The following is a 53,146-nucleotide window of genomic DNA, read 5'->3' on the forward strand; positions in this document are numbered from 1 at the left end:
AAAAAATACAATCTACAAGCGCACAAGAAAATTGGCAGTTGCATCCAATGCAGCTGTGATTGCATGCTGATTTGTGGGCCCATTCCCTCAAACTGTCTCAACTTGGCAGACACAAAACTTTGACGATGCAGTTTGTAGCCTCTGCTGCTGTCTGAATAAAAATAAATAAATAAATAAATAAATAGCGGTGCTAAACGTGCTGTGGTGGCTGGTGTTCAGCAGCTCACCGGGTCAGTTCAGCTCTGTGTCACACGGGGCGCCCGCTCCTCCGCCGCGCCGTTTTTTGTGTTCCGGGTGATGCTGCTCTTCTCTTCAAAGCAGAGGAAAGTCGGGGGCTCATGTGTCAACATCCAGGGCTTCCCCGGGGAGGCGTAACGTTAACGTTATACCAAAAAAAAAAAAAAAAAACTCCCCCCCCCCACCTCTTTTCTTTTTTTTTTTTTTTTTTTGTTTTTTTACTGACATTCCTCTGAGGACCCTTTTATATTCCCGTTAGCCGGCTCACCCTCCGGAAGGCCGCGGCGGCGGAGACTTCGCAGACCAGGAGGGACGATCTTCGGCTCCCGCCGCTCGGACGTTAGCTAACGTTATTGTAAACGATGACAGAGTACAAAGTGCGAACAGCGTCTCCGATCGTTTAATAACATCAGGAGACCTGTTAGCTTTAGCCGGCTAGCCCGGGTGTTTTAGACCAAGAGAGCGAAGAGGAAGAGCACAGAAGACGCACTGCTGACATGATGTTTCCTCAATCAAGGCACTCGGTAAGTTGACGAGTTGAACTTATCCCGGCTGGAAACTAAGCAACCGAGAAAGCGGAGCTAACGCTAGCTAGCAGCCGACAGCTGACACCTAGCGCCGCTGGCTGCAGGTAGCTGTCAGCTTCAACTCACAATGCCCGGACCAGCCCGCATCTCCTCACGACGTTTACACCGCTACAACGGCCACACGGGAGTCGGTTTAACGGGTTAAAACACACAAAGGTGGGCCGTTTTTAGTTTTGGTTTTTTTTTTTTTTGTGGCTAACTCGCTCGTATTTACGTCTCGGTGCAGCGTGACGTTAGCTAGCGTCACTCCAGGCAGCTAACCGAAGTTGATGGTCGAATCGCGGCGGAGCGGGTTGTTGTGTTAACTGCTTAAAACTGTCGTGTTTGTGTCTCTGCTCTAAAAATTACAATTAAATAAAGTGCATGAGGACGCAGAGAATACAGCTGACAGGGCAGTTGGCGGGGAAGAGGCTTATGTTTTGTTTTGTTTTGTTTTGTTTTTTGGTTCATTCCTAACCACAAATATTGTGTCGGATTTAAATTAGCATGTGTCGTCTTTTGATGAACAATGTAATAAGATCATTTAGATATTAAAACAATAATACAAGACCAAATTAAATTATTCTGGGCTTATTTGCAAAAGTCGTGGTCATCTTATCTTTAATTAACTATATATATTCACTGTTTACAGGCAGTAGGGTTATTTTACTAAATTATAGTAAAATAACAAAATTAAATTGGCTACATCGCAACCAAATATTACTTCCAATCCCTAAATTAGCTGTTTTCCTAAAGGTATAGATACATTGATTTTCTGCCAAATTTAATAATAAAGGAAATCAAATAAATGAATGCTAATTATTGTTTCCTTGAATGCCTTGTGTGGTTTGGAAAGGACAACAATAAGGGGAGTTGTGAATTTGTTGTCAGCTGCCAAATGAACTAAAGGTGAAATTTAAGTTGTATCTGTTTACTGTAATAAATAAGTCACTGACATCTTTCAAGTAAGAGTGTCACACGAATATGCTGGTTCCCGTAGCTGTCTGCCAGTCAACTGAATATCTTTGAGTTTCAGTCTGCTGGGGGCACAAGATAACAAATTTGATGTCTGATTTGATAAATGAAGAAAAATGGTTTTAGCTGTGTTTCTGTTCAAAAGAATAGGACACCAGCAAAAGCAGCACACACAGGGCAGGAGAGCACAGATGAAGGAAGTGCTGCACTAGCTGCACATACAAAATGGCTATATTACCACAACAAACACTTCCCAGTGTTTCGTCATGGTGTGCAATATTCAGTGTGAAGTGTTGGTTAAAATGCACATTGTTGGTTTGAGCCAACATGTGACTGTTGTTCCCCTTTCTGATGCCAGGTTGCATCAGGGATCTTCATAAAATGTTGCTGTGGTGGAAAGTTCAGTTTCAGCTTCTGCTGTTAGCCAATGACAACAATTCTTTCGAGTCAACATTAAGGTCCAAGTTATTGCTTTGTGATAATTTCTATTTAATGAACTGATAGACAAGCCACATTAACCCAGACTTACCTTAAAACCTGTCAAGCCTTGTCAGCTTCAGACCAGTTATTTTCCCTAGAGCCACAAAAAAATCTTAATATTTTGATCGATTTTTAAGATCTGGGGGTTCAGCCAAAACAAGACACATGAAATGGGCACCATGTCCCAAATCTTCTAGTTAGCTTGTTTAGTCTAAAGGGCTTTTGATGAAACAGTCAAATCATTTATTATTTTTTCATGACTCACCTATTTCTAAATGAAGTTTTGTTTGATCTTAATAACTTGCTGATGCATGCAGTTTATTCTCATTCAACAATTCAGCAAGTTGGATACATTCTTTTGTGCTGTGAAAATCATTACAAATATGTGAAGTTTGCACTTTGGATGCAGAGTTTTTGATCAATGTGTAACCAAATGAGTTAATCCTCCCCTATAATCCCACTGGAAACATTTTGCCCTTGCGCCACTTATTTAGAGAGTAATGAGGTTTAGGGCACAGGATAAATCCTGGATTACGGCTTTGGACTGATGGTCTAAGCGTGGTCTATACATAACCAGACTTCTAATGCAGACTCTAAGTACCTCTCACGTAAGTGCAGCAGGCGCACACTTTAATCTCGCCTTCTGTAAACACATTTCCTCAATCAACACACACTGTGTTCCTAAAAGAGCCTGATCAGTAATTTTCAGATCAGGGGAGTGTTGCATATCAAAAAACAAAAACAGCTGTTAAAGACATAATTGAGTGTTAGGTGAGCTCCTCTTCCGGGTTGTAGCATGTGAGTCAACCAAATTGTCTTCTTCATCTCACTGAACGCTTCAGCGCTCAGACATGAGACTCAGTTGAATTTGACCTTAATTTTAACTATCCTCTCAAAGGGTTAATCGCAGCGATCAAACTGCTGTTTCTAAACAAACCTAAACACAGTTAAATTAAAACACGCACTAATCTTTATGATTCTCAGCAGCTGGCACATCATCTTTGTGTTTGGCAAGTTTATGGTTTAGCAATGCAGACTGTGATTTCAGCTGGTTTAGTCTAGCAGTTGCAGTGATGAATTAACCCAGTGCAGCCTATGGGGAAAGAGCACATTTCTTGCAGTTGCATTTACACATTTCGATGCATGGATCTTTAGGCATGTGCGTCACACTCTGTGTGAGTTTTTGCAAACTGTTCATGTTGTCGTGTTGCTGTTTTTTCACAGGCGTCATCTCAGTCCAGTCAACCTCTCAAATTCACCACTTCTGACTCCTGTGACCGCATCAAAGATGAGTTCCAGTTCCTCCAAGCACAATACCACAGGCAAGTATGCAGTACACACACACACTGACGAGCACACCAATATATCACACATCATCATTATGAGAATGTCATTATTATTATTCTATTTTTTTTATTAGTTCAGCATACATATAAAATAGTTTTCATCTGCATGTATTCAGAATTTTTTACTAAGTTGACGAGTTAGAAAATACAGATGTGATCTTTTTGCTTGGATGTTTGCACTGAAACTGTCCTAATGCTCTTGTATATTCTCTCTTGATAGTTTGAAGTTGGAGTGTGATAAACTGGCCTCAGAAAAGTCAGAGATGCAACGTCACTATATCATGGTAGGTCTGGTTTCATCGCTTTTTCAGTGCACCCAATATCCTGAAAAATACTCCAGGGTGGTGTTTTAGTTTCCCATTTCTTCTCACAGCTTTTCCAGTTTGAGGGGAAAGTATACACAACAGTCCGATGTGCATTCCACTTTGGTTTTCTGTATACATGTTTTAGTTTACCAGCTCATGTCGCACACCACTTTGCACTGATTCGTGTATACAGAACAGCAGTTTGTGTGTATTCATAACATGGTAAAGAAGGCATGCTTCAATCTATTTTCATTTTTTTCTCTTTGTCTCCCTGTTGATTGTAGTACTATGAAATGTCCTATGGGCTGAACATTGAAATGCACAAACAGGTAATTACCCTTTCTCATCATGAGTCAAACTCTTGTGGACATTTGATCAAACCTTAATGTTTTTTTCCCACTTTGCAGGCTGAAATAGTGAAGAGACTTAATGGGATTTGTGCTCAGGTGCTGCCTTACCTGTCACAGGAGGTAATGACACTGAGATCCTCCTAATGTGTCAGGCTGATAATGTCAGCCGATTATTCTCAGCTATTTCCTCTTTAAACTATACAAATATGGAGCTCAATGTGTATGACCATGTTGTGTCTTTGGTTCAGCATCAGCAGCAAGTGATGGGTGCCATAGAGAGAGCCAAGCAGGTCACACCGCCTGAGATGAACTCTATCATACGGGTGAGCGTGTTTCACTTGCCACTGATTTTGTCTTTACATAAAATTAAAGCATGTTTGCAATCATGCCACTCCTTAGTACCACTTAGTTATGAATTGATGTCAGATTAATGGACAATCAATGTGGTATGCTTCCTGTCAGGGCAAACACATGCCGAAATAATGGAGAGATGATTTATCTCCTCAAAAAGTCTCACAGGAGTCATCAACTCATTGTGTCATGACCATTCATGTGTTTTCAGCAACAGCTCCAGGTGCAACACCTGTCCCAGCTCCAGGGTCTGGCCCTGCCTGTGGCCCCACTGCCCCTGGGTCTCACCCCTCCTACCCTGCCCGCCGTCTCCTCCAGCTCGGGCCTCCTCTCCCTCTCCTCCATCCTGGCCAACTACTCCCATGGCCAGGCCCAGGTAGTGAAGGAGGACAAAGCCCGGGACACCGCAGAGAGGGCACCCAGAGGAGAGGACGGGGACAAGTCAGACTAGTGCCGAGGCGAGGAGGAGGTTCGCAGGGGCTTGTAGTGAGGTATGGGGGTGTTGAAAGAAAAAAAAAAAAAAAAAAGAAGACAGGTGAAACTGTAATTGGAGATTGATGTAAGTCGAACTGCCTGTCAGCTGAGTGTTGATGTAGAAGAGTAACTGCAGGGATGATGACAAGCAGAGAGGACGGAGTTGAAGCTTTTGGGTGTGTAGAGAATGAAAGTCCTGAATGAGTGAGAGTTCTTATTATTTAGTGGTAATAGATTCAGTTCAGGCTTCTAGACTTTGAATATATGCTTTTTTGTGTAAGCCACTGTTGATAGGCTTAACCAACATAAATGTTTTCCCACCTGGAGAGAGAGCTGAGGATGAAAGCTATCAGCAGTCTCCCTTACATGGATCTGCCTTTCACAGGTTTATCTTTGTTTCTGCTTGTTGTTATTCGATCTGTATTCTGTGTTTTGTTTTGTTTTTTGTTTTTTTTTTTTTTTGTTTGTTTGTTTGTTTTGTTTTGGGGGGTTTTTTGCGTCCCTATAATTGTTTCTGACTGGCCCCTGTCTGCCAGTCACAGTAAGCAGTTTTGAAAACATCTCAGTTCCCTCTAGCTCTGACTGGAGCCGTTTGGACCGTGATATTGTGCATTTATGTACTTGGAGCCAAATTGAATCTTAGCCGGATGTTAAATGGGATGTTTTAAAGGGACTTTTCACTTGTCAGGTGCATTTAAACCCTTCAGAACCTAACCACCCCCCCACCCCATTTTCATATGACCAGCCACTGGATGCATTACCTAAGCTGTGTACCTCAATCCCAAACAAATGGGATTTTATTCCATTAAAACCCTATAGTTTGTACAAATAGTAGTATTCCCAGCTCTGGGGTAAATTTGTGTTTCATAGGCCTAGCTGCTGCTGCTGCTACACGCGCTACATGGCATGGACCATGACTCGTCTTTTAATGACAAGAATTTACGCTCTGAAAAAAATTTACTTTATTTTGACATGTTTTCGTGAAGTTAAAGACAGGCTATAATTAGTCTATAAATGTCTGTGTGTGCTCGAGTGAATGTGATTGGAAAGAAAACACTTGCTTAATTTAATATTTTTAAAAGCACCTTTTGTATTTTCCTCTTCCCCACCCCCCACCCCCCCACCCACCCGCCTCAGCCCTTTCCTCTTTTTGGTTTTCCATCCTTAGACAAACTTGAACGGGATCTACACCTTAAGAACCAGATGGTCTCAGATTATACAATAGTACTGTATTTCTGTAAGTGAGCAGAGCACTTCAGTTTATACGAAGACTGGATCAAACATCTGTCTTTTCCAGCCTTGTGTTTGACTGTAGGGGGGCGTTGTCTTTAATTGTTATTTTCCTGCATTGTTTTGATGAAGAACGTGTCCTAGGCGAGTTGCTAAAGCTCTGTAAGCAAAAGCAAACACGACTTCCCTCAGAAAACCAGGATTTGTGCAGTTTTCATATTAAGAACAATTTCAAACAAAAGCCACTTCCAAAGTCTGTGCTGTATTCTGAATCTATAAATGGCAGACTAGTTACTTATGTGAGGAGTCAGCTTGTAGTTGATGTTGAAGACATCAAATGTAGTTTTGTACTGACAGGTAGCCAATTAAACACAACATAATAAGGAGCAACATTTTCCATCCACATGCTTTTTACTTGACCTTTTCCCCTAATATCTTGGCTAATTACCACTGTGTACAATTTGTTCTGGTCTTTAAAGAAAAAAACAAAATTTAAGTTTTAGTGTGCGACTACAGTTTTTACCGCTACCTCCTCTTCGTCATCCTCCCTTAGCTCATTTTCACTCTTAACATGACTATTTGTGAGCTGATTACTTTGATCGCCAGCTTTGTCAAACGTACTAATTGCCAACATACTTGACAATTATCCTAAACAACTTTTGATAATCGGATAAAATAAAGTATACAGATGGTTGGTATGCACCCGCAAAGTAAATAATATTTCTGGTCATAAAATTGGCAAAAAGCTTTTGATTTGGTGAGACAACTCAAAGAACACCCCAGGACGATACAACAGACAAACAAAAAACATTTTAAAGTCTTAAAATTAAATTCGCAGTGCTTTTCTGAAGTTTTGGTGACATTCAGCTGAGCGAGTGTTGCATCCCATCTTGTCAGTATAAAACTGCTAAGTATCCTGATTTGGTACATAAGAATGCTTTTGTTTTAGACAGCAGGGGGCAGCAGCGCTCTCTTACAAGTCATTGGTATGAGGCTGTCCTCTTAAGAATCTGAAGAGATGCAGGTTGGACCGTTGCATTCTCATTATTGCAGTCGCTGTTCTATCTGTGTCTTCATTTTCTGAGTGTGGGCCAAGCACTGGTACACTGCAGGTGTTAGCTGTTATTCCCCTGTAATGTGAGCGCTTTCCAGAGCTTTGACAACCCTCCTTTTCATTTCTGAGCATGTCCGAGATTGGCGCTTAAACCTTTTCGCCTTGTATATTGATTTGAAAAGCACTTAAGTTGTAGCTCAGTGCTCTTTTTGTTTGATTATTTTTTTTTCCTCTTCTTTCTGTCTGTGCTAGTATTGGAGCTGTACGGTTTCCCTCCCTGGAGATTTGACTTAAATATATTGAGTGTGAGAACAGGTCCGTTCGTCATTGGCACTCTTTATGCTGACGTCAGACTCCGTAGAAAAAGCTCCTTTGGCAAAACTCAGACATATGAATGGTATGTGTGTTTGTTTTTGCTGTGAAGGGCCAATTTGTATACATATGAATATATCAATATACATATTTTTTAAAGCATTTTTGTATGTTTCAAAGCTGCTTTTTAATGTGTGTGTACCATGGAAGACGTAAGTGTTGTATGTGTGCATTATAAGCCTACAGTAAGCGAGGCACAATGTTGTATACCATGTTGTTTTTTCCTGTTTTATCTCTCCCATTCTCTCAGTAGGCAGTAACACTTAACATTGTTTTCTAGGTTTGTAAATGTTTTATCCTTTTTTGTGCAAACAAAAACAGTTTAATGTGTTTATGAACACAGTCTCATTTTAAAAATACCTGGGGCAAAAAAAAAAAAAAATTGTAAACGAGCAACTGTGTACTTTAATGAGAATGAATCAACCTTTTAGCAGTAAGGAAGCTTCTCTGGTGCCTTACAAATAAAAGACGTGATTGACAGTGGTCATTTGTCTGTGCATGTGGGAAAACAATCTGAAAGACAAAAAGGCAACATTAAAGGACATAAGAATCCCGTCAACACTGGCTTATTGAAGCACAGAGTCATGAAATGTAGCATTTGGGAGCCTGATAAAAAGTTCAGTCTCTGGCATTTTGTGAAATCTTTTGTGGTGTGAAATTTAGTGCCTGTTGCTGACTGACTGAGATACAAGTTGGCATTTTGAGGAATGAATTTGATTACAGGAGAAACTGTATTAAAAAAAAATAATAATAATAGTAATAATCTGTAGTAGCGCTCAGGATGAGTCAACGTGTAACCACAACCTTGTGAGTGTTAAAGCAGATTCCTTTCAGGGCCTCTCCCTCTGCTTGTTGACCCCTCAACATTTGTTTGGTTCTCCCATTCAGGAGACAGACAGAGGAAGGCAGTGGTTGCTGAACATAGTGGGACATTCACAGTTAAAGAACCAGCTAATTCCCCTAAGGCTTCAAATTCATGTGGAAATAACTAACTGCTTTTGATTCAGTATATTCACAAGTATGACATTGTGTTCATAAGAAAAGAAAGACAAAGCAGTTTAAAATAACTAACAAAAATCTATAGTTAATTTTCTCACAGTCTGAAATTTCTGCTGCCACCCAAAAAACACCTGGTGAGTGAAATTCAGTTTGGAGTGTTGGCAGCATTATAACTTTAAGATACAAAACACTGTCAGCTCTTTTCAACCTCCTTGTTAGGTCAGTACGCTGTGAAGAGAAAGTAGCTCCACTGAACACAGCTCACACCTGACCAAACCGCCACAGCTGATAGACGCCAATGTTGTCACTTTATAGTTTAAAGTCTAATATGCTTTTCGAAGGTTACTTAAAACTATCAAAGTTGGTGTGTGTGTACTTTGTCTTCTAAAACTGTGTTTTATCATGAATCCAATTCTTTCTCTTATTTCTTTGTTCCCGTTTGTCTGACACATGCAGACTAAAGGACAGCTTCTCTGGAAATGATGTCTAATCATTCACTGACATGAGTAATTTTATTCACCTTCACTGCATTGGAATGGAAGCTGAAATCTCAGAAGTGGCTATTGCAAAACAAAAACCAAAATTTCTTGCATGACAACATATCCCTAAGGTCAAATGACGCAGCAGTTGTCGTTTTGAGAAACTGACTCTTTAAAAGTGGGGTTCGGCCTGGTACTGCATTAAAAATGCCTCTCCCATAAGCAAAGATCACACCTTTGGCAGGAAAAAAAAAATGTAATTTTGACAGCACTGTAATTAACCCCCTCTGAAATGAGCCACTGGGGGGCTAAACAGCTCCATTCCCAAGGAACCAAAGAATCCTGTAACTATCAACTGCAGGTCCAGGCACGAACCAACATGTCAGTGTGTTATGCAAAACTATTTTCACCAACATAGCAGAGAAAGCTCAATGAAAACAGATTGTCAAAAAACAGAAAAAACAAATTCATCACACATTGAAGAGGGACGGACGAGGGCCACGAAGCTGTATTTCGTCTGTGTCGGACTTGTCAGAAAATCTCTTGAGGTTCAAGAAAACTTGAAAAAAAAAAAAGGGGTGGGGGAGATGAACACACCCCAGGGATGTCTCCGTTTGTCCTTGACCGTCCCTCTTAAATCAAATTCATCTGTATAAAAGAAAAACAACCACATTGCCAGTTCATAGTTTCACTGTAACGTCACCATGAGTTAGTTATAATACATTCTTAAAAATGACAATTTATTAGAGCTGTTATAAACAAAATAAAACTGGACTATACATGGTGTCTGTAAATGGCAGCTATAGCAGTCCATTGTTACATGTAGAAATGGAAGTGTGCAGGGCAGGCAGAGAGCTCCAGTGTAGGTCATACAACAACAGCAGTCCCATCTGACTGCAGCGACGTAGAAAACATTCACCCTCTGCATGAAACATCTTTTTCAAAGTTGTATGGATTTCATTTGCAGTCTTTGCTCACTTTTCAGTCAAACAGCATAAATTCTTGCATGTAAATCTGAATCACTGGTAAAAATATGTGTCTCACACACACACACACACACACACACACACAATCATTGCACACTTTCAAACAGAACCACACGCTCCACATGCATGTAAAGTGAGTGAACATACACACATCCACACTGAAAGACACAGACGAAGGCCTCTATTCCAACAGGTTTCAGAGTTTTCGTGGCGGTATAATTGTCGAGAAGTCCCAGAATGGAGCAGGCCTTGTGTGAATTTCCATCTTGAATGCAGTGTCTTTTTTTTTTTTTTTTTTTTTTTTTTTTTCTTATGTTCTTTCTTACTTCTTTTTTTTTTATATATTTATATATATATATGCAAGTCATATGTCCCAGGGTAACAGTGCTGCTGTAAAAGAGTGATGGCCCAGGTTAGTAAGAGTAGCAGTGGTGAGTTCAGTCATGTGCTCATACGGGTCCAGAGTAGTTGTAGTGGTTTCCGTGCTGCGAGTCTTGAGGCTGGTGGCTCGGCTTACTTTCGAGGTGTTCGATCTCGGCCGTGTCTGGTTGTGTGCAGAGCGGGGGTCGCTGCTTGAAGAAGTCCGACACATACCGAACCTGAAAGAGAAAGGTTGAAAAAGGACATTTGACATTAAAACATTTTACATGCAACCCATTATTTTGTACATCTTGGCCATCTTTGAGGCCGTCATTAGTGGCTCTGTTGAGTCGGAGTTCCATTAACTTACATTTTTATTTCAGTTTAAAAGATTTTAATGCAACACAGCTTCAAGTCATAATCAATGAGTGTTAGCGTCATGGTGCTACTGTGCTAAAGCCCCGCCCATTTCTCCAAAAATGCCAACCACAAGGCAATCACAGCAGTGATACAGTCATACATTCTTGTTATAGCACGTGATTTACTGATGTGTGTAGTTGTCAAGTGCTGAAACACGAATTTATTCAGCATGTACTTTGATTTGACAGCGTGCTAATGTGGCGGGACGGGGTATTTAACCTGTCCTGGAGCCAACCATCAGGGGATGATGCACCTGCTTTGGTTTTATGTTGTCATGTTTAGGCAATTTCCTAGGATTAAATAAAGTGTTGCCTAGAGAGGATGAAGTTTGTTTTTGTTTTTTTTGGCACAAACTCTGGCTCTCTGGATTTTGTAGCTTGAAAACCATAAAATCCAAATATTTAAAATCATGTGATCAGATAAATGTATTTACCCCACATGAATTACTGCGGAGACTATTTTTTGGCAGTGGATATCGGAATAATAAATAATAATTGGAATAATTAAAAAAGAAATAAATAAATAATAGTATTCACCATCACAAGGTAACTGACAAAATTCACTGGGAAAAAAAAAATGCCCCAGGATAGCTGGTAGAAGTTCAGGTAACCTGTTTAATCACAGAATTCCCATACCCTCTTTTCTCCTTTGTGTTGTTACCACTGCTACTTATTAACAGGAAATTTTAATAAAATAGGAATCACCCACATTCGTCATTAGTTTTGTTCTTACTGAAGTTGGATTATTTTACTGCGGGGGACGGAGCAGGCTCAACCAGGCCTTCAGGTTTTGAATTGACTTGTAACCGACGAGCTCAAAATAGTTTTTAGCACTTTCATTTACTGTCCAGCCCTTTCAGATAAAGAATTTTGGCTTCTCATTCCTCGTGATGCAATAATCCTTTAAAACTCTCTCGCAGATGAGCACAGTGTAACACTCACAATGAGCACAGCGATGAGCGCTCCCTGCAGCAGCCCCACCAGGACGTCGCTCCAGTGATGCTTGTAGTCAGAAACACGTGTGTATCCCACATACAGAGCGAACGCCAGCAGGAAGAACTGGATGGTTGGTCGTACCAGTCGCGTCCACTTCCCCTGCATCCGGGCCTGGACGTAGAGCTGCACACACACACACACACACACACACGAAAGAGAGCATAATTGTTACCTGTATGTATATTCTGTGTGTGCTTTTATCATCTGTCTATACAAAATGTCTCATTAAAATGCCAAAATTCCTGAAGGAGCTTCTAATAAAATGCTCAAACAGATATTCAGTATTTCATTCTTTAACACTACAACAGGGATTTAACCCGCAGGTTTCCTCATCTTCCGTCCATTGTGCAGTGTGTAGTGTTATAACAATGATGTTTTCACTCTTGAGTTGTGCGTCCGTGTCGACCACCTTCGCCTGTTTTGAGTCACATGTGGGTGTTTTTGGTAAACAGACATTTAAAAATCTGCAGAAAGTCTCACGCACTCACCGACAGAAAGAGCATGCAGTACATCCCAAAAGATGAGTGGCCGGAGTAGAACGATAACCTGAGGAGAGAAATGTGCAAATTTCACACCTTTTCATGTTGAAGTGAGGAAAACATTAGAATCATGTTGAGTGCAACTTCAGTGTAAGAGTTGAATAATATTTCATAATGTGCTATGAGTCGTTTGCTTTCATGGGGGGGGGGGGGTGCAGTGGAGACGTAGCCCACCTGGATTCGGTCACATTGCGGAGACTGCCGGTACAGTTGAGGTGCAGCATGTATCCGTTACAGCTGACCGGGGCGCACACAGCTAAGAAGTTCGGACGGGGACGGCCTATGGTGAACTTCGCCAGGTCCGTCAGTGATTGGCTGACGGCTGCTCCGAACAGGTAGGTGCCCACCACTTTGTAGAGAGCAGACAGGTACTGGTTGAACTGGGAGTTGGAGTGGAGACGTTTGGTGTGCACCAGATAAGCCTCTCCTATGGTGATCTGTCGGGGGGGGGGGATGACTGTTATGGAGGAAAAAGGATTTCATTTACTTTTCAATTGGGTGGAACTACGTGGTGACTCACAATGACTATGGAGCAGGTGATGGTGACTCCGGCCATGGCCCCGTGGGAGATGGTGTCTCTCCTGTATGGATGGCTGATGCTCTCATCGTTGCAGTAGATCGCTCTCTGATAAGGGCTGAACATCAGCGTCAGGATGGCCGAGGGCAGAGCCGCTGGGGAAGGAGAGCTGACAGTCAGACCTCTGAATTATGAGCAAACAAAATGTCACAAAAACATCTTTTTCCTTCCACACTTTCTTTCCACACTGCAGATGCAGCTTTTCATTAAGGAGATCATTTGACCAACAATCTCTTGCTTTCGAAGAACTAACCTTGTTAACTTATTTCCTGTAAAACCTCATTTCAGTCGTGTTTTCATACATCCTGTCATTCTCAAATATATAAATAGGAAACACCTTAAATATAAAATCTGTCCAACAACAGGAGTCTAAAGATGCACTAATGTGAAAATGAATTCATTTTTTACTTAAGATGTCTCAGTGATGACTCCACAGCCCTCCTACATATCTAAACCAGCACCAGTTTGACTGTTTATTTTGCTTTCCTGGCCGGCAGCTCTCATCGCCGTCCTCTCCAGTTCCAGCATCAGTTGTACCGGACAGAATATATTGTTTGGCCGTGGTGGTTCATCCTGAGAGCGGCTAAGACCCGTCAGCTCTGCTCTGACGAGTCAAACACGAACCAGGACACAATGAGGTGCCGCTCAGGAAACAGCTAAGAACACACTGATGGACTAATCTTTTGGCTTCAGACCGAAGCCTCAACTCTGCCAAGTAAATGAATTTGTCATCGGCGGAGCTTAGAGGCAGCGGCTTCACCTCTGCGGGTCGCGTTTATTCTTTGTGGAGGAACTGCACTGTCACTATGGAAACCAACCATGACCTTTGACCTCAAGGCCCCATTTACAAAGTCAAGGGCCTGGAAGCTGAGGACGAAACCAGGACACAGTCCTGTAATGTAAATACAGACGTGCACATAAACACACTGCAGATGGATAAATGTGGGCTATGACCTACTGAGGCTTTTAAAAATGTATATATTTGTAGGCCTGTCGTGAAAAATGGCTCGTCTTTGTGTGCTTTTTTTGGAAGACAGAGAGCAAACATTGGGTTTACTGGGTGCTTTTGGCAAACAAAAGAGTTAAGATTGGCACAGCGGCAGCGGAGGCACATAAAGCTGTCTCTTAAATCTGTGCAGCACAATAGTCTAATCTCCAAGAACGATGTCAGGACTTTTCTACACCACAACATGTAAATTGTTTTCCTGTTTTCCTGTTTTCCTGTTTTCCAGAACTTTGTGCTGAGCTGCTGAGGCTAATACGAGTTTGGGAATGGTCAGAGTTTGTTTTTGTAAGAGGGAGCTGTGTATTTATTGTGCTTTCCACTAACAGATTGCTTCCTTCCTCCAAAAGTGTGTGACCACCGCTCTCGCTGGCAGGCCTAAACCAAACCACACAAGGACACTCAGAAAAGGAAAACACGTCCCAGACAGGTATTCTTGTGATGGCAAACCTGGCGTGATGTCACGTGCACGTGAGGAGCGTGAAATAAGTCTGACGTCATACAAATGTGGCAGTCAGCCAGGTGAGAGCATTTATAGAGCCTGAGTTTTCTCCTCTCCACTTCCTGATAGATAACGAATAAAACACACCAAGCATATGAAGGCAGGAGCTATGTTGGTTGGCCGAATGTGGGCAGGAAGTTTAAAATGAAAATGCAAAAGAATAAGCAAAGAAAGCACATCATCACACATGTTACTGTGCAGAGCGATGTGCAGACTGAAACGATGAAACCCAGAAAGCCATAATACACAAACTCTTAATCTAGATGTCTTGTAGCTCAGCCTGATGCGTTCAACGTCTTTGGAGACGAATACGCTTCAGCAGGCACCGAGTTTACTTTCACTGTTGGTGCTTGTTGTCGAGCGAGATTTTCGAGGAAGAAAAAATATGAGAATTCATTTGAGGAATAAAAATCCTGAATCCACCAGAAGAAAAGCTAAAAACTGCATTACACGTTAGTACTCGTCATCAAACCTGAGCCGAGGGAAGAACATTGTGCACTATACCAGAAACCAAAAGGTCAATGGACGCGAGTTGAAGAAGACACATAAAGTTCTGTTGTTATGTTGCGACAATAAAAATGTGTAAAACTCATGTTCACCTATCAGAATATTCCAGCGCATTTCCTTTTGTGCCCTCCCAATATAATGCATACAATAAAACCAACGCCCTGACAACTGACTGCAATCCATTTAGAAAATACAAAAAACAAAACTACAGCTCTACAGCAGTTTCTATAATGTGTGAGGGTTTTCTGTTTAGTAGCTTTACTGCAGTAATGGGTGTGATATCTGAACGACTGTCACTAATGAACTTGGATGAAAAGCAGTTTCCTCATTTAAGGAAATGTGTTTCCATTGAAAATGAACCCTCCCCCATCCCATCCCGTCCCGTCAGCCACGGCTCTTCACATCTCAGAGTTCATTATTACAGCAGGCCAAGCGTGCTCTCAGCTCCTCTTTAAGCCCAACCCTTGTTTACTCTGCAGGGTGCAAGGATAACATTTGGATAAGAGTCCCTGGTGGCTGCTCGCTGCCAGGGTGGAGATGTGAGTGGACAGAATTGGGCACCGGCCTTCAAAAAAAAAAAAAAAAAAAAAAAAAAAAAAAGCATACATGTGAGCACGCACACAAACAGTAACCGCTAAGCTTATTTAACAACAGACCCGATCAAACGTGCTCCAGCCGTCTGTGGGAGCTGAGCCCACAGAGTGCTTCTATTATCTGAACAGAACCGGCTGTTTTTATCTGCTCTATTATTCCAAAAGGCCTGGTATGTTTTCCTAGGAGCAGCCTCCCTGTCCCGGCCCGGGTCAAACTGAGGGGGAGGCTCATTCACCAAATTCCTCTTTGCTTTCATACGCTGTAATATTAATCCAGTCAATTATTTATCAGCATTTTACTAAACTAACATGTTTTAACCCATAAAAGTGTGGTCTCACACAACTCACTGTCACCTGAGCTGCAGCAGTGGAGAAAAGATAAATAAAAAATAAAAAAAGGAGGCCAATACATCCCTCACTGGTGACACAAATAACCTGGTTTTGCCTTTTTGCTCTTTCCAGGTGTTCATGGTGGACACGAGGTTGGTGGCCCGGTCATGATGTCATCTCCTCTGGTGCTCTTTTCCTCTTTCTTCCATTTTGCCCATTAAAAAGTTTTTACTTTTTTTTTTTTTTTCTCCCTTAAGCCTTAAACCAATTTGGAGGTTAGAGGACAGAGCGTGTTAGAATATAACAGTTTAGCCACGTCAAGTCAAATTTTCACAGTCAGTCAGGGAAAAAAAAAACAAGAACAAGCAGTCCTGGATTGGAGCCCTGATCTCAGTGTCATGGAGTCTGTTTGGGATCACATTCAGAGACACTGATATTAAATCCGCAGACAGACATTCTATAACATGTTTAAACCAAAACTTCCTCCAGATGAAACTAAAACTGCACAATCCTGGTGCTGATTTAACGACAGACGGCGATGGCACAAAGATTTTTTTTCCTGTTTACTGCACTTTCTGGCAAAACCAATCAATCAATCAATCAATCAATCAATAAGTCAGTTCCACAAAGTGATCAAGCAGGCCTGAAACACATCGGTAATTCCAACCAGCATAAATTAGTTTTGCAGGTCAAAGATGGTACTTCAGTTATGTTTGCTAACAAACTCAATTTATGGCTACAGGAGCACAATTTCAACAAAGTCCAGCAGCATCGAGTGGTGTTGTTTAAAAGCTGTCGGAAATGTTTACCTCTAACAATGGACTTCATCTGGCGTTTGACGTACACATTTTCTTTTGCAAGAACTTCTCGCAAGGAATATTTTTGCACTAAGTCATGAGTGATAAATATTTACAAGTGGGGAAGCTGTAACGATCCCCTCTAAAGGTCAGGAGAGAAAACCAGAGAATGCTTTTCTTTTCGAGTTAAACGCTTCCTGTAGAAACACTTTTGAGGTGACAGCAGTTTAGTTAAAGTCAAGAAAACTTTACTCTTCTTCACCATCAATACTTTGACTTTTAGGAGTATATCTGACTGCTTATTCTCGTTGGGCTTCTTCTAACATTGACTGGAGGACATTTACTTGTAATGGGGTATTTTTATTATGACGCATTGTTATTTTTACTGCTCTGACAAAAACCAGCTCAGTGAAGTTTTACAGCTGCAGACAATAGAGACGGCTCCTAATCTCCGTTTCTGAAGACACACACACACACACATATGCACACATATTCTGCTGAGCTTTGTCTTCAGTCCGCAAGAGAGATAAAAAAGGAAGAAGGGAAAGTATTGTGTTTCGCTTTCCCAATCTTTTCTGGAAAGAGCGCACCCCCTGATTCCTCTTTGAGAAAATAAACATGATGGAATCTGGGATCAGAGGCAAGTACAACTTCCCCTTGACCTCTGACCCTTCAGGAAGTGGGAAGTGTTCCTGTTATTCAGCTCTTAAGATGAGTGGCGGAAGTGCTCTGTGACCCATCTTGAGAGCTGAATAATTGAGACATTTACTGAAAAAAAAAGAAAGAAACAAAACGAAATGATGAATAACGTGAACATTTGTCTGCATGTGAGATTTGAGGGTCTGCTGGGCGACCTTAGCCGACCCCGTCACATCGAAGTGCTCAGAGAGGAAACTATTTATGTTGAAGAGCTTTCTCTTTTTTTAAATTTCTATTTTGGAAACTTCAGTCCTCGGCAAACTGTATTGTGTTTATTCTGCACAGCTTGGCAAACAGCTTCCTTCATGCTGTGATTTTTTTTTTTTTTGTGTGAGTGTCAACAATAGCTGAGAGGTCAATGTACAATTTCAATGGAACTCATCACTTCCTGTGATGCTGGGGATTTTTCCTGGGACAGCCCTTTTTTGGTGCCTATATCTGCAGATTTAGGGGTCACAAAACTTGTTTTTGTCTTAAAGGTTGCGTGTCCAAAAATAAAAAAACAAAACAGAAGGTGCTCTGGAATGCATTGTTGGGTTTTTATGGCTGCAAAAGAGATTATTTAGATTTGTTTTTTTTAGTAACCCTCCAAAACTAAAAAGGTATTTGGCAGTTAAAGAAGATGAGGGGAAAAAAAAAAAAAAAAAGAGACATGGGGAAAAAATATAGCAGTGAGGTTTTCCTTAAATTCTTGTTTTTGTCTCTCTGTTTAATGTCATTTTTTCTGTATCCCTGTTTTGCAACTCAACTAATGTCGTCAGTGTTTGTGACGCGGCAGCCGTGACAGGAGACAGGTCTGGTTACCCCAAAGCAGCATATCAAACCTGTTTCCTGGACATGTACATCAACAGCAAATGTCTTCGTCCGGGTACTAAATCTAAAATCAGCGGCTGTAATACATTTTGTGATTCAGAAGCAAATCAAATGAAGCGCAATATTTAATAATGGCAGCTAAGAGATCAGCAGGAGGGTGACGCAGCAGAGGTGATGTTGGTCTGTGGTAACACTAACTTCTGATTAACACGCGCACGCACACAGACAAAAGGGCAGTTTGGAAAAAATTTAAAAAAAAAGGAAGTCACTGCTGAGAGGATCTATTAGAAACCTCTTTTCTTCTAAACACAATAACTACTGAAGCTCTTCACAGCTTTTCTTAATCACCCCCCAAGAAGTAGCTGTCGAGGACTGTGTGGCCTGAAGTTATCTGTCTAAGTTATCTGCTCCCTAAAGACTTTGGATATCTTCTGAGGAAACCAATTCGGCAGCACTTTACAGCTCAGATCTCACCGAAGCTCGCAAAGTCGGAGTGAAAAACTGATGACCTTTCATCAAAGACAGAAAACAGGAATAGGTCTTCCTCCAACAATACAAACGGCAGCACTGAAACCACTGGGGGAACCAGAATTTACACACTCACACGAACACACATCTTTCATTTTCACACAGGAATGTCAGGCAGCGCAAGTCAACACTATCAACTTGACTTCGACACATATTTGGCAGAAGCAGACGGTGTGTCAATAAAACAATCTCAAACATGTCGGCAAAACGTTGAAATGCACAGCTGCTGACAGTGATGCAGTGCATCGCCTTCTCCTGTAGCCCTTCAGTCTAATCAGGAGCTTGTAATGATTTGTAGAAGTGAAATGGATTAATGCACCTACAAAGGCAAGTTACTATTTCACTTCCTCAACGGTGACTTTGACAAGATTTGAGCATTTTTGCTCATCAGATCTTTGAGATCTGACAACCAATCGACGGAGCAAATGATTGATCAATTAAATAAGATTATTGGCCCACAGAAAATCTCTGATGATGTTCTCCGAGACAACGTTATCCAACTCCAACATCCTGTTTTAGCCAGAGATGGGTCGATTTCAAGTTCAAGTTTCTGTCACCATATGAATTACTTCAATAATTCAGAAAATGAAATGGCAAAAATAATGAAGCTAATAATAGTAATCTTGCTGAAAGAATACAGTCTTAAGGCTGAAAAGCGCTGACGCTCAGCCTGATAGGTGAATTTTCAAAACGGCTGGTATTCATTTTTAAAGTGTTAGGAGATGCCGACCTCCGAGTTTGGCCCCTGACAGCGAAGTTTGACTGAAAGCGAAAACTGACTTTTTAATTAAATGTTGTTTTGAAGCCGGATCAGATCAAAGTACCCAAACAGAAACAAAATGGAAGTCCCAGAGTGATAAAGGTAATTAAACAGTAATAGTGAAACTAGGATCGCAATGAACTCTGCAGTGGGAAAGTGCAGCAACAGCTGGGTTTGGCCTTCCTGAGAGGCAGCCAGTGTATTTCATAACATACAGACACCATTGAAACCATCGAAAACCGACAGGACTGAAACTGATCATTTCAGACAGCTGCCGGAAGATTTGCTCAACTTCACGACCCAAACAACTGAAAACAGAAAAAGATTTTTCCCAAACAAAATACGGACCGTTAAAAAGGGATAGTGAAAAAGTTTGACTTTTTGCCAGCCAATACTTTCTCCCTCTGCGAGTAAAACATGAAGATACACTGTAAAGAGAGTCAGGCCTTGTTTGGCAAAAAGACAAATCTGATTATTCAACCTTTTATTTTTACCCTTTCTTGATCTGTACACAAACCCCATTTCACTTTTTTTTCTTTCCCCCCCCAAAGATCAGACACTTTGAGTCGTCTAATCAACTGACAGTTTTCGCAACAACCAAGAGACTGTCCAGGCCCAAACATGAGAAACCATTTATTTTTTAATAATAATAAAAAAAAACTTTTTGTCATGTTTGGACTGAACAAGGCCTACTGTGAAATGAGCAGGGGGCGTTACAGTTACTCCCCAAGGTACTCAGAAAACTATAGATCAAACAAAACCACAAAAAAAAAAAAAAATGGATTCAGGCCAACTATCAAGTCTTCACGCTAAACTCTGTTAATCATGTTTAGCACAGAAAGATGAATTCACCTTTTGATTCAATCCTCAGCAAGAAACATCTTAGAATACATCTTATCCCGAAATATCAAACTAAAAGTGGTATGACAAAAGGAATTAGAGAGTCCAAATAAAGTGCTCATAAAGCGACGGCTCGTAAAGTGTTGGTGTAGTGAAAGTAAAGTGAAACAAGAACAGAGCAGCCTGTTCCCATTAAAAAAATAAATCAACAATTTTGTTGATGTAACAGCAGACGCTCTGTGCTCCATGTGTTGGTGCCGAGGGGAGATCTGGGTGTGCAGGAGTGTGCGTGCCCTCTTGGAGGTTGCATTGTATCTACTTTTGTGCAGCGGTAACAAATAATGGCAGGATGGAAGTTTGACTGCAGAGGGGAAGAGGGAGAAATAAAACACAGAGGAGATTCAAAGATCAGTTACAATCTGAGTATTCAGCACATTCCTCCCATAACACACATGAACACACACACACACTAATGACTGTGATTCAGACTGATGATAGTTTACACTGAACACACAGATCACCAGAAGATTACTGCTGCCACTGGATGAGAAGGACTTACAGATGGAAATATAAAATATAAAACAATGGGAAAGGCAATTTAAAAAAAAAAAAAAAAATCAACTCTTCCTGATTACAATAAAAAAAAAAAAAAGAAACCACCGCCAGTTTAACATGATGATATTGGATTCTTGTGGTTGTTGTTGACGTAACGTTCTGAGTCAAAACAAGAAACGAATCGATTAGTCTGCGAATGCTCCGATTGATTATCTCTTTCATTCATCTTTCACCAATTATTGGATGGTTTCAGCTTCTCTGATCCTTTTTTTTTTTTTTTTTTTTTTAAATCTGATAGAGTAAACTGAATATTTTTGGGTACAAGTAATGTTAATTTCTGAAAAAGTAACACTTTTCACCTTTCACTTTTATATGTCTTGCTTTTTTTTTTTTCATTGGTTGTTTTCACTGTTTGTTGACATGACATTTACTTTCCTTTTTTTAAGTTCCATGCCAACACAAATCTGCATCACTTTACTTGAATTTTTCTTATTTGATTTTTTTTTTTTTTTTTTTTTAAACCAATGGCTCCATAATGGGAAGAACAATTTCCTAGACCTAGTTTAATCGTTTTAAAAGTTGAAACCATCAAATTGCTTGAGTTGTAATTCATCACTTTCCTTTCGTTTAGTTTTTCCAAAAAAAAAAAATATTTGTCGCTGTTTTTGAGTTTGATAAGATTTGCATCTTATTATTTTAACCTAATCTGGTGGGAGACACATAAATGCTTCTCAGTTCAACTACTGTTTTCACGTAAAAAAAAAAAAAAAGAGTTATATGACTGACACGTCATACTTTCACACCCCAATTGTGGAATGATGAATCCATGAACTTCAAACTTAGTCAGCCAAAGTCATCAAGGCTGAGAAATATTTTGTTGACTAGTCATTAAACATCACTTGAGTATGATGCCGTAGTAGAATTCAACATTTTACGCTTAAAGAGTTCCCAGCATGACTGGATTCAGCCTCAGAGGAGCAGAGCTGCTGGAGTTTGGACTTCTTAAAGTTTTCATGTACAACCCTGGATAGGTACTTTTTCCTTTTTCTGTCGGGGGTGGGGGGGGGGGGGGGGGTCATGCAGGACGTTCACTCCTCATCAGGTGTGCTGACATACGAGCGTAGATTCTGAGAGCAGAGGGGTCTGAACAGAGGAACGGTCATTATCATTCCTCCCTGTCAGTCAACAGATGGATCAACAACTGGATACACAAACACACGCACAGTAATGTTCTTTACTGCCTTCACAGACGCACCAATTCAGTCTGTATCTGGGCTCAACGTCATAAAAGAACAATGAAACATGGTGTCATCCTCCCATTTTTTTAATAATATCAACTACAACCTCTGTCAAGCTCATCGTGGTTAAAAAAAAAAAAAAAAAAAGAGGGGGGGCAGACTTGAAACAAAAACATACTGTATCAGTTTTCTAATGGCTTTTTTGTCGTCATCAGAGGACAGAGCAGGTCGCAACAGGCCGTTTTGTTACACACACACACACACACACACACACACAGGATTTTTACTGTCACAGAGAGAGATACATTGTCCATGATCCTTTGCTCTTCCTCCTCACCCCAAGTTTAAAAAAAAAAAAAAAAAAAAAAAAAAAGACAGGAAGGCCTCTAGGGACAGGAAGAAGGAAAAAAAAAAAGTACAAATGACTTGAGTGTGTTAACAGGGATTGGAAAAGACTCACCGCACACTGTGATACACTTACAACACCATGAAAATCAAACTGAGTGTGTGACATCCTCCATGTGTCCTGTTAACCTGAGTGATCTCAGTGTACAGATCATTTCACACACACAAAGTTGTGTGTGTTTGAAGACAGAGACAGGTGAAGTTTCATTCTAAGCTGCTGCTCATGAATGAAAGTGCTCACTGTTCCTCTCACACTGTTTTAATGCTTCATGTTCTGAATGTAGTTTTGTTTTTTGTTTTTTTTGTTTAGAGGATTTAGTCCCTTCCTCTGATCTTGCAGAATCATTCATGAACCAACATGTGGATTATCTGTGACAGATCAATCAATCATGTACCAGTGTTGGCCAAGCCCATGCGTCAGCCTGCACACGTTTTTTTTTTTTATATAAAGCTTTGGAGTCTCGATTTCTGAGTCAGTCACCAAAAGAAATCGCAAGCAGATCCCAAAAAACAAAACAACACAAAAAAACAAACCCCAAAAATCTCGGGATAATTTCAGCCATATTGTCAGAAGGAGGGAGGAAACTCACCCACAAAGACGCAGAGAATATCCACCACGACCAGGATCAGCTTCTTGCCTTGCTCGGTCATGTTTCCTCCGCTGTCCGCTTCACTTTCATCAATAAACGGAGCGGCAGACGCAACTTTGGAGCAACGAGGAGGAAAAAATAAAATAAATAAATAAAAACACACAAAACAAAATCTCTGGGGAGAAGTCGACCTGCTCGTTCTTCCGGCTCCTGTTACCTGTCTGCCTGCCTGTCTGTCTGTCTGTCTGTCTGCGCTGACTCAGGTGAGCTGCGGACGGAGGACGCGGAGCTGCGTCTGGTGAGCCGGCCTTTTTACGCACGAAGGGGGAGGAGGAGGAAGAGAGGAGGGAGAGGGTGGGGGTGGTGGCTGATTGAGGATGGTTCCCAGAGATCATTGCTCAATCTGGACTCACCAAAGTCGACGCCAACACCAACACCGGAAGCAGCGACGCCATCCACTTGTTTTCTCCACTTTCTCTTTCCCAACTTCGCGGCGCGGAGACAAAAGTGGAAACATCCCAGCTGCCCCTGAATGCAACATTTACTTTTTTTTTTTTCTTTTTCTTTTTTTTTTTAAACACTTGGGTACAAAAGCCTCTTGAGATTCTACTGAAAGATGAGATTTAGGATTTATTTAGTTTTATTACCTTATTTCTCCTCAGGATTAGTCACAGAGCCCAAATAACGGAGCATTATTTAAACAAAACAACAGAAGGTGCATTTTTAATAATCTATATTATGTTCCTTTATTAAGATGATTCATCATGTAGAATGATTAAGATTTCGTTCTGTAGGCAGAGTGGACAGTCAAAGACAGGTCAAGTGTGTTAACCCTCCTCACCCAAACGGAAATAAAAATATATTTTTTATAATAGTTATCACTTATTACTGGCCACATTACGGCAGCCCACATATTAGATATTTTATGAAATGTGGATAATTTTTGTTATAAATTCTAAAGGATAATTTCACATTTCATAACATTTTACCAACCAACTGAAAAAGTTAAATAAATTAATAAATACTTGCTGGATTTAACTTTAACTTGACGTGAGTACATTAATTTATATAATTCCTCAGTTTTCCTGAGAGATGTTAGTCTCCATAAATACTGTAAGGCTTAGTGCTTACCTTACATGCTTACCTCAGTGACAGTTAATGCTTTATTTTAACTATTTCCTTAAATGTCAATGCTTGTATGAGTCTCTGTAAGTAATATGAGCACAAGCAGTTCACTAGAACAGAAATGAGACATTGTGACTGTCATTGATAACAACTTTACTTTTCCTGTTTTGATGTGTAAACATGCCTTCTTATCAGCGTAATCTGCTTGGCTGAAAACACAACTTCAATCACGTTATATAAGAGAAACCAGTCCAGACATGACATCATCACTCAGCATATGTACTGTTTTAATGTAAAGCTTTGAAATGTATATTTTAACGCTCAGACATAATGTGAAGTGAATATAATTATAATTCCAAGGCACTGAGCGAAAATGAGGCTCATTATGAGACTGAATTCCAGTTCACAGCATTTTAACTACAAAAGTGATGTGAAGCTGAGGTATGTGAGTTTTCAAAGGAACGCGAGCCAACAAAGAGAACTCTGAAAGGCCAGAAAGTCTCCGTCCAAACAGCAAATACGCAATGGAAAAAATATGCATTGTGTCATTGGAAGATTAATAATAAACTGCATCAGTGAAGAGAAGCAGCTGCCACTGACAAAAAGGTAAATCATGGAGGATGAGAAATGCAGTTAAGTGGCATTTGATCTAAACTGCATTTGTTTGCAGTGTTTACCTAGTTACATCCAACTGAAAGTCCTCTGTTCATTAAATGCCTTGGTAAAGAATTCACAGACGTGTATCACATCCCAAAAGGAAAACCTCCATGATTGTTTTAAACTGTACAAAAGTACATTCATGACTAAAGGTCCCTGAGTACAGAGAAATACTGCAGGCGCCTTTGGATACAGTACTGAGGCGTAGTATTTACATTCATCATGCTTACACATCAACTATACATTGTCTGTGTACAGCAGTGTAGCCCCATTCAAGATTCAAAAGTGTTTAATATTTACATTAAAGAAGCACGTTTCCCTGGTCAATGAAATTCTTCTTGCTGTCCACAGTGAATGCCAAACATATATAGAAAATAGATCGATAGAATAAAAATAGGACAAGCACATAAAAAACTTAGCTCAGCATAATGACTGAGTTTCCTTTTTTATATTAAAAAAAAAAAGCAAAAAACCACGTAAAATATTAATTTAAGGTTGCTGATACATGGATAATGGATGGCTTTATGCACATTATGAAGAAAAATCTGATATGGGTATCCTTGGCATGACACTAAACAGCAGGGGAGATGTAAGCGTCACACTTCACAGGACAGTATGAGAAATCCACAAAAACAGGAGGGAGAAAAGCCGGAGCGCTGGGATGGGCGAAGGTGTCGGGTTGGAGTGACGGTACGGAGTTAAAGTTGCTTCGAAGAAAAGAGTGTCTGTGTGAATGAGCCTCAGCTTGGTGAAAGAGTAACGTACAAGACGTTGGGACGCTGCTAAAGTCTGGGAAGGAAACAAGGCTTTGATTTTGTTTCAGGAAAAGACGGAAGGTTTGGAGCTTATCCGTTACAGAAGGAGCTGAATCCAGTGCTGTGCTCTCTTGTGTACCAGACCTCCTCAGCTCACCGTCACTGCCCGGCTTCTGTCTGACGTCGCTGACACTGACGGTGCTGTGCTGCCAGTCACTTAGGTGCAGATAAGCAGGTGACAGGATGGCTGGCGGAGGATTTTTAGGAGGTGTCTGAGAGAAGATGGCGGTGGAGTAAATTAAGGGGTAGGAAGTAGGATCCGTATCAGAAGTAGTCCTGGGTCTGATCGGGCTCCTGGTGGACTCTGACATTCTGGTCCTTTGAGGTGTTTGAGCCTCATGCAGGCCTGAATTCTGCAGCTCGGTTTCTCCGAGCAGAGTGACTTCAGAGTATTTAATTTTGGGCTTCTCTGGTGTTGACGGCTGCTCCACACTCTGAGGAGAACAAACACAAAAGGCCCAAATCCTTCCATTTTCTGTTTATGTATGTTTCAAAATTATTTCTTTACTGATTTTTATCTCTTCATAAATCTATAAAACTAAACTAAGTAGTTAAAAGCACGTATGAGATAAGGTTTTCAGACAGTTGGCACAAAAAAAAAAAGAGATTTACTGCTTACAAGTCGTCATGTAAGTACTTTTACATACAAACCTGATTCTTTTTGGTCACCATAGAACAAAACATTTTGTTAAAAATTATTATTTCTTCATCTTATATTTTCATGGATATTCATTCTCTCTGTTATTTATGTTCATGTAATTAACGGTACATGTGTCTTGTCAGCTCAGGGTTCTCTGAAGTTAACCTCATGAATGCAATACAACAGGAAGTAAGTTGTTTGTGGTTTCTGCTGCCATCCAGTGCTTAAAACACAAATTGTTTCATGGGTTTTCTCTCTGTGAGTCAGTCATGGCTGCCGCTGACTTATCAGGATAGTAGTTGTGTGACAGTTAGTCTGTATGTTCGGTTCATTGTTGGGTTATTATTTCCAGACTTTAAGGCGAAGCTAAAGTAAATGGAAAAAGGACTCAGCTTACCGTCACAGTGGTTATTGGGATCCAGTGGGCCAGACTGCTGTTAGAAGGATCAGGAACGAATTGACAAAGCTTCTGTTTCACCCTGCAAACCACAACAAAAGAGAGACAGTACATGCTATGAAACAGTTAGCTGCTTCCAAACACGAGCGGGCAGAAAGAAGTATGGCAGCTACTGAGTTTTGAGGACAAAAGGTCTGTGTTTGTGTCCCGCTTGCTAAATGCAAGACAAAGCTCTTACATCTTATTCTGCGCCAGGCAGGCCATCAACGCCAGCGTCAGGAACGTCAGCAAGAGAGGAAGGACGGCATACGCCGCCACTGAGATTTCATCAGGACCTTCACACACAAAGATAAAGATATAGCAGCATGTGTGCTTGTGTGTTTTTATTTTGAGGGTGAGGCATCTTTCCTCACCTATGTGCACATTAACAACCGGCCCAGCTGCTCCACTGCCAGCGTCGGTGTTGGCCTGCATGGAGATGTCGTAGTTACCAGGCAACAGCTTCCCCAGGGAGTAACGTCGAACATGACCGTGCACAATCACGTCTGAGTAAACAAGGAAGGGGTACATCATCAGTGTTGTTTTAGGATGAAATTAGATAGAGACCGACTTTGTCACACAACAGGTGAAAGGAACACTACATTTCCTTTCCACTCCAGCAATGATGCAATTGTGTGTGCGTGTGTGAGCGCTGTTTCTAAGTATGTGTGTTTCTCACTCCTGGCCGGCTGGTTTGCTGTGGAGTAGTGCAGTATGTACTTCCGAATGAAACCGTGACACAGCTCCACGGGCACCGGACTCCAGCTGAGCTCCACACTCCCTCCAGAGATCTTGTGCACCTCCACCACAGGACCAGCTGAGGGCACTGTACCGGCAGACAACAGGAGCAGGAGCAGAGATGATGATGCCAACGATGATGATGATGATGATGATGATGATGATACAGAGCTGCTGAACATGCCAGAAAAAAGGCTCCATATATATATCTGATTAGGTAATGTTTACTTTCACAAGCTGAAGATATCCTGTCTCATCTGATAAACGAAGACAGAGACCACACTTGGCTCTTCAACGAGTTAATTTCGCTTTTATAATTAGACATCGTTATTATTTATTTTTCAGGCTGGCATACTCTCATTCAGCTAAAAGAGTCCTGTTCAGCAGAATTTGGGTCAGTTTGAGGAAGGAGTTGTTGATGCTAGAGTTACAGTATCTTTACAACATAAATTGAGGGGCAGCCAGCGTGGAGGCAAAAGCCATGATCGACAAGGACGCTGGCGGCCTCCTCTCTCAGGATCCGTCAGTGACACAACACAAATATGTACGTTGCACATCATTGCATGAGTCAGCCACGATCGCCTTATCAGTGGTGATGGAGTGATCATGAGCTGATGAGGAGTCATCAGCTTCTACGCTGGACTAAAGTGCTTCAGCTGGCTCCAGTTAGAAACCTCTATTGAAGGTATACATGTAAAAATGTACTCGACACAAGCCAAAAAAATCCCATGAAAGGACCTAAACATTTTACGTCTTACAGACTTCCATTGTCGTCTCCTCGTTACTGTGCACACAGCCTTGTAGTTTATTTTAGCTGAATTCCATAAATGTGTGTAAATATTCACTCATATGAGCCAAAGCTGCAGCGGACTTTTCATTTGATTTCATTCCCCTTAGCTAAAAAAAAAAAAAATCAGCGCTCATCTACATTAGGAAGTCAGAGCTTTTTAAACAAAACTAAATAGATTTGTAGTTCTAAAATTTTATCAAAAGGGAAGAATGAGCACGGAGTGGAGGGTTGAGAAGGCATGAAGTGTGGCGAGACAGGCCGACATGTTTGTTGGTGACAAAGAAAAGAAAGATCTAGAACAATACTGACATTCAAGGTCAAGAGGCTTCGTGCGTCAACCAAACTCGTCTACTTTTAGAGCTCAGCATGAGACAAACAAAGGTCACGCACCTCCTTGCCGTGTATAAATGTGAAGCATCCCGTTCTTCCCCGCCCCTCGATCGCCGTAGAGGACAGTGACAGAAATAGTGTAACGCTCCATCGGCTTTACACCCTCTAAACAATAGAAAGATAAAAGGCATTTGCCAGAAACTGATTCACACGAGGTTGTGACAGATGATATAAAAAAACAAAAAGAGTTAGAAATTTTACTTGTGATGATGTGTGTTGTGCACGAGCTGTTCAACCTCTCCCAGTGCGTGATGCTGCTGCTTTTCTCTCTGACGGCGAACCACTCCACAACGAAGCCGCTCACTGATCGATTGGCTGGAGCTGCCCAGCTAACGGCTAAGTTGTTGTCATCCAGTGGAGTTGCGGTGATTTGGCTCGGCGGGGGCTGCTCTGAACAGAAACAGGAGAAGAAGGAAAAAACTCTATCGATTCTCACTATATTCGGTCAGCTTCAGCATCAGACGCATATTCTTTTTTTTGTTATCGGATGCTATTGGAAAGAGAGTTGACAACCCCCCCTCCAAGTGTTTATACCTGCTCTGCGTGTCCAGATTCTGAGGTCGGCCTTTAATCTGATTATACATACTTTTTTTTGGGTCTCATTTTTGTCATGAATTGCCGGCATATACCTGCATTCGTGCTTATGTGGCAGCCAATCTTGGGAGCTGCTACCAGCTCTGCTGAACTGCACAATGAGATGCGACTGCAGATAACGGCAACACACTCCAATTCAGCAGTGACACACACTTCTCCCTGTCCAAATCTCCCACTCCAAAGCCGCTGTTACTAATCATTGTACTGAGAACAGAAAAAGGGACAGGTGGGCGTGTAGAGAAATAACAAAGAGACCTTGGAGGAGCATGCCATTGTACAGTGGGCAGATCCTTGAAGCAGCTTGTTGTGCCATTGTCAGTTTTGCTAAATTACAAAAAGTAAACATCATTTTGTGGTGCCATGCACTTCAGATTGCGTTATCTCTCTCTGAAACCTTTTAATAGCCAGGTGCAAGTGCAGCGCCTCATTATTGTTCAAGAGACATCCATGACGCATGGCAACGTTACGCAATACAACAATGTGCCACAAACAATGCTCTGACCTTCGGAGGGCCATACTGTGTTGTTCCTGCTGACATCTTAATCCAAACATCTGAAACTCATTTGTGACACCCTTGTGTAGCTGCACGTTGCAGTGCTGATAAAGCGCCCAAAAATACTTTTAAACTATTGACATTGATCAGGTGTTTTGTTGGTCTGTAGTGCTCCAACACACTTATATGGGCTCTGATGGGTGCAAGTGTTTTTGGTGACTAAACAACGAACATGCTGGATGGGAAAATTATTCTGGGGGCGGGGGGGGGGGACATCTACTGTCTCAGGCGGGTTCGTATACGGATGGCAGAGACAAGGCAGGAAAAATGTCCCGACTAATATTTGAGAGAACTCCTTGGCGCTATGTTTGGACTGAGCTCCTCACGGAGGAGGTGACAGAGGGTCAGTGTGGAGTAAGTTATCAATGCTGCCAGTCCAGACCTCTGCTACTGTGTGTAGTTCTTACACAAATGTAGAGTGAGCGATAGCATGAACATACACACGTGTTCATGCATATTCATTAATGAAATAAATACCTGCTTCAGAGGCCCCACGGAGCCGTATGTGGGCTTCTGGCGACATCCCGGCAGAGTTGGAGGCTGTCAGAGCGCAGGAGCAGCGCTCTGCAGAGAGGCGCAGGGTGCAGGACATATTTGTATGGTGTAAATCTCTGCAGCTCCCGTACTTCCGAACTTGAGCGCTGTCTGTCTGACAGGTGACATTATAGAAGAGGACTCTGCCGTTGGCCAGAGAGCGAGGTAAGGGCTTGAAGGCGTGAACCGTGAAGGAAAAGAGGAAACAAAAAAATGGAAGTGAGGTCCGATTATGATGGATGGATAAGACTATTCTGTTTTTCACCAGTTATCTCAGCTTTGCTCTCAACTCCAACCAGAGATTTGCAATAAATGAGTGATTTCATGTAGCCATAGAAACAAATTAGAAAAAGTTCAGGACTAGATGGTGATTAAAAACTAATCAGATCCCAAAGTTATTAAATTGTGAGTCTGCAAAGCTCAAACTGACAGTGAGAAAAAAATGAAGCTGCTGATCACATAGTTTGACAAACACATGCACACCTTCCAAAAAAGGGAGATGAGCCTCGACCCATTCTTGTCCGTTTGTTTCACTTGTCTCCAGAAAGCTGGCGCTGCAGATGGAGCTGGCAGACAGAAGGGAAGGGGAAAACTGAAATTCAACATCTTAAAAGAAGAACATGCTAAGGAAACGCAAACAGAAAGGTGCAGATGTTGTGTAATATATTGTGTTTTGCTGGTTCATGACGTCTTGCATCAGTGGTTTGTTTGGAGATGTTTGCCGTATACATTCCTTGTTATGTCTTCCAAATTATCTGTGAGATACATCATTTTAAGCTGAGGGTGCTTCAGTCTTAGTCCCCTTACTCACCGTCCTCAGCTGTCCTCCCCTGGAGTGCATTGCTCCACGGGCTCCAAGGGCTCTGTGGGCCCCGGTAATGGTGACGGAGCCGGATGGTATATGAAGTGTCTGGCCTGAAGAGACAAACCTGGAAGCTGTAGTCTTTCACCGGCGCATTTTTGACCTGGACACCAAGCTGCATGAGATGGAGACATTAGGTGAAGTAAGGTGAGAAGTAGCCTGTGAAGTGAACAATACGAAAATGTTTTAAAACATTTGATTTCTCTGACAGTACCAAAATGTCAAAAGCTCCACAGACGAAAAAAAGAAAATGGCACATCTTGCGCTTTCCTTTACATTCAAATGAATGCATCCATTTGTTTAGTTGTTATATGGTTTTATTAATATTCAGGAATGGCAGACCTGCCCCTCCTGTGTGACCTCAACTTGGGAACTCAGTGCTCCGCCTTTGATTTCAGACAGTGCCACGGGGAAAACACCCAAGGTGCGTTTCCATGTGATGTTCAGACATTTGGACATCCTGTTGACTGGATCCACATGGCTCAAAGTCACTGGAGGCAACATCACTGAGAAAAACAGGAAGAGGGGAGTGATGGAGAAGTACAAGCACGTAGTCCAGAGCAAGGTACAAGTGGGGGAATGGCAATAACCTCACATTCAATTCTACCAGGCTGACACCGAGGAGATGATGATACGTTGGCGCTCCGACTGTGTGCCATGACAGTGACGCAAAAGATGAACCTCACTGACGACGCTCTGAGATTCGCTGTGCAGCTGGTGCCAGACGTAACGCAGTTGTACTGGTCCACAAAACGTTTCGTTGTGAAGGACTCACCTCTGAATGCCCAAAAGTTCATGTAAACAGACAAAGGCATACCCTTTAATACGCAGAGCCAAAGCAAAGCATGAAAACAATATTTATGAGTCCTACTCCTACCTTACCTTTGGCCACAATAGTCAACTAACAGATACCTCACTGTCAAGCAAATGGGCACCCAGGAGTGTGTTAACATGGTTGATTTTTGCATGTGTGCAGTCACAAACACAATCATGGCTAAAAACGCAGATACTGCACAAGATTGTGTCACCAACAACACATCTGTTATCATCAGATTGTGCGGTGGTAACTCTGGGATTCTTATCTCTGAGAATAAAACTTGTTCACAAAATCTCACACGCACAAGGAGGATGTTGAAAAGATTTTTTTTTTTTTTTTTTAAAGCCAAGCATATACAGCAAAGTAGGTGCAGAAGTAAATAGAATAATAGTGCACTAACATTTTTGTACTTATGTTTGCATGTAGTCATGCAAACATACAGCAGTTCGCCGTTGTTGAACTGGGCCTTTGCTAATCTGACTGGCCATTAGGGTCTTTTGGCTAACTGCATTTCCTCAGGTCACTCCTGACATACAGTAAATATTATCATATTTACTTATATACTTTAAAGTCATCATACTTTAAAAGCGACCATTGTAGATGAAAGACAGAAACGTTAGGGTGTTTTAGTCTACTGCTGCTTTAATACTGTCAAACTGTATCAAAGACACATCTCAGACTACATCAGCCTGTTTCCGGCTGCAGGAGTAGAACATTTCTCATCACATTTTACTGCCATAGAAAGACAAGATTAAAACAGTTTGTCACTCTGTCACACAACTGGATCTTATAAAATGACTTGAAGCCCAAATTGAACCTGCAGTAAGTTATTTGCTGACACTTGGGGCCACTGAGAGTTATATATCATCACTTTTTCAAGCTGATATGACTGTTCAAACTGTTTCGGTGTGTGGTGTAACCGTCTACACGTTCAGGTAAATATCTGGCTCTTTTGATACCAAATGATCCACTGGGCTCACCAGCTCATGTGTTTGCTGAATTGGGAATGAGCCTCCAGATCACAGTTAAATATCCATTGTAGATTTTTTATCAAAGTGATTGGCGTCATCTCCACCATGGAAACCGAGACAGTTTCATAATGTTGAAGAATGGTGGTCATTCTTCCAGTAGAGTTTCAGAAACTTGTAGTTTTTGCTTGCAATTGTCCCCCATCTGTAAAACTAGGAATATATTAAATATTCTTCAAACGGATTAAAACATTGTTTTAATACCTAAATGGAATCATTCTTAAAATATGCCTCTTTTATGTTAGAGAAAACAGAGTGCTGGACCAAAGTGCTATGTTGTGTAATAATATAATGCCTATATTATGATACATATAAACTGCTGGCAACATAGCAGGATAATGGTTAGAACTGCGGCCTCACAAAAAGGAGGTTATGGGTTTGATTCCCTGTCCGCGCCCTTCCCTTAACTGAGGGGAGTTTGCAAGCTCTCCCCTTGCCTGCGTGGGTTTCCTCCGGGCACTCCAGTTTCCTCCCACCATCCAAAAACATTATGTCTAGGTTAATTGGTGGCTCTAAATTGCCCGTTGGTGGGCACCAAGTTGGGTGGGCTTGCCAGCCAATTGCCAGGCAGTGGGGGGCACCACGACCCCGAAACAGATTAGCCGTAGAAAATGAGTGAGTGATATTAGCTGAAGGTTGTGAATGCACTGGAGCGGAAGCATATGTCACATAGTTGGATGTGTTCAAACACAACTCCTGACACACTGATGAAATGGTTTGGCTCACCCTATAAACTTCTGGATTTGCAGTGTGTAGCGCGTCGCTGGCAGGTCTCCAGCCTCCCAGTGACAGGTGGCGTTGGCTCGATTCTGGAACACACAGCCAATTAGCCGCGGGGGTCGGGGGAAGGGTTTGGAGGTCACACTGGTTGCGGCAGGGGGCAGGGCTGAAGATGGAGAGAATTAAGAGCATGAAGGGGCAGACACCCCTCACTAAGTCTGAGATTACTTCTGACTCACTAGTTTATTGTTTGAAATGCACAGATGTGTGTGTACAGCAAAATTGTGCAAGATGAGATTTACACTGGCAAGAAATATGTGAGATGAAAAATAATTAATGAACATGTTCTTTCCAAAGTAGCATCTTATTACAATGTCAACTAGATGAATTATTTGAAACCAATGTCTGAGTGCAAACAATGTATTGTGCCATCTATTGATTGATATATGGGATACATTTGCTTTGTCCTTAGTTTTAACAGAAGCTCAAACAGGATGTTTGCCTGGAAAAAATTCCAATCTGTTTTCTCAGCTTTCTAACTTAGTTTTGTTTGTTTTTTTAATCAATTGGTGTCCTTCTGAGCGTTTCAATGCTAATTTTGTGGCGTTTTGGTAAAGGGTTAGGGTTTTTTTATATTAAAGTTTAAGAAACAGGCAATAGCTGGAAATAGGCATTCATTTGGAGCCATGTCTGTGAATGTCAGAGCAACATTCACTGTCGTTCAAGTCAACGAATCGTATAACAATGAGAGAACAGGAGGAAGAAGATGACAATAAGGGAGTAGAAAGAATTTTTTAAAAACAAGCTGTGGTATGTGACATTAACATGGCATCAAATTTCAGGTTACTATGATAAACCAGCTCCCAGTGAAGCATTTTTTTTTCCAGTGACATTGTGCGGTTGCTGTAACAATGTCAGTGATGGATAACTAACTTAAGTCCAAAAGTCACCTTCCTTTGAGCCCTGTTTTGCTCCCCACCTGCTCCTGAGGGATAGAGTTATATATCTGGGTCTTTAGCTGCTAAATGTATATATCGGTGCTGGGCTGGCAAAGTAGAAGAGCTTTATGAGTTTGTCTTGACTTGACTAGAGCTTGACTTTGAAAAAATATAGTAAAGTGAGCTCGAAAACTAAGTGAGCTGAAAGAGGTTAAAACATCAACACACAATAAGGCCAATGGAGATGTTTGTTCATTACTAAAAGTGAGCAGTTTTGTGGACTTATAAATAGTGATTTTGGCAAAATTGTCTAATTTTGGAATGGGATCCTGTTCCGGTGATTTTATTCCTTCAACCACAACACTGATTTCATCATTTCACTGCACTGGATCTCACTCTGGTCAGGAATAAGAATGAGAGAACTCTGAGCATGGCTTACCAAAGTTGAGTCCAGCCCCCAGTAGGCAGATGGAAACCACAGCTGCAACCCCCTCCATCGCCACAAACTGCTCTCCGCTGGAGCCGCAGCCTTTCTCACTCACTTTCCCCCCATCTTCCTACCAGCGGCTCGACTCCAGGACTCTGCGCACTGAAAAACTCCAGGCCATGTGTTCATTCTGTCAGATGAGATTGTAAACAGATTTAAAACAGCTTGAGAGCAACGTGACTCAGTCCAGTGTAAGTCAGATTTCATAAAGTCATTAGAATAGCTTGAGTCACAACTTTTACACTTTCAACATAGCAAATGTGCAGCCATGATGAAAAGATGAAAGGGGTGTTGATTAAACCCATCTTTAGAACTAAAGGTTTGGTTACGATTGATTTCAAGTCTGTTTTATGATACTATAATATAGCTGGACAGGCAACCATGTGTTGGGAAGCTCCTGGCTGTTTGCAAGCGTAAACCACTTCACACAACTACACAAATTCACATCAAACTAAACTACAACAAATATGAATTTACACCTAATTTGCACACTGTCAACAATCCTGAACGGTTCAAGCTCCACAAATACAAAAGCTCTTAGAAACATCTGAGATGAGTGAATGCTTTCTCTCAGAAAGTTGGATCACATTCTTTTGATATAATTAATAATGCAGCATTATAATGTGGCAGCTGGTTATTGTAACTTTCAATAACAACAGCCATAAATGAAGAAAAGTAAAAAAGGTGGAACATTTCCCACCGAACCATTTCGGGGAGCAGAAATATAGAATATACTTATATACATAGAAAATAATAATAAATAAAAATAATATATAGAAATCTGGACAGCACAGTACTTCAATTAAAGTACTTGACACACATTCCAACACTAATCCGTTGCAGGTGTAATAGTTTAAAGGCCTATCTGATAAAGTGCCACCTCAGTTTAAAGCAAATACAGTAATTACTTAAAAATTATTGTTTTTTTTTTGCAAAAGTCATAAATATAAATAAGGTCACCTCACAATAAAGCAGAAAGGCGGAATATCCTCCAATTAAAGAGGTTCGACTCAATAAATTTTTGACTGACAGCATTAAAAAGTGATATAAATGAAATAAACTATTAATTAACGATGTTCTTTATTCATTTTGAGCGCGTTAATGGCGCGAAAACAACAAATAAAAAAACTAGTAATATGGAGTAAAAAGTTGCATTCCAGATAAGAGTTTCAAATTAGATTCAATACATAAAAGTAAAAACAAATTAATATCCAACAGAAGCAACATGTACGACCATGAATGTTATTGGGAACAGTATACATGTTTGTTGGTTCCGAGTAGAAACTGTCTTTCTCTTAACAGTTGCTCCTCGTTAAAACACTACATGCATTTTCAGTGTCAACTATCGCCCAGTTACTTTTGAGTGACCATTTTGGTCACTAGGTTAAATTCAAAGACAATTCAGAGAGAAACTTCCACTTACCGCTGTCTTCACCGAGTCCCTGAGCAGCAGCGACCATCCCAGAGCGGCCAGATTTCCGAGCTGTCTTAAACATACCCTGTCCCCGCCCCGCTGTCGCTCACAGCCGGGCTCAGTGAGGTCTGATGTGGAGCTCAGCTCCCTTTTATTCACATTCACACCAAAAAGGGGGGAGAAACAAACAAAAATAAAAAGGGCAACTCTATCCAAGGTCAACATTGAGCATAGATAATAGCTCATGAATCATGGTTTAATCTCAATCTAAGATTGAGAAAGACAAACAAAAAGAAAACAAGTCCACACACACACCAGCACCACTACCATAATGGACTCTTTATATTTTATATTTATTTCAACATTTCCCTGACGAACTAGCTCACTAGCTGGTGGTCTGATGTTAAAAATGACAAAACAAAACAAAATGAGTCAAACAGTGGAGGATGTGGTTACAGGATGTGTACCGCAGGGCATCCCAATGCAATTTCAGCAGCAGTCAATAATATCTCCCTGGCCGTTTGCTTTACTTCATGATCTAACTATGACGTTCTTCCAGTTGCAATCATCAAGACGTTTCCTCCTTCATTATTACTAATGATGCACATGAGCACAGCGGTTCCTATTAAAACTGTATTATGCTCTTACAAAGGTGTGTGTGATGCCTTCACACGGGCAATCTGCAGCTTTTGATCGACAATCACCTGACAGGTTGATGTTTGTTGAGTATACAAATTATTGAAGTCTTGCTTGAAATTGGTTTCCAGTTAATCCTGGGTGACAAGTAAACATTTATCAACCTCAAACCACAAAGCAGGATCTTATAATGGGGTGATGCTGCACATTCACATAGCAGCACATAATAGGTCTGTGTTGTTCTTTTTACATGGAAAAACGATTAATCTCGGTGAAATTCTTGGATGAACAAAAAAAGAACCAGTCACGTGGCGCCATGCCTCCTACTTTGAGCTACATTTGCGAGGAAGAGGCAAACACAGTTGCTGTATCCGAGGCGATGGGCTGGCAGAGCGTGCTGACCGACTGACAACATATGGGTTGTATCCCTCAAACAGGGCCTTCCTCTCTTTAGGAAGAGACAGCTCAACAAGTCTCTGGCTGGCTATGTAGTTTCTCGCCGCTCTGGAGACTGGCCAGCACATTGAGCGCCCTCCTTCGAACTTGGGGTGGTTGTGCTTAGGGGCTGAAAAGTTGAAAGCAATCAAACTGAGGTCAATAAGAAAAATAAAAGTATGAAAAGAATGATGTTTTATACTTCAACATAAACAATCGTGGGAGGAGTTAGATATGAAAACATAGATCAAAATACCAATACTACTACTAAAATAAAGCTTCTGCATGCTGTGTTTTTTTCCTTCCTATTATTAATATACCAGAAAAAGTGAAGAGTAACTTACTAGAAAGCAGCTCTATGTGTGCTGATGATTTGTGGGGCAAGCGGCTCATGGGTTCAGGTTTTGATTTGCGAGGGGAGTCCTCAGGAATCTGCCTTTTCTTCGGTTGGGCGAGCTGGCAAATCCGTGATGTGGTGACTGCCCTCAATGTTGCTCTGCTCAACTACAATCACATTTTAAGTCATGAATGACATTGTATTGAATACAGCAGTTATAGTTAGTTTAAAAATATTTAAGATGTACTTATTGCTAAATGGACAAAACCAACATAATTTGAAGCCATTTGAAGAGGAGAAAACGGCAAAAGTGCTACAGCAGAAACTATAAAAATGAAAAAAAAAAGAAAATGCCTGGAGCGCTAAAAGTGATGATATTATCATCACACACACAGCACTTTCCATGGAAATGGGGCGTGTGTTACTCACCGGGGCCAGAAGCTGGCGGTCTGGCTGCCAGTTAACTGGAGGAACCCGAGGTTGAGCCAGGCTGCATAGGTGCTTGGATGGAACGGCCCTCAGAGCCCATTCACTCACCTCCCATACAGGAGAACGTCTGAAGCCAGAAAAAAAACGACAGGAGGAGCAGGGGGTAGAAAAGAAGAAAGGTGGGAGAGGGGAAATTAGAGTATGAATTAAACAGAAACAGGAAGGAAGGTGGGAGGATGGCAGATAAGAACAAAGGAGACAAAGGGAGGATAAAAACAGAGAGTTGTTGAAAAGATCTTCATAAATAAATAAATGATTCATTCACAAAAACTCTTCTCCAGCGTTCTACAAGTGGTTAGCAATACCACAGAATCCCTTGATGAGATGACTACTAAAACAATCTGATCTTGGTGATATAAATTAGGTCAACACAATAAATTTTAGCCTTTGGAATAGAGCCAAGAAAATGTCTAAAATTCAACATCTTATAAAGGATGTATTCAAACTGTATCCTGGTTAGTGAACAGCAAAAAATAAATTAGATGTGATAAATTCTGAAGGTGTTTTAAGCAGCATACTACTAGATAAAATAAGATGAAGTGGAGGAAAGAAGACTAGAAAAAAAACCCCAAAAAAAACAAAGCCAATTATGATTTAGTAGTGAGCCATCAGCATTATTGTTCATTAACTGCAGCAAAAACTATATTTACGTGACTTCAGTGTAGAGCTTTTTGCTTTTGCACAACTCCGACCAGCGAGGGGTGAACTCTGCGAACAAAAACATGGCTGGTGTCACTAAAAGCAGCTGAAGGGGATGACTGTGAATAAAGGAATGAAATGTACATGTACCAGCTTTTGCGGTTGACTCAATCTTCTCATGTGGCAGATTGTCCAGCCAGTAAACAGAGCGACTGGAAAACACAGAGGCCTCATCAGAGAGCAAGGACAACGAGGACACACAAACAGAAAGGGGGAGGAGGAGAAAAGGGGTTGGTCAGACCTTACCGGTCCGGGTATCTGAGTCGACTGACTTTGGGCCGAGCGAGCTCATGTATCCGAGTCGTCATGGAAACAGCTGGCACTGTTGGGGAAACGGCACATTGCAGCTGAAACGCCTATCACTGCATCACTAAGCTTCATGAACACATCTGCAACAAAATGTAACACAACTACCAAGAAATTTACAAATATGTGGACATTGAAGGATAGAATGTAACAGCAGAGAATAGAACAGACAAGAAAGAGAGTATTTGACTACTTCACTGTTGGATAACACATTTTGTAATCGATCAGAAAGCGTGCACTGTGCAGAAAGAGACTATATGTGAGGTAAAAGGTTTGTCTTCTCTCACAATGAGCCGGAGTTTCACTATCATTTCTGATGAGAAGACAGTTTGGAAGCTAATGAGGGGTTTAATATGCAACAGTTAAGTGGAAACATGAAGGCTTTTACACACATTCACTGAGGCTGTACGTTTCAGTGAGGTAGGAAACATCTTGTATCAAGTTAAATTATGTACCTGCCTTATTATGGATTCTGGATTTTGTTTAATGAAGGCGATAAAATACATTTTAATTATCTTTAAGCCATGGGTTTGTGGAAAAGCCATAATCACACTTATAATGTAATTCATTCAGGACAAATTCAAAACATTATCTTGTATGAAAGCTGTCAAAATCTAAGACTGTCATAAGCAGTTTTTTCTTTTTACTCCTTTATTATATAAAGAAATAAAAAGGTTTCAAGTGAGAAAAATCTGCCTGTATCTACTAAAATGGTCCCACTATTCTTACCAAATACTTTGGTTTATTCTCCACCTCTTATAGAACGTAGGTCACTGCATGCTCCAACCACAACGTAAAATTAACAGAAAATGACACAGAAAATGTAACATCCAGATGATTATATTAACAATCCATAACTCTTGACTTGAACTTATGACAGTACCTTTTCGGTTTGGTGTACAATGTTTACCTCTCCTGTCCATGTAGTTGCCCGTGGTGACACCTGGCAGTTTCTAGGGTATCAGGTGGTGTTCACACAGGTACAACACCAAAGATTGTCTATGGGCCGCTCGAGGCAAGATGGACGACTCGGCCCTCTGGCCTTCAATGAGGTAGATAGTCAAATATTTAACCCAATTGGTGGAAAGAAATAAGAGATAGTGTAAACGATCCTCTAATTCATAGTGAAAATTCAGTTTTTTCAATTATTCTTGAACCTTTATTTAACTTGTATATTGTGGCTATGTGTACACAACAACAACAAAAAACATTTACACTGAAGTGGCATCAAAACTGACTTAAAAATAAAAAAATCCTTAGGATGGATCTGGAAATAAATCAGTTGGCCCACAACAAATCCTGCAGTCAGGATGTTTCAATATACTATAAATTTAAATCTGGAAAAAAAAGGAATGATATATTACATCACTCTGAAAGGACTACATGGGGACATGGTAATTACAAACGCAAATCCAACAGGAGTCATTTATATGGCTTCTGCTAAAATCGTGGTTATTATTACCTAGTAAATACTTATTAGCTCTGCCAGGGAGGTTACATTTTGACAATCAGTTTATATGTTTGTATGCCTGTCAGTAAGATAATGCAGTTAAATACCAATTTACACCAAACTTTGCAGCGAGGGAGAGCGGAAAAAAGGCAACTTTCTAAGACTACTTTCCTTAACATTGCAAGATTGGGCACGGGTTGATTTCAATGAAAAACGTCTGGATCTGGATCCGTTTGACTTGTTTGGCAGTAGTATGAGCCCTACTGAGTGTTATTCTACTTTCATCTGTGCTATTAAAGAGCATTAGCTGAGGCGGACATGTTAAGACTCGTTAATTCCATGTCCTTACTTTCACTTACCTCACCCATGGCAATAAAAGAAGAATGATGACAAAATTTTGATTCCCCTAATGAACCATTAGTCTAATTTGATCAAAAAGAAAAATATTCAGATTAAACTTTGCAAAGTAACAATTAAAACAAATCAAACAAGAGATCATTTAAAAAACAGGGAACACCTTTATTTTAAACAGATATTTCAAACCTTATAAAACAGCACAGTAAATAAACTACCAAAGCTTCTTTAATAAACGTCATCACAAAGCCACAAGCTTTCAATAATACTGTAGTTATTAGTCTCTAAACTAGTATTGCAGGAATCTGTTACTGTGTGAAGTTGAGAAGTCATATCTGTCACACATTAACATGACAAACTGAGGAAAAGGCTGCAATTACAGCACCACAACTCTCACAGGCCTCTGAAGTGCACAGTGAAACCCAGAGCCAACAGACAGCCAGGTTTAAATATGCTGTGTTTGGTTGGTATTGCATCTAACATTTAAAAGGATAATAACAGTGTCGCTTCTAGTTATGGCACATTTTTTACTGCATTTTCTACTGTCTAGTTCTATTTTACCTGTCCACGCATCACCTCTGTTATTTTGTTTGATCTTTGTATGTTTTCAAGACATTAAATCCACATAAAATAACTGCAGCCTTGGTTGAAAAACTCAACCTGGATTATTGGCACAAACTTGAGACAAAAAGGAACCACCACGTTTATCCCTCAAGTCACCTGGTGGGATAGGACAGTCTATCTCTTAACTATAGAAACAGACAAATCTCCATGCATTGTTCTGTAGATTCTACATTCTTGCAAAACAGGATGACTATATCTTTCCTTTTACTCTTCTACCAAAAATTACTCAGCTATCAATTTTATTTATGATCACTGATTTTCTGGAGTCCGTGGTATTAAAATTCAGGAATAAATCAGTGATAATACCAGTTCACAGGTACAGGATTATGAGGCACTGAGCTGTGTTGCTAAGCTGCCAGTGTAGTTACTGTGGATATGAGAAAAAACAAAAAGGAAAAGATGGCACCAAAACAGTTCAATCTCTTGTGAGTAGTCCAGGTAAAATGGCAGTGAAAAGGCATATAAGAAATGGGGAAATATAGAGTATATATTGAATTCAGTAGCACCAAGAGGAAGAGTTTGTCTCTGGCAGTGTCAGAGGGTCTGCACTATGACAGGATACAGCAGGGACATGTGCTCAGCGCCTCTGATTGGCAGCTTGTGTGTAGTGTAGTAGTGGATGACCTCAGGAATGGTGGTGAAAGGGGGACTGTTCTCACCCAGCACATAAAGCCCCTCTGGTGACTGAGTGAACTTCATGTGCATGAAGCCTTTGCAACTCCTGAGAAAGATCAGAACAGTTCAGATGATATTGTGGTTCAATCTGAGCTAGAAATTAAAAGTACATCTGTGGAAATGTAAAAGCTTTTTCTGAAGAAACATTCACACTAAGAAAAGCCTTCTTATTCTGTACATAAATACATTTTATTTTAAAGTTCTGATTAATGAGAGTACAATGCAGCATTGATCTAAAACAACAAAATATCCAAAGATAGATAATTGAGAGCAGTTTTATTAGTTTCCAGATGTTACTTTATCTGCAAAGTTATTTACACAGAAATGCAAGCTGTTAAACTGCTATTTCTGCAGTCTTGTTTGTACCATCTGAATACAACTTTTATAACTGCGCTCATTATTGCAGGTCCCTACAAGTTGCTTGTTTTGTTCTTGGAATAAGAAGTTCCTCTTCAAGCAGCTGACTTTCCTTCCTTTTCCAGTTTATTAATTTTCATTTTAACTTTTTAATAATTTCATCAGTATTTAAATGGTTGGTGGCTACCCATTAACTTCAGTTTTGATTACCGATGTGGATAATCATGTATGCTCAGAATGATAAATGTTTATTACTTTTCACTCTTAGGAAAACTATTCTTACTCGTGTGTAATTGTCTGGACTCTAGGCCAATGCAGTGTACTGAATGCACTGAATGGTGATTTATGCGAGTTTGACTTGGCATTTCGGTTCAGAACAATCTGATCCAATTACAGTGCTCCACCATTCAAAAGGAATTCAAATGAGTACAAACATGTGGGGTTATAAAATATACCCAGCATGCTGTAGATCTGTCTAAAGACAGCTGCTTTCATGCTGATTTTATTCATACAGGCTGAAAACATTGTTGCAGAAGGCAGGGTGGTGAAGAACAACATAGATATTCTGGGCAGACAGGAAGATGGAAAATGGAAAAACTCTCAACAATTAAAACTTGCCTCAAGGCTCAAAACTAAAATTATTCTCTAACCACCCAGGGTCAACAACAGTACCAAAAGAGGTAAAATCTGGAACAGATCATTTTGGCAACAGTTCAGCACTATGTAGTGGAATTCCCCTTTCATAGATTGCAAGGATATTTCAAATAAAGACAGTATATCATCAAAAAAATAATCTGTGCTGTTAAAAATACACTAATCCAGCACTAAAGCACTGGAGTAAACTGTTAGAGATGTGAGAAGTCCAAATCTTAGTGACTCAGAATTTGTTCACAGCCCCTTTTATTGTAAAAAGAAAAAGAAAAAGAAAAAAAAAAAAAAAAAAGCACAAGAGGGACGGCGTACCTGAGCGAGAGCGAGTAGTCGTTGCGACAGGTCTGGCTGTTCCTCACCAGATAGGAGCTCTCTTTGCATAGAGTCAGTAGACTTTCTGCCTCTGAGCGACTCAAGGCTCCATGATACCATCTGCAGGACACAAGGTGGAGACAAGGCAGATGATTGGTTATCCTCATGGACTGGATTCAATGCCTGAGCAACAGTTAATGTCTAACAGTTTATTACAATTTATTGCTTCATGTCACTCCACATGATTGGTGCAGATATTTGTGACTGACACGATAACCTACGAGTCTAAGTATTCAAGTTACACTGATGATTTGGTGAAAAACAAGTGTTATGTAAAAACAAAATGCATTAGTTGTGCAGTTATTTTTAGATTTGTCAAATATTTTAGATCCTGATCTCTGTACGTCTGTATATCTGCATGACCATTAAGTAAAATTACAATTACACCTCCATCAACTTGAAACTGGTACTATGTCTGTGCAGATTCATAACATATGCCGTTAAAACAAGGAAGGCATTTCATAAGTGAAACTATATACCTTTTAAGATTAGTGAATCAATGCCTGAGGGGTGGGCAAAGCTCTTGTTTCAAGTAGGTGTTTGTGCCATATGAAATGAGACAATGCATGAAGGCAGAAAGAAATCTTGTCTTTTCCCTAATGATGCTTCAACCAGGATTGCAGTCATTGCAAAATGTTGGCTTCCCATAATAGGGATAATGCTTATTGTCACTTTCCATACTGATGACTCAATAACTAACACTGTATGTACTCAGTAACAGTAAGATTTTAACTGTTAGTTGTTTAGATTTTGTCTGAGATAAAAACAAAACAAAAAAAAAAAGCCAAAACGACACACCGATTTAGGTGCTACTTGATTAAATAAAATATAATGAATAACTGCTTTCATAAAATCAAGACCGAAAGAAAATAACCCTGATACTTTGATTTGATCTCAAGTAGTTTCTGTGTGCTCTGTTTGCTCCAACTGTAAACATTTAAAATGGGTTAAAGAAAAACATTTGCTGTTTTCCTTAGAAAATTAAACATATGGGAGGAAAAACAAGACTGCACATGTGGAACCCAGATGTCCACTTACACTTGTCTCTCCAGAGGCAGAGATGGATCCACTCTTTCTCCCAGTAAAGGAAGAGTGTCACCAACCAAACGGAGAGTAGTTGAGTCCGCTGTGGTAGATGCGGTGCCTGACTTGGTGAGTCGGGTTTGTTCCGTCTGAGCTCGCGAACGTTCCCGTTCTGCTCCTTCAAACTGGACTATGGCCAGAGATTAAGACAATGCATTGGTGTTTAAAAAAAAAAAAAAGTATAACAATCATTTTGGAAAAAAAAGAATAAAATCACAGAAATAAAAAAAGACAGTTTACCTGCTAAAGCTTTGGAAATGTTGTCCTTCTTCCACTCCCAGGGTTGGTCATACTCATCAGCTGGCCTCTCATCATCCTGTGGAAGCCTGCTCTCTCTGCTGTCGATTGGGCCACCCTCAACCTTTTGACTTTGCTGTTGTCCTGGTAGAGCAGATCGGTGATGGTGACGAATCCTCTCTTCGTATGGGTTATCATACAACTGGCCAGGATCTCCACCCCCAACCCTATTAGTCATCATGCTGTGATGCAGTTCTTCAAATAAAACACAAAAAAAGAACACATCTTTCTGTTAAATTTTAGGCCAAAAACACAAGTATAACATAATTACACAACTACAAAAAATACACAAAGGGAAAAAAAAAAAGGCTGAATGACTGTTACCAAAACCACAATGTCTTCTCTGAACTTTGTTTTGTTCTATCCAATCAAGTGCCAGTCACAGTACAGTGATGTAATTTGTCAAAAATTTAATTCCCATAATTAGAAACAGTATTTTGCACTAGGACTGGCTGTAATGGCTCCCGTCTTAGTTCTCCTTCCAGTGAAGCTTGTCAGTACAGTGCATTTCTAGCCATTTCCATTTCATAGAATATATTGGACTTTTTTTTTTCCCCTCAACCTCAAAATTTTGGGACAAATAAGCCCACTAATCAAACACAGCAAACACATCTGCTGGATTACCTCCATTCGTGAGTTCAAATGTAAACTCAAAGGGGCAGCAATTGATAGCATGAGCTGCTATGTTACCATTTTAATCTCTATATTACCTACATATTTAAAGGTCGACCTACCAGCGAGAGATACAAGTCTAACAACTTTGGGTTAAATATTGATATAAATACTAAAAATAAACCTGAGATGATGCGCTGTGCCTCAAAAGGTTCCATGTAACTGCAGCAGTCCGTTGGTGCAGGTTTGAGTTCCCAATTTGGTCTGGCTCTTGGGTCTGGACGGGCATCAAATGGGTCTGAGTAGTCTGTGTCAGTGTCGGACACTGCTGGGGCAGAGGGAACCACCTTACGTAGGAGAAAAATAAACAGCATCACAATTCAGTGGCAAAACAGAATTAATTATGTCATGGTAAGAGCTGGTTATATATAAAAGTGTGTTTGGGTGAAGGTGTGAGAACTGAGATACAGGACAGAGAATGAGAGAATAGCATGCAGAAATAATGGACAGGAGGACTAAAGCAATGCTTACCGGTCCTTCTTGAACAGTCACAGGACTCAATGGGACTTTACAGCGTCCAAACTCTTGAGAGTCCACTTTAATTAGTCTGTGTTTAGGGGAGACAACTTTCACCTATAACGTGACACATGCAAACAAGACACATTCATGAATAACTCAAACATTACCTCTCTGCTGATTTACAATGCTAACTGTAGAAACTGGTCATACCTCCACACCATTGGGTAGCACCGAGCCAAATGCAGGGAAAGAGGGAAGGCTCAGTGTGGCATTACAGGGGCTGAAACCCCCATTCTGGCGCTCTTTATCGGTGTGCTGGTACGGGTCTTCAAAATCTAGCTCCTTCTGAGCTCTGTAAGCCCTCAAAATCTCACTCTCACTGTAATCTGGCCTCGGGGGCTGTGGAGGGTCACGCCTGCTGCCGAAGTTCAGGTAGTCCTTCAGCCACTTTGCCATGGATCTGGGAATGAAGTGTTACACAGACTGAATTGGGTGAGATATAGCAGATATAAAAACTCTTGATCATATCGAAATAGCGCACACAACCTAAATTCAATGAATCAAGACCCTAAACTGGGAAGACCTCTAAGGACAATTGGGGATCACGCAGCTCGTCTGGCTGAAGTCCTATTATCTCAAGTAGTTTACCAGCTTAATGGGGGAGGAAAAAAAAACAAAAAAAACAAAACCATCTTTATTTGTTTGTTTTACTTTCTTTGCTGAATTGTTAATCAACAGGTCACGTGACAATACCGCCATATGCCTCAACTCTAGTAGTTTCTCCTCTGAGATGAAGGAGAGTGAGGTTTTTTTTTGCCAAATGCCAGACGGCTAGGCTAACTAAGTAAGCAATTCACACACAATTGCTTGCTAGCATTTTTTTTTTTGCGTCAATCAAGATGCCAATCATTAACTCACTCATACCAGTGAGTTAATGATATGGTAGACTGCTAAACCGTCCGCGGCTGTTGTAACCACTGACTGGCCTAAACTGTGGCGGCCTTTGTTTAAAAAGGCGTTTTAAGTAACACAAGTTGAACAACTGATGGTCACCAATGTGTAAACACGCCGAAGCTAAGTTAGCTCAGCTAGCTCAGTGCAGCTAACGTCGAACCGTCCCGACCGTTACCTGCTCACGCTACTTCTCTAATCTCACCCTCTTCTCTTCTTCGCATTGACGGTTCCCGGTTCCGGTTATTTGTGTCTGGCCACCATCCGGCGTCTCGCTTTGACGTTACCGAGGCTTTAAAAGAAAAGAAAAGGAGACATTCCCGTCCGTGAACTCCGTCCTGCTTTCGAGGCAAGCAGGTCCGTCAGCTAGCGTTAGCCGGGCAGCCGAGCTGCTTAAAGGGGAGCAGGCAGGGTTTTTTTTTTTTCTGGGCCGACATTAAAGCTTTAAGTAATTAACTGGCCTAATGATGGCAGATCAACTCATAAAAGCCCGTTACCTCACATATTTATGCAAATAATGACATTATTTTTTACATTATTATAATAAAGCCCACTGTTAAATATATTATTTTCTTCCTTCAATCTCAATTATGAATGTAGCGCCCTCTCGTGGTCAAGTCTTAGAAATAACAAGCTGAGGTCGTTCCAGGCGAAAATGTTCAGGATATAAATATTTGTTCCTTCAGTGTGTTTAAACTAAACCAGGACGAGTGAAGAGCGACAGATAGAAACATAGAGCATGGTGATGGGTGGTGTTTGCAGTGCAATTCTGTGTTAATTAAGATGAAATCACATGTTTAAAAAAAAAATAATAATAATAAATGAGGGCTAGTTTGTCCTGCTTGCTTCTAGTAGGGAGGTATGATGGTTACCACTGTTGTCTCAGTAATACGTATGAGGGTTCAATACCCCTGTATTGTGTCTGTACTCCAGCTTCCTCCAAAGACATGCATGTTTTATTTCATTGTGAAGAGCAGTGAGATAATTTAAAATTAATCATAAATACCTGTGTATTATCAGCTCTAACATAAATCATGACATGCAAACATATATGTATATTTAATCAAAATATAAAAATAACATTGTATATTTTTATACTCTGTGCTTTCACATAAGATTATTTGATCCCTTTCGGTATCTTTTCTCAAAGCTCATTTTGTTGCTTTAAGGGATAATCTTTAATGGACAGTAAAACATAGAAGAGGGTTGACGAGCTGAGCTGTACAAGAAGATGTTTCAAAGACAAGGTAAAGTTAAACATACTTTAATGAACACTAAAATAGGGCAAATTCTCACACAAAAATTCAAATAATTTTTTTCTGAGTTAAAGAATAGCAGATCAAAGATTATATTTTCTCCCAGATTTGGAAGATAGATAACTATTCACCAACATAATGACCAACAAAGTTATCAGTCATGTCTATACAAAAAAGTGTTCAAAGGGCAGACTGACAAACTGGTTCACATATGATTTTGTTTATTGCAAAGCTATACAAAATGGTCCATATCATTATTTTCCTTTTTGCATCATTCATACAATTGTGTGCAAGTCACTGAAGTCATCCGCCTCTCATTCGCTGTCATTGCTGTCACTGTCTGAATACGCCCCCAGCAGGCTCAGAGACGACGACCCATTTTGTGTGGTAGGTGTCTTTGTAGCTTTTGTGAAGTCAGCTATCACTGATGCCTTTGAAGCTGTAAAACAAGATGTACAATGACTAAACTTTCCAAATAACTTGTAACTTTTTAATTGGACTTTTCAAAGAAAGTGAACAAGCAGCAAAACATAGCCTTTCGTCCTAGAAAACTGAAACAAATGATACAATTTAAAAGAAAAACAAAGATATGTACAAAAATCAGATACATATCTGTTACTGGAACACCAAGGACAAATTAGATTTAATATTATCCATGAGGTTATAAACCATATGACATATATTTATTGGATACCTGCTGTTGAAGTAGTTGCCACCGGACTGGGTTTGTTGATGGCTGTTGTTGGTTTCTTTCGCACAACCAGGGAACCGAGCGCTCCTCCGCCGCCCAGTGTGCCCACACTCCTCTCCCAGCTTTCTGTCTTGGCCCTCTTCACTCCTGCTGCTGTGGCTCCCTGTAGAGACAGAATACTAGACAATTGAATATTCCCAGCTCACACCACCTTCAAATTGTTTTCATTAGTCTTTTCATACCAGTACAGGGTCACTGCAAATTTTATATTTGCAGAGACTTGTCTTAAATTACTAAAACAACAGACCTTTACAATAATTAGTATTTAATTGCAAATATTTGACTCAGGGAAGACACTGTCTTGAATGTGAGGGGCATATGCACCTGGGTTTCTGTGGGTTTATCAATTGTGAGGATATCTGTTGGCTTGTCTGTGCTGGATTTCTTTGCCTTTGAACTGCTGCCCTCTTCTTCTTTTTCTGACTCAGAGTCTGAGTCTCGAAGTCTTTTCACAAGGGCACGCTCCAACATCTCCCTGTGAAACAATTACAGGTTTTTATTGTCTGTTACTGAAAGTCGACATGAATAATAAGATGAAACCCTGCCAGACATGGGATGAATGTGCGATACAATTTAGATTTGCTTCATTGACCATTGCCCATTTAAACCTTAGGCACTCACTTTGTTTCTCGCTCATCCTCGTCTTTCTCCCGTTCCCTCTCTCTCTTCTCCATCTCTCTGTACTGGTGAATCATTCCCTCGAAATCTACCTGAGCCTGCCTCTGGTTCAGCTCCTTCAGCTCCTGGAGGTTCTCCAATACCTCCATCTCCAACTTTGAATCCTTTGTGCGGTTCTCCAACACCTGATATGAGGATTGGGAAACCATTTAACCCCACTACCAATGCCTGAACACCATTCAGTAACATAACAGGAAGTGACATTTGCACACGGACCTTCATAGGGTTGTTCAATTCCTCCTCTTCTCTCTCCTGCTGGATTCTCTTCTCCTCCTCCTCAATTAGCTTTTCTGCCTGGAAGTTTCTCGTTGCGCCATGCTCCATTGCGTAGTCTGTGTTCTCTGGATCAGTCTGTGATCACAATACGGGATGTGAAAATACAACAAAATCATTTTTAGGTACAATTCTACAGATTCTCCACATTTACATAAAGAACAATTGTTTTGTTTTTTCAAATTCGGTGAGTACAATTTCTTTAGTGTGTCTCACCTTAAATGTAATCTCAGCAAGACATCGAGTGCATTTGATGTAAAAACGGAAGATGGGCAGTCCCATGTACAGCTCATTCTGCACAGTCTCTTTGCGTGCATTAAACTTCTTCCCCTTGTAGATGTACTCACCACATGTTTTACACCTGCAGACAACCAGAGAGTAAATGCTGATGGCACCTCAGTCACAGGGCTCATTTACTGGGGCCAGAAACTCCTGAACTGCATTCTATCTACTTCTTAAAACTTTACTTACTAAATTATAATATTTACATATTTCCACTGTCACTGAACATGATGATGCAAAACAATAACAACAACAATAATAATTATAACAAATCATGGCGATTCAGTAGAGTCCTCATCATATAATTTGCCCACTGGTTACAAGGACCTATTTTTGGTCACAGATCTTTCAATGAACACATTATATGAATGTTCATAAAACATATTTGATCATATTTAGTCTTTTTCACCCAACTAACCAAACGTAAATATGCGTCAACTGCACTGTAATCACTGCCCTTGGCTGCCTTGTTTGATTACAATGAAACACACCCCGACACTCTTGGGTGAGACGAACATACCTCATATTGAACGGAGCCATCAATCTGACAACATACTGTCGATCTTTGGGAAGTTTGAGCTTTGGGATTTTGGACGGATCGAAATCCGGAGGATAGTATTTCTGTGAAAGACGAAGCAGAAATGTGAAGCACTGAACGACAACAACAACAAAAAAAAAATAACTAAAGTGGCGGAGAAACTAGTCTGATTCCTTAGGTTTAAAGCAAACACATAATTTACGTGTGCTATCTGAAATTAGCATATACGGCTACCGTTAGCCAAACCGCACTTAGCTTCAAAGCTAACACTAGCCATGTGTTTCATCTCACCTGACACTGAAAACTACATCATCATCATCATCACTACAACCTTGGTGTTAATATACTTACGTTTAATACTTTTCTTTCCGACATTCTTGTTTTGTTAGGAAATCTAACGTAGAGAAGAAACGGTTAAAATAATGTGTCTGAAGGTTGTTCCGTAAAGCATGTAAACTTCCGGCTGCCGCGTCTTTGGTTTCCGGTTTACAGTGTTTGTTGTTGCGCTCCTGTTGGAGGGGCGACAACCTACAACCACAAAGACAAAGAGGCTAAAATGTAAACCAAATCCTCACTTTGCCCCGCTATAAACACAGTATTTTTTTTAAATAACATACAATCTGAAAATGTAGCTCACAATATCTTCAATAAAGATAAAAGTAAATAAGAAAGAATACATTTAAGATATCCATTATTACCAAGAGTGCTTTTCTGTGTGCATCTCTACCTCATCACGACCTGACTAATCACTCAACATTTTTGCTATTTTGCTAACTAATAATCTATGAAAGCCTAGTGATAAATTAAAAAGCTTTTGAAATTTCAAAATAGAACGACAAGTTGCCCTACTTTGTGAAATCACGTTCATTATAGACTGTATTGGAGTACAATGAATGCAAACAACATCAATGTTGAAATATCTGTAGTCAGTATGCATACTTTTTATTGCCTGAATCATGCAATGAATACATGATAACTTTTTAATCATTTCCTTTTTTCTCAGTCACATTTTATTTTCTTCTTATCGTTGTCACACTCAATGTCACTTAAAGAGCTTAAAGGAGGTTCCATGTTCTGTTATTCTATAATATGAGAGTTGCACACGCACGTCATACTAGTCCTACCTACAAATCTATGAATTTGTTGAAATAAGTTCAATTCTCATGATCAGCATGGTGGAGAATTTGTCGGCAATGTGAGGTATCTGAGAGCATTGGTGTGTAAATATATGCTTGCAGCCACACACTCATATTTCTTAGGGGGCGGTTAGGGTTGTTTCAACAAAAGGAAATTGGATCATGATTGTAGATTGGTGTCAGCGAGGGTTAACCTGGGGTCTGATTTCATCTCCTCTTCTGCCTCTTTTTTGATCCCCGAAAGTGGAGCTGTGTTAGCGCTGTCAGGAGTTCGATTCCTGGCTTGGTGATTTGATGTAAATGTATGTTGTGACTTGAGCAGCACGGTGGCCTAGTGGTTAGCACTCTCCCTACAACAAGATGTTTACAGTTCGATTCCCCGTGTGAGCTGAACACGGTTAATTGGTGACGAGTGATGAGTGATGAGTGATGGGAAGGAAAAAAGCAAAAGACCATAGACTGGACCTCTCCACAGAGACCAGACCAGAGGTGGGACCAGCACCCCCACAGAGAGGGAGCCAAACATGTCTAGGTTAATTGGTGATGAGTGATGGACTGGGCAAGGAAAAGTAGACCCCTCCAACCCCAGATC

General features: G+C 40.6%; 6 protein-coding genes across 8 annotated transcripts; 1 reads left to right on the top strand and 5 right to left on the bottom strand.

Moving 5' to 3' along the window:
- The first annotated feature begins 392 nt into the window (after nucleotides 1-392).
- LOC115036422 (amino-terminal enhancer of split-like) lies at nucleotides 393-8,122 on the top strand. Its single transcript, XM_029494619.1, has 7 exons — nucleotides 393-761; nucleotides 3,483-3,580; nucleotides 3,825-3,888; nucleotides 4,194-4,238; nucleotides 4,317-4,379; nucleotides 4,508-4,582; nucleotides 4,822-8,122. Exons 1-7 carry the CDS (start codon nucleotides 735-737, stop codon nucleotides 5,059-5,061), a joined length of 612 nt encoding a protein of 203 aa, XP_029350479.1. The 5' UTR covers nucleotides 393-734; the 3' UTR covers nucleotides 5,062-8,122.
- Nucleotides 8,123-10,484: 2,362 nt separating this feature from the next.
- plpp2a (phospholipid phosphatase 2a) lies at nucleotides 10,485-23,636 on the bottom strand. Of its 2 annotated transcripts, none has more exons than XM_029494614.1 (7): nucleotides 23,473-23,636; nucleotides 23,256-23,369; nucleotides 13,039-13,190; nucleotides 12,693-12,955; nucleotides 12,468-12,525; nucleotides 11,926-12,102; nucleotides 10,485-10,803 (listed from the first exon to the last, which is right to left on the bottom strand). In XM_029494614.1, exons 2-7 carry the CDS (start codon nucleotides 23,314-23,316, stop codon nucleotides 10,654-10,656), a joined length of 861 nt encoding a protein of 286 aa, XP_029350474.1. In that variant the 5' UTR covers nucleotides 23,317-23,369; nucleotides 23,473-23,636; the 3' UTR covers nucleotides 10,485-10,653. The 2 variants fall into 2 exon arrangements, with proteins under 2 accessions (XP_029350474.1, XP_029350473.1); XM_029494613.1 differs by lacking the exons at nucleotides 23,256-23,369; nucleotides 23,473-23,636 and adding exons at nucleotides 17,293-17,321; nucleotides 21,443-21,474.
- A 1,883-nt stretch (nucleotides 23,637-25,519) lies between these two features.
- LOC115036388 (interleukin-6 receptor subunit beta) lies at nucleotides 25,520-36,857 on the bottom strand. Its single transcript, XM_029494565.1, has 15 exons — nucleotides 36,803-36,857; nucleotides 35,332-35,509; nucleotides 33,961-34,120; nucleotides 31,985-32,166; nucleotides 31,732-31,895; nucleotides 31,339-31,504; nucleotides 31,011-31,093; nucleotides 30,471-30,699; nucleotides 29,048-29,236; nucleotides 28,847-28,951; nucleotides 27,608-27,754; nucleotides 27,303-27,434; nucleotides 27,128-27,224; nucleotides 26,890-26,971; nucleotides 25,520-26,286 (listed from the first exon to the last, which is right to left on the bottom strand). The coding sequence occupies exons 2-15, from the start codon at nucleotides 35,387-35,389 to the stop codon at nucleotides 25,609-25,611; spliced, it is 2,472 nt and encodes an 823-aa protein (XP_029350425.1). The 5' UTR covers nucleotides 35,390-35,509; nucleotides 36,803-36,857; the 3' UTR covers nucleotides 25,520-25,608.
- Nucleotides 36,858-37,752: 895 nt separating this feature from the next.
- spmap2 (sperm microtubule associated protein 2) lies at nucleotides 37,753-41,513 on the bottom strand. Its single transcript, XM_029494338.1, has 8 exons — nucleotides 41,505-41,513; nucleotides 40,606-40,648; nucleotides 39,631-39,676; nucleotides 39,480-39,541; nucleotides 39,341-39,398; nucleotides 38,631-38,757; nucleotides 38,209-38,368; nucleotides 37,753-37,994 (listed from the first exon to the last, which is right to left on the bottom strand). The coding sequence occupies exons 1-8, from the start codon at nucleotides 41,511-41,513 to the stop codon at nucleotides 37,753-37,755; spliced, it is 747 nt and encodes a 248-aa protein (XP_029350198.1).
- Nucleotides 41,514-41,640: 127 nt separating this feature from the next.
- LOC115036401 (SH2 domain-containing adapter protein F-like) lies at nucleotides 41,641-48,013 on the bottom strand. 2 transcript variants are annotated; one of them, XM_029494581.1, is made up of 8 exons: nucleotides 47,846-48,013; nucleotides 46,900-47,149; nucleotides 46,702-46,803; nucleotides 46,355-46,517; nucleotides 45,502-45,753; nucleotides 45,217-45,391; nucleotides 44,119-44,238; nucleotides 41,641-42,844 (listed from the first exon to the last, which is right to left on the bottom strand). In XM_029494581.1, exons 2-8 carry the CDS (start codon nucleotides 47,143-47,145, stop codon nucleotides 42,658-42,660), a joined length of 1,245 nt encoding a protein of 414 aa, XP_029350441.1. In that variant the 5' UTR covers nucleotides 47,146-47,149; nucleotides 47,846-48,013; the 3' UTR covers nucleotides 41,641-42,657. The 2 variants fall into 2 exon arrangements, with proteins under 2 accessions (XP_029350441.1, XP_029350442.1); XM_029494582.1 differs by having other exon boundaries at nucleotides 47,819-48,013.
- An 838-nt stretch (nucleotides 48,014-48,851) lies between these two features.
- On the bottom strand, nucleotides 48,852-51,901 carry yju2 (YJU2 splicing factor homolog). Its single transcript, XM_029494605.1, has 8 exons — nucleotides 51,770-51,901; nucleotides 51,401-51,501; nucleotides 50,815-50,959; nucleotides 50,542-50,676; nucleotides 50,269-50,450; nucleotides 49,972-50,122; nucleotides 49,591-49,750; nucleotides 48,852-49,335 (listed from the first exon to the last, which is right to left on the bottom strand). The coding sequence occupies exons 1-8, from the start codon at nucleotides 51,791-51,793 to the stop codon at nucleotides 49,211-49,213; spliced, it is 1,023 nt and encodes a 340-aa protein (XP_029350465.1). The 5' UTR covers nucleotides 51,794-51,901; the 3' UTR covers nucleotides 48,852-49,210.
- Nucleotides 51,902-53,146: the final 1,245 nt, after the last annotated feature.

This window comes from Echeneis naucrates, chromosome 22, assembly GCF_900963305.1.
Source record: "Echeneis naucrates chromosome 22, fEcheNa1.1, whole genome shotgun sequence".
Taxonomy (NCBI): domain Eukaryota; kingdom Metazoa; phylum Chordata; class Actinopteri; order Carangiformes; family Echeneidae; genus Echeneis; species Echeneis naucrates.

Excerpts from the sequence above, each read along its gene's own strand:
- LOC115036422 (XM_029494619.1), top strand. The coding sequence starts at position 735 with ATGATGTTTCCTCAATCAAGGCACTCG. Across the intron at positions 3,581-3,824 it reads CTCCAAGCACAATACCACAG|TTTGAAGTTGGAGTGTGATA; the intron begins GCAAGTATGCAG and ends CTCTCTTGATAG. Across the intron at positions 4,583-4,821 it reads AGATGAACTCTATCATACGG|CAACAGCTCCAGGTGCAACA; the intron begins GTGAGCGTGTTT and ends ATGTGTTTTCAG.
- plpp2a (XM_029494614.1), bottom strand. The coding sequence starts at position 23,316 with ATGACCGAGCAAGGCAAGAAGCTGATCCTGGTCGTGGTGGATATTCTC. Across the intron at positions 13,191-23,255 it reads TATTCTCTGCGTCTTTGTGG|CGGCTCTGCCCTCGGCCATC; the intron begins GTGAGTTTCCTC and ends CTCCTTCCCCAG. Across the intron at positions 12,526-12,692 it reads CGCAATGTGACCGAATCCAG|GTTATCGTTCTACTCCGGCC; the intron begins GTGGGCTACGTC and ends TTCTCTCCTCAG.
- LOC115036388 (XM_029494565.1), bottom strand. The coding sequence starts at position 35,389 with ATGGAGGGGGTTGCAGCTGTGGTTTCCATCTGCCTACTGGGGGCTGGA. Across the intron at positions 29,237-30,470 it reads CCGTGGGGCCTCTGAAGCAG|AGCAGCCCCCGCCGAGCCAA; the intron begins GTATTTATTTCA and ends GTTTCTGTTCAG. Across the intron at positions 26,287-26,889 it reads TCCCAATAACCACTGTGACG|AGTGTGGAGCAGCCGTCAAC; the intron begins GTAAGCTGAGTC and ends TGTTCTCCTCAG.
- yju2 (XM_029494605.1), bottom strand. The coding sequence starts at position 51,793 with ATGTCGGAAAGAAAAGTATTAAAC. Across the intron at positions 51,502-51,769 it reads CGGAAAGAAAAGTATTAAAC|AAATACTATCCTCCGGATTT; the intron begins GTAAGTATATTA and ends CGTCTTTCACAG. Across the intron at positions 50,451-50,541 it reads AATTGAACAACCCTATGAAG|GTGTTGGAGAACCGCACAAA; the intron begins GTCCGTGTGCAA and ends TCCTCATATCAG.
- spmap2 (XM_029494338.1), bottom strand. Across the intron at positions 39,399-39,479 it reads TGAGTCAACCGCAAAAGCTG|AGTTCACCCCTCGCTGGTCG; the intron begins GTACATGTACAT and ends TTTTGTTCGCAG. Across the intron at positions 37,995-38,208 it reads ACACATAGAGCTGCTTTCTA|CCCCTAAGCACAACCACCCC; the intron begins GTAAGTTACTCT and ends TCAACTTTTCAG.
- LOC115036401 (XM_029494581.1), bottom strand. The coding sequence starts at position 47,145 with ATGGCAAAGTGGCTGAAGGACTACCTGAACTTCGGCAGCAGGCGTGAC. Across the intron at positions 46,518-46,701 it reads TGACTGTTCAAGAAGGACCG|GTGGTTCCCTCTGCCCCAGC; the intron begins GTAAGCATTGCT and ends CTCCTACGTAAG. Across the intron at positions 44,239-45,216 it reads CTGCCTCTGGAGAGACAAGT|ATGGTATCATGGAGCCTTGA; the intron begins GTAAGTGGACAT and ends TGTGTCCTGCAG.